At 46.1% G+C, this 63889-nt stretch overlaps 2 protein-coding genes across 2 annotated transcripts; both read left to right on the top strand.

Annotated features, from left to right (window-relative positions):
- Positions 1 to 11644: 11644 nt before the first annotated feature.
- On the top strand, positions 11645 to 17445 carry DUSP2 (dual specificity phosphatase 2). Its single transcript, XM_079987999.1, has 4 exons — positions 11645 to 12042; positions 13242 to 13384; positions 14341 to 14560; positions 15241 to 17445. Exons 1-4 carry the CDS (start codon positions 11655 to 11657, stop codon positions 15453 to 15455), a joined length of 966 nt encoding a protein of 321 aa, XP_079844125.1. The 5' UTR covers positions 11645 to 11654; the 3' UTR covers positions 15456 to 17445.
- A 19363-nt stretch (positions 17446 to 36808) lies between these two features.
- On the top strand, positions 36809 to 47967 carry ASTL (astacin like metalloendopeptidase; the record flags this gene model as incomplete). The annotated part of the gene is made up of 7 exons (XM_079989399.1): positions 36809 to 36959; positions 37379 to 37460; positions 38168 to 38313; positions 39525 to 43169; positions 44268 to 44390; positions 46003 to 46130; positions 47842 to 47967. 7 exons carry the CDS (start codon positions 36809 to 36811, stop codon positions 47965 to 47967), a joined length of 4401 nt encoding a protein of 1466 aa, XP_079845525.1.
- Between the last annotated feature and the right edge of the window lie 15922 nt (positions 47968 to 63889).

A 63889-nucleotide genomic window follows, 5' to 3' on the forward strand; every position in this document is an offset into this window, starting at 1 on the left:
CTATACAGTGGGGAAGGAATATGGCAACCCGTGTAGGAAGCTGCCTTATTCTGACTCAAGACCATTGGTCTAGATAGCTCAGTATTGTCTACACTGACTGGCAGCAGCTATCCAGGGTTTCAGATAGGGGATACTGTCCCAGCTGCAATCTTATGCATGCAAAGCGGGTGCTCTACCATGGAGCTGTGGTCCTTCCATTCACCTGGAAGATGCAATTGGAAATGGGAGTCCCCAAATCTATACACTGAAACCCACATGGTTGCTTGTACCAGCAATATTTATACTATTGAAGCAAGAAGTGCATCCTGGGAGCTCTTGCAATCTTACAGAGAGACGAAGCACCAATAAAGGTTTTACCCCTAAGCACCAGTTGTGGTTATGACCCCTTCAGACTCGTGTTTCTGCAACAAGTTCTAGACACAATAGTAGTGCATTAATGGTGGATATATTCTGCTTTATGGTTCCCCAATGCAACTGCAGTATGGTTGTCTGGAGGGGCTGCAATACAACAAAAGTGGGGCAAAAATAAAGTAGTTGCATTTATTTATTTATTTATTTGATAAAAAAATATGTGAGATTTCAGCAAGAAGTTATAGGGTGTGCACTTACAGGAAATGAAGCAGTGTGACTACACCAAAACCTTTTCAGGCACCAACAGTAATGAGAGTGGGATTGTGTGTAATTGACCCGATAGCATCATGAGCACAAATAATCATTAATGTGCAATAAAAAGGAGAGGCCTTATTATATCTGTCAACCAATTTATCTATCTATCCATGTGGGTTGCACGATTAAGGTGAGCATGTTGCGTGATGTGCACGCATGGCCACTGTGGATTTTTTGGGGGGCCCCAGAAAATTCTTGACAATTTTGGGGGGACAGGGAGGCTAGATGGTGCCTATGAACCAAGGTTAGAGAGGCGGGGGTGGTGCAGGCAGGGCGAGCCAGTCCTAGATAGATAGAGGGGATGCCCACCCTCTGTCTATTGTGTCTGTCTGTCTGTCTATCTGCAGAACAGAGGATCTGTTTCGTCCAAAGTCTTGGTTGACCACAAACTTGACATGAGCCAACAGCGTGACGCGGCAGCTAAAAAAGCCAATGCAATTCTGGGCTGCATCAATAGGAGTATAGCATCTAGATCAAGGGAAGTAATAGTGCCACTGTATTCTGCTCTGGTCAGACCTCACCTGGAGTACTGTGTCCAGTTCTGGGCACCACAGTTCAAGAAGGACACTGACAAACTGGAATGTGTCCAGAGGAGGGCAACCAAAATGGTCAAAGGCCTGGAAACGATGCCTTATGAGGAACGGCTAAGGGAGCTGGGCATGTTTAGCCTGGAGAAGAGGAGGTTAAGGGGTGATATGATAGCCATGTTCAAATATATAAAAGGATGTCACATCGAGGAGGGAGAAAGGTTGTTTTCTGCTGCTCCAGAGAAGCGGACACGGAGCAATGGATCCAAACTACAAGAAAGAAGATTCCACCTAAACATTAGGAAGAACTTCCTGACAGTAAGAGCTGTTTGACAGTGGAATTTGCTGCCAAGGAGTGTGGTGGAGTCTCCTTCTTTGGAGGTCTTTAAGCAGAGGCTTGACAACCATATGTCAGGAGTGCTCTGATGGTGTTTCCTGCTTGGCAGGGGGCTGGACTCGATGGCCCTTGTGGTCTCTTCCAACTCTATGATTCTATGATTCTAGGAGAAGCACACATACCAAAAGCTAGACTCACTCGCCTGGGGAAGGCATAACTTTACCCCACCCACAGGGCTGGCACAGGGAACTTCTCTCTCACTGGACTCCATGGAAAGAAGGAATATATTTGATTTTTTAAAAACCACAACAGGATATGGTGGAACTCTGCACACAGTCCCAGAACACCAGCATCCATATATAAAACCCATTCTAGGAGGCTAGAACTCAGGTGCCAGGGTGCCTGGAACACAGCTGTGTCTTCCTAACCTCAAGTCATGCACACTTATGCCCTAAACCATGCAGTGGAGGTGCTTCTTCTTTTTTACTTTTATTTACTGGTATCTATTGAATTTATATACTGTCCTATACCCGCAGGTCTCAGGGCAGTTCACAGAATAAAATCAAAATATAAAAACAAAAAATACATAATCAAAATAAAAACAACAAGAACCAAATAAACACCCCCCATACGCACCAACTTTGCACCAACAGGACACATTTAGGAACTTGGCTGAGCGCATCACCACTAAGACATCTCTTCTCAGATCCCCAGCAGGTAACTTGCCGTACTACTCCTGGCACAAACATCCAACACCAAGCTTCTCTTCACCCCCAGGACCAGGGATTCAAGGGGGATGAAACGAAAGGGGGCAAGGTGCGGTTGTCCTCCATCTGCCCCCCCCCTGTCATTTGACATATGTGGTTCTTGCTAAATTATAATTATATGTGGAGTCTTGCTAAATTATATTGCTCCAACAGTGGGGAAGCAGACACATGGCCGCCCCAGTCCATCTAGTTGGGCGGTCTGTTTCCAACAGAGGACAGCCAGCCAGGAAACCCCAGAGCATAAGCACGTCAGAAAAGCCTGTTGGATGAGGCCAAAGGCCCATTAATTCCAGCATCATGTTCCTGCAGGGGCCAACCAGATAGATGCCTGTGGGAAACCAGCAAGCAGCGCCCAAGCACAAGAACCCTCTCTCCCACTTGCCGTTTCTAGTAACTGGCATACCAGCCAGAACTGCTCTTTCATGTATACATGGTTTTATATTATTTCATATGTGATTTTATATTATTTTACTTTGCCTTGAGCTTTTAAATTTTGTAATGGTTTTTTTTTTTTTTTTGATACTGGTTATTGACTGTAATAAAATGACTTGACTTGACAGCAACTGCTATAAGCACGGCATGAGCACAATCGCCCTCTCCTGTTGTTTGTCCCTCCATCAGCCTTCCCCCACCAGGAGTCCTCCAGATGTTGTCTGACTGCAACACCTACCTCCCCAGCCAGCATGGCCAATGGCCAGGGATAACAGGGGCTGTCCACCCCTCTGGTTTTCAGAGGTGCAATGCTTCTACATGCTTTAATTCTCCTGGATAACCACCCCATGATCCATGAACTTATCCAGTCCTTAGACAATAATCTACAGAGGTGTTTTTTCGATGCATGCTCAGGACATAAAAAGGCTCCTTGCGCATTCTTAACCCATTCAGTGCCCTGTGGCTACGCATTCCCCCTTCCCTAGTATTCCCTAACCAGAGTGGCATGCAGTGAAGTAAACACACCTCAAGAGAAGCCAGCACCACCCAGGTCAGGGAGTTGCCCCCGACTTAATTGACTTGGAATGCTTTGCTTTTTGGCTAGGGAACAACATGGCAGCATCCTGGGAAGGCAGATGCAAAAGGGAAACAAAGCCGTCTGCCTGGCACCATTCTTGCCACAAGTGCCTATTAGTTTGTGGGCTTAAGCCAGCCTCCCTGGAGGAAAGCACCTCTCACGTGGAACTCAGCACGAGTCAGCTCTCCGAGTTGGCCCTTCCAGGCTAGTGAGAGGCCCATTAAAGCAACATTTGGCTCCTTTGCTCATCACAGGGTAGGCTGCCTTCTGTTTCTGGGGAAATGATGCACAGTGGAGGAAAGAGACAACAACAACAAGAAGAAGATAAATAGAACACTGCCACCACAATACAGGAAGCCATGGCAGGCCTCTCTCTGTGCAGATGAGGCCCTGGGGCCCAGAGGAGGCAGGGAAAGAGGAACAAGATGGAAACCTGTGCAATGCAGAGGTCTCAGGATTTTACAGTGCAGTCGTCCAACCAAAAACTATGTACAAAAATGTGTATATGAAGGGGAAATGTGCATAAAAATAACATACAAATCCGCATTATTCTAGGGAGCATTGCTTGCAAACATATACATAAGGCAAAGGTGCATACCAAAGTGTGTATATTAGGAGGAAAAGCGTGCATTGAAATGCAGACAAATTTTAATGAGGAAAATTTGCAAATGCATGTGGAAACTTAAGGGTGGAAACATGAGAGTGAGAGAAGCTTAATTTGGCAGATTCACCCACCCTTAGCAGAGGCAGAACTAAAATAGCCACTTATTTTCCAAACACGTATCCTCCAACATGGTCCTCCCTCCAAAGATCAACTCAATGGAGCTGAGGACTCTTGGGGCTCATCCACACTTCTCTTTGTACCGTGATTTCTAGTCACTGGTCTGAGAGGTTTTTCTTTTGTGTGCTGCCACTTTCCCCAGGAAAACATGCATTCGGATTTCTGCGGATTGATGTTTGTTCAAATTCCGCAGTGAACATTAGGTTTTCCTGGGGGAAGCGGCCGAACAGCAGGACAGAAAAACCTCTCAGATCCATGACTAGAAACCACAGGACAAACTTAAGTGTGGATGAGCCCTTGGTCCTGGCTGATTAACCAAGTTATTAAAAACGTTGGAAGTTTTTGTCTTTTCTTGATGTCAGGGACCGTGCTGAGGGGGGCTGCACTGAGGAGGAACGGTGGGAGCTTCCCCCTCCCTCTGCTCCGGATCCTGAATCTTCCCAGGAGCAGGAAGACAGTATAGATTTGGAACAGTGGTTTGCAGAGGGACATAGTTCAGAAGGCAGAAGCTGGGAAATACTGGACGGGGAACAACTAAGAGAAGAGACACTGGGAGAGAGAGGGTTAACAGATTCACCGCCTCTGGACAGCATTCAGCCCCCTTCTCCAAAGAAAGGAGAGCTCAGAAAGTGTTAGAACAGAAAGCGCAGTGGGTACAAGCTCAGATTACAAGACCTAGGAGTGACGTAGCTTCATAGGGATGGAAGTGGGTGTGATCCTTAACTGGGAGTACCGCCATTCTTTGTTCTATCACTGTGATTATTAAAGTTTCTAACTGGTAAGAAGACTCCTTTTCCTTTGTCCTGCTTATCTACTGCCATGGGGGGGGGGAGGAAGCCAATTCCCTGAAGCCTGACACTTGCTAAACAACCGTGTTCAATTTATGGTTTTTGGATTTGTTAAGCTATGCAGGAGGTTGTGGATTCTCCTTCATTGGAGGTATTTAAGGAGAGGTTGAATGGCCATCTATCATGGATGCTATAGAAGTTGATATGGCATTGCAGGGGGTTGGACTAAACAACCCTTCGGGTCCCTTCCAACTCCACAACTCTATGATTTTACACTCTCTTTCTCAGCTTGAAGGGATCTAGCTTACATAAGACGATGGAACTTTCATAATGCTCAATCAGGCTGACTGTGCTGGGCATGAGGAAATCCAAATTAATGACAACGATAAATTATTCCAATTCAGCTCAGAGGTAGAGTGGAGTTTGGAATCCCACATTTTGGAACCTTTTGCACTTTAAACAACACTTTGCTTCCAGAAAAAGTTGGTGAGCTTCTCTTGTAACACGGGGACATACACTTTGTGCAAAAGAAAAGAAAGAAAAGAAAAAAGGCCACCAGGTTGGCAAAGGTTGACATGTAGTTAATGGAAACCAAGGGGGGTGGGGAGAACTATAAATGGCAGAAGAATTAAAATTGGCAGTGGAAGTGTTGCTAGCAGGAAGCAGGTGGGTAAGATTAATCTGAAAGCTGCAGAGGCTGGAACTGGGTGGAACTGCAAGAGAGTCACTGCGGCTGTGAAAGAAGGAGGGGACAGGAAGGAAACCCACAAGCACAGGTGGTACCAGAGATGTATTTTAACTTGGCGGTGGGGGCGATGAAACGTCATCACTGGAGTTTTGCATTTGAGCTGCTGCTCTCTGCCCTTTATCTCTTCTCTCTGCTTTTGGGGGCAGTAGGATTGTTTTTCATGGTTGAAGTGTTAAAAAAAGGTGGAGCACAAATGTTTTAAACCATAAGTAAACAAGCAAGCAAATAGGAACAGAGACAGCCCCTGATATTTTCCAATCCTATCCAAGAACAACACCCCCCCCCCCCCGCAACCCCACCTCATTCCTGCTCCTCTTATGAATGTCATGGAGCTGGCTTTAGAGGGAACATAACTTTAAAAGAAGGGACGGGTGGTGCTGTGGTCTAAACCACAGAGCCTAGGACTTGCCAATCAGAAGGTCGGCGGTTCGAATCTCCGCAATGACGGGGTGAGCTCCCGTTGCTCGGTCCCTGCTCCTGCCAACCTAGCAGTTCAAAAGCATGTCAAACTGCAAGTAGATAAATAGGCATCACTCCAGCGGGAAGGTAAACGGTGTTTCCGTGCGCTGCTCTGGTTCGCCAGAAGCGGTTTAGTCATGCTGGCCACATGACCCAGAAGCTGTACACCCCTCGGCCAATAAAGCGAGATGAGCGCCGCAACCCGAGTCGGCCACGACTGGACCTAATGGTCAGGGGTCCCTTTACCTTTACTAACTCTAAAAGACTATTGGACAAATTCATGGGAGAGGACTATTGACAGCTACTAGCCATGAAGGCTCTGCTCTGCCTCCACTGTCCAAAGCAGAAATTTTTCTGGATGCCATTTGTCCAGAAAACACAGGAGGGCAGAGAATTCTTATGCTCATGTTCTGCTTGCTGGTTTTCCACAGGCATCTGGTTGGCCACTGTGAGAACAGGGTGCTGGACTAGAGGAGCCAGTGGCCTGATCCAGGAGGCGCTTCTTAGACTCTTAACATAACTAAGCAGGTCTGGGCCTGGGAGCCACATGTACACTTTTGTGATGGAAGAAAGGCAGGATATAAATGTAAATTAATAATGAATAAATGAATCTAGTTGGCCATTGTTAAGAGAGTGGCGGCTGGACTGGATGGAATTTGCTTGGTCAGCTCCGGGGGGGGGGGATTATTAGTCCTTCCAAAGTTTCTGAGAGCATTGGATTGTGCCATGTGGATCACATGCTTTCTCATTGGCACCCAGAAAAATATTGATGCTCCAAGCAATGTCTTCAGTTGTCTTGTGCAACTGGAAAAGGCCCAGGTAGCTGGAATATAATAATAATAATAATAATAATAATAATAATAATAATAATAATAATAATAATTTATACCCCGCCCATCTGGCTGGGCTTCCCCAGCCACTCTGGGCAGCTTCCAACAAAATATTAAAATACCGTAATGCATCAAACATTAAAAGCTTCCCTAAAGAGGGCTGCCTTCAGATGTCTTCTAAAAGTCTGGCAGTTGTTCTCTTTGACATCTGGTAGGAGAGCATTCCACAGGGCAGGTGCCACTATTGAGAAGGTCCTCTGCCTGGTTCCCTGTAACTTCGCTTCTCGCAGTGAGGGAACCGCCAGAAGGCCCTCAGAGCTGGACCTCAGTGTCCGGGCAGAACGATGGGGGTGGAGACGTTCCTTCAGGTATACTGGAACAACTGGAGAAGGCCTGGTGCAGGGGGCCAGGAAAGAACAAAATTCCATTCATGTTTCATTTAAGCCAAATTGATCCGATGTGCAGTTTCTGAAAGAATATGGGAACCAAAATACAGCTATTGCCCAAAATTTGCACTTACCTAAATTTTGCAATGCAGTTTGCCAACCAAACAATGAGCTTGGCAACACTTCCGCTTGTCCCATGCCTAGAACCATAGAATTATAGAGTTGGAAGGGTCCCTGAGAATCATCTAGTCCAACCCTCTGCAGTGCAGGAAGCACAGGTCTGAGCAATTTTTCACTTGTTCCATGCTTTCTAGGCATGGGTCTGAGCCATTTTGTATTTGCTCTGCAGCTTTCCCCTAGAAAACACACTCTTTACAGCTGAATTGGAACAAACAGCAATCCTCGGAAAACCCAAATGACCTTTGCTCCAATTCAGTGTAAAGATGGGGAAAGTGCGCATAAAAATGAATGTATTGGTGAAAATAGCACACAAAAATGCATTACGTTAGGGGAAGTTGCTTGCAAAAAAATGTGTACATAAGTTAAAACTGTACATAAAACATGTTTATTAGAAGAATTTGGTATTAGAAGAATGCTCATGAGTTTTCATGATTCTTTTTTTTAATTACAAAATGTGAAGAACTGAATTTAGGACTGGAGCAATTAAAAACTGAGAGGACCAAAATTGAGAGATTCTTCCATCCCTTGCCCGGACTGAAATGACTCAGGGTCAGATTAGAAGTGGCATTTTGACACACCATTTCCCCTTGTATGGTAGGTTTTGTTTTCTGTTTTTTAAGAAATAGGCATCAAGAGACCTTTTCTTCACATAGTGAATAGCTGGTCCTGAGCAGAGGGACTGTGATAGAGACAAACGTTTAAGCTTGCCCTCCCCAGGCCATGGTCCTTATCCTGCTCGATTTCCTAACTCCAACATGTGACAGCTTTTGTTTTTTTCAAGGGCAAACTATAAGACATTTCACCCCTTGAAGCAAAGGACAAGATGACAACTTCCCATGTACAAAAGTCAACTGAACTGGTAACTGCATCTTCCTTCCATCTCTGATGGAATAGCACCTCCCACCCCATCTATAGCAGCCACTGACAGCTGGTTTAGGGTGGCCAGGACAGGGGACAGCAGAGGGGGCCAACCAGGGAAGAAAAGCCATGGGGCTCTTGCCTTGGATAACGGTCGGGACAGTCCTAACTATATATTTTTTTAAATAATATTTATTAAAATTTTAAAGGTTACAAAAAGAAAAAGTAAAAGTAAAAATACCACATTACATATTGTTTGACTCTGAATGGCCACTGGGAAACAGATAGTCATAACTCAGGTTAAAGACGCTTCGGGTTAAATCTTTTCAGGTTGTGTCCCGCGGTGACCCAGAAGTAACGGAACGGGTTACTTCCAGGTTTTGCCGCTTGCGCATGCGCAGATGCTCAAAATAATGTCACACGCATGTGCAGAAGCGGTGTATTGTGACCCGCAGACGCAGGTTGCGTTCTGCTCAGGTTGCGAACTGGGCTCCGGAACGGATCCTGTTCACAACCAAAGGTACCACTGTATGGCTTTATATTTGGCTCTAGGGTGGTCAGTTGAAATGTGATTTGAATTTAGCCTCACAGCTTGTTTTGAGTTGTGCGCATTTGCCCTTCCCTAGGCTCATGCTCTTCCTCAAAGGCCACTGTGTAGGCCTGCCTGAGTGTTCATTCAGTGCATCACCAGCTTCTCATGGAAATCAGCTGAGCATACATTCACATGACCTTGTGTGATTCCTCGAAATGCATTTTATTGTCCTTGCTTAGTCCCTATTGCGCAGACCAGGCAGACATTTAAGAAGCAATATAAAAAGCAGCATCAGCACCTGATCTAAAAACACGGATCTCAAAATATTCCAGTTCAGGATCCAATTTTGCTCTATATCCTAATTGATTAAGAAATATGAACAAGGAGTCTCCATTCTGCAGTTCCAAGGTGTGTTTCCAATATCCTAAATGTTACTGTGGAATTCCCTATAAAAGTCAGAGGCTGCTTATTAAATGGTACTCAATACGTACGATATTTATAACCCTCATCAAAACCAATAAAGCATGTTGTTTATTGCCTTCAGTTTCCGGTATACAGGAGTTAAGAACTCCACACTGTAGCTACCAGTTTCACCTCCTTCTCTTCTCCGGGATGATGGAATTCACATTTGTTCATTTAGTCTTTAGCTTAAGCTTTTAGTTCTTATTCTCAGCTGAAACTCACCCTCAGGACCTGAGTCTGCTCATATTCCTCCCTTCTATTCTGTCCCTTGTTGACTGAGCCCCACCTCCCAGCAGATTCGGAATAGGCTTCAATACAGCAATTTACAGTGGAATCTTGCACTTGTCTACTCAGGGCACCATTGAGTTAACTGGGACTTACACCCAAGTTAATTGTGCCCAGAGCTGCAGTCCTAGGCTGTATACACATTACTGTTTACTCTGGCTCCAGTGTGCTCCCCCACTGGTGTTTGAAGCGGAGTACACATAACATTTGCCACAATCCGTGTCTGTCCTGTAGTTTCTTATGGAATACTGCTGTTGGATGCATTTCACCTCAGACCAGCTTTTATCTGAAATAACAAAACATAAGAAGACACATTCACTTTGCAGTTAAGCTGAGGTGTGTACATTTGGGACACAGCTGTTGTGTATGTTCAGGTGGCACAGCTTCATTGAACAGGAGTTCAGGAGGGCTGCAAGTTGGGGAACACAAATCAGGTAATGCATATCAGGAGAGAACATCCTAGATTATTTTGCAACACTGCTGTGTCTTAATCTCTTGAGAAGCATATCCTTGGATGACTGAATCGCTTAATGACTGCAGCACTACCTGCTGGCAGGAGGTGAGGATGATCCTTTTTGCAGAATTCTTGCTTCCCATGGAGCCTGTACAGTGGTACCTCGGGTTAAGAACTTAATTCGTTCCGGAGGTCCGTTCTTAACCTGAAACCGTTCTTAACCTGAGGTACCACTTTAGCTAATGGGGCCTCCCGCTGCTGCCGCGCCGCCACCGCGCGATTTCTGTTCTCATCCTGAAGCAAAGTTCTTAACCCGAGGTACTATTTCTGGGTTAGCGGAGTCTGTAACCTGAAGCGCCTGTAACCCGAGGTACCACTGTATGTGCTAATTTGTTATGACAAAGCAGACAACTGGCGTAGGTGAGGAAGGGGAAATAATTCCCAAACATAATGTTTAGATGATTGTGATATGGTGGGGGCACAGGATGGAAATACAATTGATGGACATCTCCCTCCCTCTCTCTCTCTCTCTCTCTCTCACACACACACACACACACACACACTCCTTTTGTGTAATCAACTAGGCCCAACACACCAAAAGAAAAAAAGAGACAAGAATTTATCAGGTTTCTTGACAACAGTTGAGAATCAAGTAAATAAATAAAAACACTTAACTATCCAAATATCTGAAGGGTTGTCCCATTGAAGACGGAGCAAATTTGCTTTCTGCTGCTCTGAAGGGGAGGGCCCAAACCAATTGATTCAAATTGCAAAAAAAGGAAATTCCAACTAAATACTGTATGAAGAATGTTTGACAGTGGAAGGAACTGCCTTAGGAACTGCCCTTCCACTGGAACTGTGGACTGCCCTTCATTGGAGGTTTTTAACAGCGGTGGGGGTGGTCATCTGTCAGGGGTTTCTTAGCTGTGATTGCTGCGTTGCAAGGGCTTGGAACAGAGGACGCTCGGGTCTCTTCCAAGTCCATAGTTAATTGATTCCATGATTATTGGCTGCTAAATGCAGTTCACCGAAAAGAACCCTTTGAGCTGAAGGAAGGAAATATGCAAAATGTTTCTGTAGTGTATGATGCCTACAGTGGCCCATTCACACATACATGTAGTCCTTTAGAGTTTTAAGGGAAATATTAGGCGCATATTCCCGTTCTCAGGGGCCAGGCTGATCCTCTTAGCAGGCGAGTCTCTAACTTCCATCTGCGGCTGCTTTGAGGTTTGGTGACGGAAGAGATTGGCACGAAAAGGAAAGAGTTCCTCCCCAATATGGGCCAAGGCGGATAATCTCATTCCGTCTGGCTGCCTCCGGATCCAGCGCCGCGGCTCCTCTCCCTCCACGTGAGGGGGAAGGGCCCGGCCTGGGAGTTCCTCGGTGACGCACACTTCCATATATGGCAGCCCGGGGAGGAGCGCCGCCCGCGAGCGGCGCGGTACTTAAGCTCCGGCGCGGAACTGGGCTGCAGACTGGGACCAAAGGAGGAGAGGCATCGCCGGGACTGGTGCGCAAAAGCTGGCCTCCGTCTTCCACCTTTCTGACTTGTTTGCCCTCTCTCTGGATCTCGGCCGGTGCGAGGATGGTGATCGAGGAGGTGCTGCCCCTGGCGAGCTCCGGGCTGGCGGCGCTGCTGCGGGACCCCCGGGAGGGCGCGCGCACGCTGGCGCTGGACTGCCGGCCCTTCCTGGCCTTCTGCCAGGCGCACCTGCTGGACTCGCGGCCCGTGCACTGGAACGGGCTGCTGCGGCGCCGCTCCCGCGGCCGGAGCGCCGTCAGCCTGGACTGGCTGCTCCCCGACCGGGCGCTGCTGGGCCGGCTGCGCAAGGGCGAGCTCAGCCACCTGGTGGTGCTGGACGAGGCCAGCCGCTCGCCGGCCGCGCTGCGCCCCGACAGCCTGGCCCGCCTCCTGCTCAACGCGCTGCTGCGGGAGGAGCGGGCCGGCACCTCGCACATCTACCTGCTGCAAGGTGAGCGCCGCCGCCAGGGGGGCCAGGAAAGGGAGGGGAGGCCTGTAGATAGATGGGGGCCCCGGAAGGGTTCAGATCCCCAGTCACAGCCTCTCCATTTGCCCACTCTACATGGACATACATGATAGGTTACATCAAATGCTAGGCCTACTCGGAGTAGACCCATTGGAATTAATGGACATTACTACTATCTTAAGCCTATTAATTTAAGGAGGCCTGCTCTAAGTAGATCTTAGTCAAGAGGCAATCTATTTACATTTATTAAACTTTTATCCTGTGCTATTTTGGGATGGTGGGTGGCATAACATTAATAATTATAATTATTTTGGGGTGGAAAGGAGTTGCTTCAAGTTGAAACAATCCGCTTTGACTTGATAGGAAAAAATAAAAAGCCTTGATGTATTACAGCAATCTTTTCAGAGGTTTTAACTTGCCAAGGCAAGTCTACACTTAGTTGAGTTCCTCACCTTTTCCCCAAAACCTTTGAGTCCAACTGCATCTTTAATTGGGAGAACTGAAGAAAATTCAGTTTTAGGGGGGATTTTATTTTTTTAGTTTAATTAGGAGGCATTAACATAAAGCCAGGATAGCCCTGGAATAGAATTGCTGTATCCCAAGCAGACTCACCCCAGCTGTTCCCAAGGTTACTTGCAGCTAAGTCTGACTGCTATAGTGGTAACTAAATTGGAATTAAAGCAGTGGATATACAAATCCCTTCCGCAATGGCTGCCCTGGCGCTAAAGTGAACAGGTCATTCGCTAATCTGATTAGCACCTTCAGTATTGTAACCATGTCTGCTTTTGATATTGCATGCAGAGCCATATCACTCTTGCACTGTCACATAATGTAGCAGCTTCATTAGGCTGCATGAACACCAAAAAACAACAACACCAGATACCAAATAAATACATTTGTTACTGACAGCATGGCCACACTAAAATCAGGGCCCATCCATGCATAAAATAATCAATCATACAAGATATCACAAACACAGGTTAAAGTTTGTGGCCACAATAGTGGTGTAACTGCAGGTACTTTTTAATGAAAGTGTATTTTAAAGGCACTATGAATAGATCTGAATGAAATGTGTGGTCACTATGAACTATTCTAATTCAATATGTCCTTAGCGGTTGCATCTGTATAACATTCATCCTCAATTGAGATACACACTAAAAACTCTTCATTCGTCTGATGTTTAGGTGGCTTTGAGAATTTCCAAGCCAGTTTTCCAGAACTGTGCTTCACATCGCCAACACCTTCTACATCGCCTCCATCTCCATCTCCTGCTCTCCAAAGCCCTGAAGACAACAGCACAGAAGCAATTACTCCATTGTATGACCAGGTAAGTTCATGTGAATCTGGAGACCAAAGCAGCTAAGAAGCCGAAATACCAATTCCCCCCTCCCCCACATATTACGCTAAGCAGATATTTTTTAAAATTAATATTCTGGGCCATTTAATTGCACTGTCTAGACTTTGCTATGTGAGTAATCTTAGTAAAATTACTGCTCACATGACAAAATACAATTGAGACTGCATAAAGGTATATTTATTCAGGTGTTCTTGTCCACCCTCTCCCTGAGGCTTGGAGCTGGTAACCACCAAGGCTATCACCTACTTTAAGGATTTCACCTGATGCATTGTCTGTCTCAAGCGCGCTGCCTTGCCCCCGCAATTGAGGGGGCCAGTACCATGTGACGTACGCAAGTAACACCAGCATGTTGTGTGATGTGCTAATGTCAGTCGTGCCCCCCGGCCCCCCTAGTTGGTGCCTATGGTCTGCCTAGTACCAGATAAATCAGTTATTCTTTTTTACGACTGCATATTACCAAAACCTCAATATAGATGGTTGTGAAGATATCCAAGGAAGTCCAAGAGTTTATAGTTTAATCAGCAAAAGTTTTGTTAGAAGGAAGAGTTATCTCTAATGTTTTTTTCTTTCCTCCCCTTTGCAGTAACATACAAGTCTCAAATAACCTTTTTTTAAAAAGCAGAAGTCTCTTCAGCTCAAAGCTCTTGCCCATTAACCAACTAAATGATAGAATCATAGAAATGTGGGGTTGGAAGGGACCCTGAGGGTCATCTAGTCCAACCCCCTGCAGTGCATGAATATGCAGCTATGCCATACAGGGATTGAACCTGCAACCTTGGCATTATCAGCTTAGTTTATTAATCTACTAATAAACCTTGATAGCATAGTAGTAACACTACTTGGTTCATCCCTACAATATTCAGCATCAATCCTATTTTGGCACAAAGGCTGATGGGTGCACTCTCCTTGTTCTTTCTCTTCCTCAGGGGGGCCCAGTGGAGATTCTGCCATTCCTCTACCTGGGCAGCTGCTACCACTCCTCCAACCGGGAGGTTCTGGAGTCCCTTGGAATCACTGCTGTGCTCAACGTCTCCTCCAGCTGCCCCAACTACTTTGAAGGCCAGTTCCTGTACAAGAGCATCCCAGTGGAAGACAACCACATGGCTGAGATCAGTGTGTGGTTCCAGGAAGCCATTGACTTCATTGGTAAGTGCAGGTGGCCAGTCAGGCAAACCTTTTCTGCACAAAGAACTCTCGTTCCCTAATCGTGGGCTTGGTTGTCTGCACCATCTTGCCACTTTGTGGGGAGGATTTTGCCACAAATGGGGGCAGATGTGTGGTAGAGAAACTGTTATCCATACCTGCCTCATATTCCAGTGGATTAAGTTATCCCTTGTGATAGTGGAAGAGATTTTGAGAGATTTGCTATTCCCATGGCACACTGATATGCTTTGAACCTCTATTTTGCTTAATGTTGTGAGTGACAAGACGGTTTTGTAGACGGTTGGGGGTTGACCTCCAAAGCTGTACCACGCAGAATGCCAAGCAAACACACAGATGCACCCCCCCACCCTTCTTTTGAGAAGTTACTTGGTAGAAGATTCCCCGTCTTATGGATTAGGAAAACAGCAAGCTGCCTCATATTGGTCCATCTAGATCTATATTGTTTACACTGGCTGGCAGTGGCTGCAGGCCTCCCTGGAGATGCCAGGGATTGAACGTGGGACCTTCTGCATGCAGAGCAGATTCTCTACCATCCTGCCTCCTACCATGCAGGCAACAAAAATGGCCCCCTTGCCCCATAAATGCACTTGCTCCTTGGATATGTCTGCTTCTGGCTCTAGGGCTGTCTCTTATGTGGCTGTTCTTGCTTGCTCCTCCTGCAGATTCGGTGAAGAACAGCAGTGGGCGTGTGCTGGTGCACTGCCAAGCTGGCATCTCCCGTTCGGCCACCATTTGCCTTGCCTACTTGATCCAGAGCCGCCGGGTGCGGCTGGAAGAGGCCTTCGACTTTGTCAAGCAGCGCCGTGGGGTGATCTCTCCCAACTTTGGCTTCATGGGGCAGCTCTTGCAGTTCGAGACGGAGGTGCTGTGTCATTAGCCCAGCCGCCCCACAGACCCAGCTGGGAGGGCGGGGCAACCTTCCTCTCTGCGGACAAAAAGACTGATAATGTGTGTTTCTGTTTACATCTCCAAGCGGGTGCTGCAGCAAAGGACAATGTTGTGGTTTTTGTTCATTTGTTTTCTATTGCACTAAATCCTGACTTCAATCTCATGACTACAAAAGCAAAACAAGAGTGCATCAGGAGTGAAGAAAAGATGGTGGCTCCAACTGTGTGTTGGGAAGCTGTCCTGTCCCTTTGTTGGGGAAGAGCTTTAAGGCCAGATCTCTTCAGGTGATGCATTCTCACCTTCTCTGCTACAGTCCAAAGCCAGTGCTTATTGATCATTGCTGTCTGCAGCGTAACGCTGTGGCATCATAGCCTAGCACTGGTAATGCAGCTGCGCTGCAGACCCCTGACAGGATTATCAGAAGGTTTTCTTTTTGTGAGGTTGAAGCTACTTGGGGAAGTGGGAACTGATTATCATAATGCAATGATATTGTGCTAATCCAGCCTTCAGCAGCCTGGTGTTCGCTAGATGTTTCGGACACTGTGGGAGTTGTAGATCTGGAGGACACCAAGTTAGCAAAGGCTGGGTTAAGCCATTGTACCCTATTTGGTATGCTGATGTCAAAGTGAAGTATAAAATGTGAACAAGCCAGCGAGAGGCTTATAGTTGGATAGCTGTTGCCGGTGTGTATCTCACCCTTCCTTCGTGGAGCTTAAGGTGGCATGAAAAAGGCTCTTCTCATTTGATCCTCGCAACAGCTTTTGAGAGAAAGGTTAACCAGAGAGGGTGACTGGCATCTAGACACCCTCTAAGTTCCATAGGCTGAGTTGGCCTTTCGGAACCTGAGTCTGCCTTGCTTGTGTCCCAACAGTCTGTTCACCATTGTGCCATCCCTTCAGCTGGTGCACTGGGAATCACTGCTGGGTTGTGGCTTGGCCAAAAGGACAAAACAAGTATGTCCCTCAATGCTTGTTTGGACTTGAGGTGAGTCCCAGGTTTGAAAAAGCTGAAGAAGACTTAACTGCAACTGGCCTAATTCTCCCTTCAGCCTGAGAATTCAGGTTGAATGGAGGTGACTTTATAGTCCTATGGCTAAGGCACTCCAGAATCCCTCCTTTTCTACATCTTGATCAGCTGGCCCTATGCAGGAATTGATTGAACACTTCCCCATTTAAAGACTTCTCTCTGCCTTCTGTCAGAAAAAGTGAAGCTGTTTCACTGAAGCTTTGAAGACTGAGTAATATGTAAGTGAGAGGTCCTTTTAAAAAGAAGCTTGGTTGGCTATCTTCACCTGACTATCCTCAAGTCAACTGTAGATCAGATTTTATTTTAAGCATAGGAAGTAAGATTATACACTTGAACTACTGTATCTCCATTGTCCAAGTGGTATGAGCTGCTTGCCTCTGGTCTCCAGCCTTATGCAGGTCAGCCATAGATCACCAAGCTCCATCCGTAACGGGTTGCTCGTTATTCATATATGCTGTGAAACTGGGAGTCGATAAGCTTTATTAGGGTGAGAGTTGGGTTCCGCATCCCCAGATCAAGAGGGGAGAATTCACTGCCAATTGTACAGCTGTCCCCCCAACCAGCCCTGGAGAAGAACGGGCAAATATCCTGCCTTCTGGTATGGAGCGGGGGGGGGGGGTGTAGGGGAAGGGGCTCTCTTCTTCTGAATGCACTGAGAATGGACAACACCCACTGCAGCCAAATAAACCCCTCCTTCCCTTCCCCAGGGTGTTGTCGTAAACTCACTGGGCTGTCCTGTGTACCTCCCACTCATTTCAATGAGGCTTGCACAGGCAAACTTTCTGGGGGGTTGTGCCCAGTGACCTCTTTCTGCCCCCTCCCCCGCAATATACAGTTTGTACATTTGTGGAAGAAAGAGAAGCACCTCTTTCTTGACTGACATTGATCGTAAATGTCTTTTGCACTTTATATTTATTATTACCTGTTGCAATAAACAACCAGTTTTTATATTGCTTCTTGAGTCTCTTTGAGACTGGCTCAGTCTTTTCCTTATTTATCATGGTATTGGTTTAATAGCACCTTGCATCCCAAGGATTGTTGATGTTGCTGTTGTAGTTTAGTCGTGTCCGACTCTTCGTGACCCCACGGACCAGAGCACGCCAGGCACTCCTGTCTTCCACTGCCTCCTGCAGCCTCCCACAGTTTGGTCAAAGGGACAGGAGTCCTGGGTATCAGGAGATCATTTCAGCCCTCTGAGCCACAGCCAGGATGGAGAAGCTCATGCCTTTGGGACGTGGCTCGTTCCCAGCTTAGGTTCCTGGCTGCCTGCTCCTCCCCATCACCCTTCCCAGTCTGCTTCCAAGTATACAGAGAGGTCACTCCCAGAGCAGACCAGCACTTGCTCTGTCCCCTCTGTATATTCCCTTGCTGCCAAGGATGACTGGCTTTAACAATTTCGATGTCTGCGCTGGAAAGTCAGTGAGCCAAGGCCAAGACATCTGTATAGGTGTAGCCCACTTTTATCTTCTGGAACACAAGTAAAACCAACAGAGGAAGAAGGTAAAACAAATACAACAAGTTTTTAGACAAGTTGAACAAATATATAGCTTGATGTTGTACACACACACACATTTTGCCCAGCTGACACAACTTCTTGAACCCTGGAAGGCAAGGCCAACCTAACAGTCTGAAAGCACGTCAAAGTGCAAGTAGATAAATAGGTACCGCTCCAGCGGGAAGGTAAACAGCATTTCCATGTGCTGCTCTGGTTCACCAGAAGCAGCTTAGTCATGCTGGCCACATGACCCGGAAACTATCTGTGGACAAACGCCGGCTCCCTCGGCCAATAAAGCGAGATGAGTGCCACAACCCCAGAGTCGGTCACGACTGGACCTAATGGTCAGGGCTCCCTTTACCTTTAAAGTAGGATGCATCCACACTACAAGTGGTCTCTTTTTTAAAAATAGGTAAAGGTAAAGGTACCCCTGCCCATATGGGCCAGTTGTGACCGACTCTAGGGTTGTGCGCTCATCTCACTTAAGAGGCCGGGAGCCAGCGCTGTCCGAAGACACTTCTGGGTCACGTGGCCAGCGTGACGAAGCTGCACTGGTGAGCCAGTACCAGTGCCACACACGGAAACGCCGTTTACCTTCCCGCTATAAAGCGGTCCCTATTTATCTACTTGCACTTAAGGGTGCTTTTGAACTGCTAGGTGGGCAGGAGCTGGGACCAAATGACGGGAGCTCACCCCGCCGCGGGGATTTGAACCGCCGACCATGCGATCAGCAAGTCCTAGGCACTGAGGTTTAACCCACAGCGCCACCCGCGTCCCTTTTTAAAAATAAAACCCTTCAATTTGTCAAAAGTTCTCATCAGTCATGTCACCAGTCCTAAAGAGTTTATGGCTGCAGTGATGTAAGCTCTGAACCCCGGAGTCTAGCTCAGATGCTTCATTGCTGTTCAGCGCTAGCTGCTTAAAATAATACTGGTGTTCCTTTGGTACAGAACTTTGATTTGATTACAGAATAAGCTCGTGGAAGCTTAGCTGTGGCCATGTGGCTTGACCTTACCTCTGATGTTTTTGTCAAGGCAGCTGGCGGAGAAAGATTGATGCCCCCTTCCTCGCAGAGGCCAAGAGCTTTAGTTGACCTCTGCTTGCCCTCAATCAGTCCATCTCTGGATCATGGCAAGTTGCCCTGTCTAGACCAGAGCCATCCCTCTGCGGGGGGATCCAGGCTGTGTGCCAGCAGGAGGAATTAGCTGTGAGTGGCAGGTGGGATATTGAGATGGAGGAGAGGGGGAAAGAGTACATTTTCTAATCCTTCCCTCTTCCAGGTGGAAAAAAAACTGATACAGGACCATGGGCCTATCACAGACACCTGCCGCTAGCTGATCAGCTGAGTCCAGCAGCTAAGGTCTGGTGCTTTGAGAACCCACTGAAATCCTACCTTGTGTAGAGGCAAAGCTACACCTGCAACCTCCATTAGTCTCTCAGACATGGTTTAAGATCTCCTTCCCAAATCTGGGAAAGCACTAACTAGGCTTTGGGAAGGAGGCAGTGTTATAGATAAAACAGGGGGATTGGCTTTTGCTGCCCAAGGGACTGAGTCCCCTAAGTCCATAATCAATTAGAGACGAATGGATGGAGGCAAGTTCCATAGAAAGCAAGGCAGAGCTTTATTTTTCTGTCACAACAGAGTTCCCTCCCCTCCTTACAAGGAGGTAGGAGAGACCCAGAACAATGGTGCACAAGCCCCTATAAAGACTTTTGAAATTGCCCACACCTCTAACCCAAGGCCACCCCCAAAAACATCATACATACATCACTGAAGGAGGCAGTCTCCAGCAGAAATTTGAGAGTGTTGCTTCTCTCAAGTTTGCCAGGATACCTGATAATACCTTGTTGTTGTTGTTGTTTAGTCGTTTAGTCGTGTCCGACTCTTCGTGACCCCATGGACCAGAGAACGCCAGGCACTCCTGTCCTCCACTGCCCCCCGCAGCTTGGTCAGACTCATGCTGGTAACCTCGAAAACACTATCCAACCATCTCGTCCTCTGTCGCCCCCTTCTCCTTGTGCCCTCCATCTTTCCCAACATCAGGGTCTTCTCCAGGGAGTCTTCTCTTCTCATGAGGTGGCCAAAGTACTGGAGCCTCAGCTTCACAATCTGTCCTTCCAGTGAGCACTCAGGGCTGATTTCCTTCAGAATGGAGAGGTTTGATCTTCTTGCAGTCCATGGGACTCTCAAGAGTCTCCTCCAGCACCATAATTCAAAAGCATCAATTCTTCGGCGATCAGCCTTCTTTATGGTCCAGCTCTCACTTCCATACATCACTACTGGGAAAACCATAGCTTTAACTATACGGACCTTTGTTGGCAAGGTGATGTCTCTACTTCTCAAGATGCTGTCTAGGCCTGTCATTGCCCTTCTCCCAAGAAGCAGGCGTCTTTTAATTTCGTGGCTGCTGTCACCATCTGCAGTGATCATGGAGCCCAAGAAAGTACAATCTCTCACTGCCTCCATTTCTTCCCCTTCTATTTGCCAGGAGGTGATGGGACCAGTAGCCATGATCTTCGTTTTTTTGATGTTGAGCTTCAGACCATATTTTGCACTCTCCTCTTTCACCCTCAATAAAAGGTTCTTTAATTCCTCCTCACTTTCTGCCATCAAGGTTGTGTCATCTGCATATCTGAGGTTGTTGATATTTCTTCCGGCAATCTTAATTCCGGCTAGGGATTCATCCAGCCCAGCCTTTCGCATGATGAATTCTGCATATAAGTTAAATAAGCAGGGAGACAAAATGCAGCCTTGTCGTACTCCTTTCCCAATTTTGAACCAGTCAGTTGTTCCATATCCAGTTCTAACTGTAGCTTCTTGTCCCACATAGAGATTTCTCAGGAGACAGATGAGGTGATCAGGCACTCCCATTTCTTTAAGAACTTGCCATAGTTTGCCATGGTCGACACAGTCAAAGGCTTTTGCATAGTCAATGAAGCAGAAGTAAATGTCTTTCTGGAACTCTCTAGCTTTCTCCATAATCCAGCGCATGTTTGCAATTTGGTCTCTGGTTCCTCTGCCTCTTCTAAATCCAGCTTGCACTTCTGGGAGTTCTCGGTCCACATACTGCTTGAGCCTTCCTTGTAGAATTTTAAGCATAACCTTGCTAGCGTGAGAAATTAGTGCAATTGTGCGATAGTTGGAGCATTCTTTGGCACTGCCCTTCTTTGGGATTGGGATGTAGACTGATCTTCTCCAATCTTCTGGCCACTGCTGAGTTTTCCAAACTTGCTGGCATATTGAGTGTAGCACCTTAACAGCATCATCTTTTAAAATTTTAAATAGTTCAGCTGGAATACCATCACTTCCACTGGCCTTGTTATTTGCAGTGCTTTCTAAGGCCCATTTGACTTCACTCTCCAGGATGTCTGGCTCAAGGTCAGCAACCACACTACCTGGGGTATATGAGACATCCGTTTCTTTCTGGTATAATTCCTCTGTGTATTCTTGCCACCTCTTCTTGATGTCTTCTGCTTCTGTTAGGTCCTTTCCACTTTTGTCCTTTATTATGGAAATCTTTGTACGAAATGTTCCTTTCATATCTCCAATTTTCTTGAACAGATCTCTGGTTCTTCCCATTCTATTGCTTTCCTCTATTTCTTTGCATTGCTTGTTTAAGAAGGTCTTCTTGTCTCTCCTTGCTATTCTTTGGAAATCTGCATTCAATTTCCTGTATGTTTCACGATCTCCCTTGCATTTTGCTTGCCTTCTCTCCCCCGCTATTTGTAAGGCCTCATTGGACAGCCACTTTGCTTTCTTGCATTTCCTTTTCATTGGGATGGTTTTCGTTGCTGCCTCCTGTATAATGTTACGAGCCTCCATCCATAGTTCTTCAGGCACTCTGTCCACCAAATCTAAATCCTTAAACCTGTTCCTCACTTCCACTGTGTATTCATAAGGGATTTGACTTAGATTGTATCTTACCGGCCCAGTGGTTTTTCCTACTTTCTTCAGTTTAAGCTTGAATTTTGCTATAAGAAGCTGATGATCTGAGCCACAGTCAGCTCCAGGTCTTGTTTTTGCTGACTGTATAGAGCTTCTCCATCTTTGGCTGCAGAGAATATAATCAATCTGATTTCGATGCTGCCCATCTGGTGATGTCCATGTGTAGAGTCGTCTCTTGTGTTGTTGGAAAAGCGTGTTTGTGATGACCAGCTTGTTCTCTTGACAGAACTCTATTAGCCTTTGCCCTGCTTCATTTTGATCTCCAAGGCCAAACTTGCCAGTTGTTCCTTTTATCTCTTGACTCCCTACTTTAGCATTCCAATCCCCTATAATGAGAAGAACATCCTTCTTTGGTGTCACTTCTATAAGGTGTTGTAAGTCTTCATAGAATTGGTCAATTTCAGTTTCTTCAGCACCAGTAGTTGGTGCATAAACTTGGATTACTGTGATGTTAAAAGGTCTGCCTTGGATTCGTATCGAGATCATTCTATCATTTTTGAGATTGCATCCCAGTACAGCTTTTGCCACTCTTTTGTTGACTATGAGGGCCACTCCATTTCTTTTACGGGTTTCTTGCCCACAGTAGTAGATATGATGGTCATCCGAACTGAATTCACCCATTCCCGTCCATTTTAGTTCACTGATACCCAGGATGTCAATATTTATTCTTGCCATCTCATTTTTGACAACCTCCAACTTACCCATGTTCATGGTTCTTACATTCCAGGTTCCTATGCAATATTTTTCTTTACAGCATTGGACTTTCCTTTCACTTCCAGGCATATCCGCAACTGAGCGTCCTTTCGGCTTTGGCCCAGCCGCTTCATCAGCTCTGGATCTACTTGTACTTGCCCTCCGCTCTTCCCCAGTAGCATGTTGGACGCCTTCCGACCTGAGGGGCTCATCTTCCAGCGTCATAACTTTTATATGCCTGTTGTCTTTGTCCATGGAGTTTTCTTGGCAGGGATACTGGAGTGGCTTGCCGGTTCCTCCTCCAGGTGGATCACGTTTGGTCAAAACTCTCCACTATGACCTGTTCATCTTGGGTGCCCTGCTCGGCATAGTTCATAGCTTCTCTGAGTTCTTCAAGCCCCTTCGCCACGGCAAGGCAGTGATCCATGAAGGGGGATAATACCTTACTTGGTTGCATTTTCTGGGTAGCCTGGCCATTCCTTTGAGATGGTAAATACTTTAGTTCCTGAATCTCTTACCCATATTGATAGTTTTCTCATCTTAACAGACACTTGCCAGACTGTATTTGCAGGGAGGTGTAAGCAGCCCATACACTCCAAGGACAACTGGAAAGCTTTTCCCATTTCCTCCCTCCTTGCAGAGAAATATTTGAGGTCAATTTGGGAGAGTCAAAATGGTTTCAGGATTGCTCTCCTGTACTATTTCAGATATGTGATTTATATACTTACATGTCTGTTTGCTTTGTACATTTATGAACATTTATTCTATATTTGAGAACTTAGAATTCTTATATCAGCAGGATAACTCTAGGACCCTGTCAGTGCCTTGCGCCTCCTTCCCCAAGCCCCGTGCCTCACTGACTGGGCTTGGGGGGCATCAAATGTTACCAAAGGCCGTCGAAAAGGCACCAAGGGCCATGCCTTTGTCTATCCTGGGTTAGAGTGTCAAACTATGCCTCAGAGACCTACAGGGCCAGCATGTCCCGTTTCATCATCTGAGGTGAAATGGGAAGTGCCACATCTGCCTCTGGTGGAAAAGCAGCACTACCACTGTCACCAATTTTGGGCAAGATTGTGCCAATTTGGGGTTTCCATTTCCTCCCATGCTTTTTCCTCCCCTGTGCCTTTTTAACAGCAGCACCAGAGAGAGAAAGAGATTAAGATTACGTACCTGTGTGTGGTCTTTCACATATCTTGCCAGGAAGAGATTCACCCATTTAACTTCTGTATGTCAGATTATAAAGGCACAGGGTCAGGGGCAGTAAAAGAAAATAAAGTTAACAGCCCTTCTCAGATTTGGGAGATCAGAAGTTACAGTAAGGGTGAAGAAAAGGAAAAAGCACCCTAGAACCTTCTCAAGAACTTTCATTTCTTGCTGTTTCACCTCCATCAGAAATACCAGTGGACTCGGTCTCTATGTCATAGGAGCCAACTGTAGGGGCCGTAGCCCCTGCAATAAAATATCTGAGGGGGCTGGGCCCCGACAAAGTTGATGGACATTCTCATTCAAATGGTGTGTGTGCACCGTGTAATGTGATTGATTGATTGTGCAGGGCTTACCTGGACCCCCACCATATTTCATTCAAGTTGGCACCCCTGTTCTATGTGTCAGTTCCCCCCCCCCCCCAGCAAGAAACATTCTGTTTGCACTAAATTTACCCAGCAGAATTACTTCATCTCAGCCCACTCACCCGAAACAGCCACGTTCAGCTAGAAAATCCCAGTCACAGATGTTCACTCACTTGTGGGCCCCAGCACAGGCCCTAAAGATAGCCATGGCATATTCAGATATTCTTTCATGCTGGCCTGCTTACGCATGAATGCGTACACACAGTCCATTGCCCTCATGTGTGCACCTGGCCCCTATTTTCCTTGAAGGCAGTAATAATATATTTCAAAGAACATTACACATCACATCATGGTCATTCTCTCAGCCACACAAGGCCAGCATTATAAACCTCCATGAGGGCTTGATACAACAAGGCACTCCCAAAGGCTACTGAGGTAAGTGAATAGCTTAGGCGAACTTTGAACCAGGGACTTGTGGGATATACAGTGGTACCTCGGAAGTCGAACGGAATCCGTTCCAGAAGTCTGTTCAACTTCCAAAATGTTCAGAAACCAAGGCGCAGCTTCCGATTGGCTGCAGAAACTTCTAGCCATGCCAAGTATAGATAATATCAGCTTCTTAAAAAGTCTTACTTTTCTGATTTTGTCTAATCTCGTGTTAAAAACAAATACCGTATTTGTTCTCCATCTTTTTGTAATATTGTTTAGCACATCAGAGAGGGAACAAGGACATTTGGGTTGGTATGGGGCATGTGTGTATGTGTCTGTCCATTTATATTAGCCTTTGCCAACCTGGTAACTTCCAGATGTTTTGTTTCAGACAGCTGTGCTGGCTGACTGGGGCTGATGGGAGTTGGAGCCCCAAACATGATGTATAGAACAGTGTTTCCCAACCTTGGGCCTCCAGCTGTTTTTGAACTACAATTCCCATCATCCCTGACCACTGGTCTTGCTAGCTAGGGATAATGGGAGTTGTAGTCCAAAAACAGCTGGAGGCCCAAGGTTGGGAAACACTGGTATAGAAGCATCTGTTGCACATCCTCTTTGGTTTAGCTGAGTCTGACTGCCCCCTTGTGGCTAGATGCTGCTTATAAGAGCAGGAAAACAGCGACACGGTGCCTCCTTCTTTGGGCTGTTCAAAACCTTTGCACTGAAGCAGATGGACCTATGGCAGTGTTAGCTTGGAAGTGAAGAATGGGGGCTGGGGGCTGGCCTTGGGCAAAATGCCCATAGTGGGCACTGAGTGGGCTCACTTCTTTGCCACTTTCGCCACTGGCCATCTGCTTGCCCTCTCCATCAAGACCTAATCCCCATCACTTCTCAGAAGGAGAGAGCAATGGTGGTGAAAACAGCTTCCTGGCTGTTGATGATGTGCTTGGATGAGGCAGGCAAACAAGCAGCAAGGAGGTGAAATAAAGCAGACACTCCATGTGTCCCTATTTTCCAGGGATATCGCTGATTTAGAGAATCTCGGTTTCTGATTTGATTCTAGATTTGATTCCACTTTTCTTTAGGACGTCCCTACCTTCATTGGAGAAATGTTGGAGGGTATGGAGTTATCAGACCCCGGAGCCATCTGAAGGCAATCCTGTGCATAGGGAAAGTTTTTTATGTTTAATATTTTTTATGTTTTTATATATGTTGGACGCTGCCCAGAGTGGTTGGGGCAACCCAGTAAGATGTGTGGGGTATAAATAATAAAATTATCAATATGGAATGGCACGTCCCTATTTTCTTCGGAGAAATGTTGGAAGGTATGAGAAATGGGGGAGTGAGCACCAGCAGGTCCCTGACAATGCCAGCCGCAGGTCCTGATCCCTGGCCTCAAGTTGCACCTGCTGAAACACTCCCTTTTACGCCCCCTATTATTTATTTCTATAAATAACTATTTGTTTGTTTATTACACTGCTGTGTCAGCAATCCAAGCACATAATCTGGGCCGTTTACATGAACAGTGAAATATAAATGCAATTCACAATAAACACACTAAAACCAGAAGCAAAAAAAAGCTGGGCTAGGGGGCCTGATCATAGCTGTCAACTTTTCCCTTTTCTTGCAAGGAATCCTATTCGGAATAAGGGAATTTCCCTTTAAAAAAGGGAAATGTTGACAGCTATGGGCCTGATCCAGCAAGGCAATTCCTGAATGGGCAAAACTTTCAGTACATCTCTGTAATTTTTCTGGGCACCAGGAATGAGGAGCAGTTTTATAAAAGAGGCTTTATTCAGAGGAGCCTCTAAGACCCTCTGCTAAAACTGAAACGGAAGGCAGGCAGCTCAGTTGGCTAAAGAGTGTTGATAACCAGGTTCGATCCCCATATTGGCCACCTGTATATTCCTGCATTGCAGGGGGATGAATGAGATCATTCATTTAAAGGAGCATCAACAAATCACAAGCTCTGTCATTACAATCCCCATGACAGGAAAAGACTTCACCTGCTAATCTTCAAAGTGCCAGGCTGCTCTTAAAGGCCCAGGAGCAGATCCAGACGGGAAAAGGTTGCAATCTGATCTGTATTGGTTGAGTGAGCTCTTCAAGCTGTAGACTGTAAGAGGAAGCTGCAGAAGGGCTTCATCACACAAGGGGTTAAACTGACCTCCTAATGAAGAGGCTTTTGCCAGGTGTTGCCTTTTCCCTGCTGCTCTATATAAAAGTTCCAGGGGTCCCCTTTGTTTGTGGCCTAAGTATTGTTTGCAGTTTGTTTAGGGGAGATTTATCGTACTTATAAAAATACACACGGTAGCAGTGGGCTTTTTTCTTCTGCTATGGCTGTATTCCTTCATTTTTGGACTGTGGTTATAAGTGTTTTTTGGCTGCTTTCAGGTAAGGGCTAATTCTTTTTAACGAGGCATCAGTGCGTCTGCTTGTAGACCTTGTGGAAGAGGAAGGGCCTTAGCTCAGGGCTAGCTGCATGCAGAAGCTCCCAATTTCAGTCCCTGGTATCACCAGGAGGGGCTGGGAAAGACCCCCCCCCCCTTGCCTGAAACCCAGGAGAGCTGCTGCCAGCCAGACCAATGCTCTGACTCAACAAAACACGGATTCCTTTGTTCCTAACAGTTTGCAACGCCCCCCCCCCCCACTTGGCAATCCTGGGACCCACGCTGCTCCTCCTCGGTTGAACCACTTGTTCACTGGGTGGGTGGGGTCTGCTGCTCTGGAAAATAGCGTGCTTTGGTCTCACTTGGCCAGGGGCTCTCTCTGTGGTATGACTCTTAAACCTTTTGGTGGCCATATGTTTTAGGCAAGCTGCTATTAAGGAGGGGTGCTATCCTGGGGTCAAGAGCAGCTACTGAGCTGAAGGGCATGAATAGCTGTCTTGGTTAGGTAGCATGTTCAGCTAGGCTGTTTTTCACACTCCCTGCCTTCTGTTTGCACAATGCTTTGCTTAAGGATGACTGCTGCAAAAATAGAGTAATGTAGGTACTTGAAGCGGCAAAAAGTATGATATGAAATGCTCAGTAACCTGTGTCTAATTCAGTGTGTTATTTGCAAGTTTGCCATCCTGTGGTGAAGCCTAGTATTTATCTTCTTGACAAATCAAACTGAACAGCAAAGGTTCTTTTTTGGTCACTGGTGGCAGAAGAGTGATTAGTAGGGATGCCGAATTAAATTTACATGATGATTATTGTGCTATTCGGCGCTGGCTGTGGTGCAGATCTAAAATTGGTTTTAAAATGGTCACAGCTGCCCCTTAAGAACTGACTCCCATTAGCCCACCATTCTCAGGACTTGTTAGAAGCCCTGCCTGTCTTCAGAAGCCCTGAGAGTAGCCATAAATCTGTAATGCCTTCGTCACTTTCACACTTAGAGCACATTTATACCACTTCAAACAGTAATGGTTCTCTCTCCCCTCCCCAAATCCTGGGAACTGTAGTTTGCCAAGAGTGCTGAGAGCTATTAGAGCACAGTTCCCAGCACACATAGCAAACTATAGTTCCCAGGATTCTTTGAGGTGGGAATCTCTGTACTTTAAATGTATGGTGGGGATGTGAGTAAAGCATCAACATGACCTAGGCTGTTCTGCATCCTGAAACAGCAGTAGGAGGCATAGCTCAGTGGCAGAGCAGCTGATCTGTATTCGTAGAATCATAGAATCATAGAGTTGGAAGAGACCACAAGGGCCATCGAGTCCAACTCCCTGCCAAGCAGGAAACACCATCAGAGCACTCCTGACATATGGTTGTCAAGCCTCTGCTTAAAGACCTCCAAAGAAGGAGACTCCACCACACTCCTTGGCAGCAAATTCCACTGTCAAACAGCTCTTACTGTCAGGAAGTTCTTCCTAATGTTTAGGTGGAATCTTCTTTCTTGTAGTTTGGAACCATTGCTCCGTGTCCGCTTCTCTGGAGCAGCAGAAAACAACCTTTCTCCCTCCTCTATGTGACATCCTTTTATATATTTGAACATGGCTATCATATCACCCCTTAACCTCCTCTTCTCCAGGCTAAACATGCCCAGCTCCCTTAGCCGTTCCTCATAAGGCATCGTTTCCAGGCCTTTGACCATTTTGGTTGCCCTCCTCTGGACACGTTCCAGTTTGTCAGTGTCCTTCTTGAACTGTGGTGCCCAGAACTGGACGCAGTACTCCAGGTGAGGTCTGACCAGAGCAGATTACAGTGGCACTGTTACTTCCCTTGATCTAGATGCTATACTCCTATTGATGCAGCCCAGAATTGCATTGGCTTTTTTAGCTGCCGCGTCACACTGTTGGCTCATGTCAGAAGGCCCCAGGTTCAATCGAATGGTTCAGGTAACAGGTGATGATGGGTGAGACTCTGGAAAGTCAGTGTGTAGAAGTTGGTAAACTAAATGGATAAGAAGCCTGACCTAGTATAAGGCAATTTCCAATATTTCTTGAATTTATATCCCAGTTTTTACTTCAAAGAGACCATGGTTCTCCCTCTCAGTTAATCCTCACTACAACCCTATGAGGTACGTTGAGCTGAGAGGCTGTGACTGGCCCGCCCAATGAGTTTCATGGCTGAGTGGGGATTTGAAGCCAGGCCTTCCAGGTCCTGGCCTGGGTTCTTTCTGGCTTCCTATGTGGCTAGCTTCCTCTTGGGTCCTTCCAACAAGGTGTGGATGTTGATGCAATGGGTGTGCCTCTCTCTAGCGCTGCCCGTGCATGGCCGGGGAGACACCTTCTACATTGAGCATCCCCAGGGGAGTGACTGGGATGAGGCCAGGGATCCCCCTGATGACATCCTTGACATTAACCAAGGTAAGTACTTCTGCTGACTCTGAAGAGCACATGCCCCCACCCCCACCCGCCTATAAATGATGAAACGCTTTACTTACCATAGTAGCAGGCACTTTAATATGCTGATTTATACATTTTTGCCCCCATTGCCCTGGTTCAGTCTGCTGTTTTTGTAAGTTGCAAGGTTTGGCTCATGAGTAAATTGACCAAAAACTAATAATCACTATCATGTTTCCCACTATTCCGCCTTGTGTTTCTTTATTTTGCCTTGTGTTTCTTTTAATGAACTGCCCCTTAAACAGAGGCTGCCCTGCCTAAAGGGGGGGGGTTCATGACCCTGCTATATGCAGGGGTGCACTGAAACCACTCACTCAACCCTGGTCACTGGGAACCTTATTTGGCCACACTTTGGGCTTGATATTGCCATGCATGCATTCAAAGATAGCTGCCAGTCATAAGGGCTGGCACAGCCAGTGACTGGGTGGAACTGCAGCACTAGGGTGTGCTGGATTTTTCAGCTTTCAAATTCCAAAAATTCTACTCAAGTGCAGATCCCTGCTGCATCCACCACAGATGGGTATTGGGACACTGTGTGCAACTTTTGTTCTCTTGCAGTGGATCCCATTGCATAGCTGTGGTTACATCCAGACTACACATTTGAAGCCCATGCCCCCCCCCCCAAAAGTATGGGAACTGTAGTTTGTTACTTCTGTGAGAAGCAAACTTTAGTTCCTGGGGTGCTTTTTGGGAAAGCCATGCTCTTCAAACATATGGTGTGGGTGTCATCTATCAAATGCAGTGTTCACCATCTAAGACCTCTGATGGTGTCAAAATCAATCCAGAGATGGAAAAATTTGTATGAGAAACCTGAATTTTGTTAGAAAATGTTGCATCCAAAATGTGAGTGACCAGAGTGGCAGGTCTGAAGTTAAAAACTGCAGCAATTTGCTTTCAGCTCTAGTCTGTCGTATTAGGCTATTTGATCGGGTAAAGGCTTCCGCCAGGTACTGACTCCATTTTTCTCTTCCCAGAGCTGATTTTTCCAGGGGCGCCAGAAAGCAGTTTTCTGATCGAGGGGGATATTGTCAAAGCGGTATGTAATGATGGCAGAACTGGTACAAGAGACAGACTCTTTCCTAAGATGACTTAGTGGAAGATCTGATTACAGATAGGTAGCCGTGTTGGTCTGCCATAGTCAAAACAAAATAAAAAAATTCCTTCCAGTAGCACCTTAAAGACCAACTAAGTTAGTTCTTGGTATGAGCTTTCGTGTGCGTGGACACGTGGACTGTCATTCTGCCCTGCCAAATCCCCACACATGATTCAGTTCTGTGGGGACTTGGAAGCATTTTTCCGCCGTTTACGCCTGAAGGAGTATTTTCAACACACACAACAACAAGACAAAGCAGAACAAGCAACAACTTCACAACACAACACCTCTCAACCCACTGGAGAACAACAACCACCCTCCCAACAGAACACTGACCACCAACTACCACCGAAAAAGTGTTACACAAAAAGGGACTCCACATGGACCCCTCCTGATGGACGCAATACCACACTGGACTTGTAAAGGTATCTGAAGAAGTGTGCATGCACACGAAAGCTCATACCAAGAACTTAGTTGGTCTTTAAGGTGCTACTGGAAGGAATTTTTTTATTTTGTTTTGGAAGATCTGAGTGTGGCCAGGCCGGGGCGTAGCCAGGATTTATTTTAGGGGGCAGGCTTTATGTTGGGGGGTTCAGAACCGAGTTATCTGCAACACAGTTGGTCAGTTAAGTATTTTTATATATTTACTTGATTTACCCATGGGCCTCTACATCAGGTTATAATTCACATCAGCGCCAGCCAGCAATTGCAGTGGTCAGGGGATGATATGAACTGCAGTTCATAAACATCTGAAGAACACTGCTCTTGCTATCCTTGCTCTCTACATCCTGTTGAATCTGGGTAACATGAGCAGCTTGTTTGCTTACCAAACTACCCGTATGGTATGATTGCCATATGTCCGGAATTTCCCAGACATAGCTGGGATTCGGTTGTCAGAAAATGTGTCCTGGCGGAAAAGGCTGAAATCTGTATATAAGTGTAGATTTTGGCAAATTTCCTTAAAAATATATTTCTTGTGTTCGGATTTTCACCTATTGAAACATGGCAACCCTACTGTGTGGGAGAGGAGGATGGCTAATAGTTTGCATGAATTCATCTGCTGCAGTCCTGAGAAAAACTCTGAAGCTGCTATGTATTTGCACTGCTGGGAAGCTCATTCTCACCAGCCCAGGGGATTCTGTTAGCTTTGTGCCCCTAGAACACTGGTGCCTAAAGCTACCCTTTTGCATTTCTATCCTGCCTGTTTTCTGTGCAGCTCAGAGATCCACGCGTGAGGCTTCCAGATGCTCTGCCCAGCCTGATTTGCTTCAGCAACTTGGCACTGTGTTGGCAGCCTTTGGTCCACAATTTGGTATTGCCTGCTGGCTTGCTTCTGTAAACTAACAGAGTAAAAGAACAAGCAGAGCATAAAAACTGCTGTCCAGAGACCGATGAGGTCACTGCAATCCTTGGTGTGACCTCGGGAGTGTCCCTAACAGGAGAACTTGGCATTCTGTTGATAGTAAAAGGGTTTGTGGAGGGGCTGCTGCAGCTCAGTGGGCAGACAAGCTGAAGGTCCCAGGTTCAGTCCCTGGAAAAGCTCTTCCTTGGAACCCTGGAGAGCTGCTGCCAGCCAGTGCTGGCAACGGTCTGGCACATTATAACGCAGCTTCTGATGTGAAAGTGGTGCTGATTCTCTCCCATCTAGAGTCCTTTCAGGCTGTTCCCATCTGCCAACCCAAGATGGCCAAAGAAGAGAGGGATTGTCCAAATTCCCTATGTAATCTCCTACAAATATGGTAAGTGGCAAACTTTGGAACCTCTTCCAGTAGGAACAGGGCATAGATGTTATGAATAACTTAGGTTCTTTTATCTGTTTAGGTGTTTAGCATAAATGAGATTCAGTGCACTCCAGGAAGAACACAAGTAAGCAGTCAGACAACCAATATATTGGAATTTCCACATAACATTTCTTTATTGATTAACAAACATAACGCATAACAAGACAAGGGAACATGCACTCCGTCACTCACGCAAACACACATGCAGACATAGTCACCGTCTCTTCCCTGGAAGTGATCAAGTTCCGGTAAGAGTCCTGGGTGATCAGAGAGCGAGGCCCCAGCTGCGTCTGACAGACTCATCTGAACAGTCTCAGGCTTACGTAGGTTTTTTGGTGTTCATCTGAATCTTAGCATTTCTCACTGCCTTTGGCATGTTCTTGGCAGTCCTCTGTCCTTAGCATGTTCTTGGCAGTCCTTTGTCTTTAGCATGTTCTTGGCATATCACAACTCTCATTGTTTGTACCTGGTCTTCTGTAACTTTTGGCACAGTACAATACTCATTGTTTGTAACTAGCATTGCATAGTCTTTACGCTTCCTTGCAGGTACAGTACTTTAGCCAGAACATGAACAGCCCATTAGCTCTTCGATCAACATAATTCATCAATTGTTCATTAACAGCATCCATTTTGTGTGGCGTTCTTCAGCCATCTTGCGGCCCATTCAAACATGGCATTTGTTACATAGAGATAAGGTAGAAACCTGATTCAGGGCTTGCCCATACTTTACCTTTTGCCCTGCTCTTTCCAGGCACAGTTCCACACTTTAAAGGTCTCTGTTTGAGAACCCCCTTTTTTTTGCCCCAGAGCTTTCCCTGTGAAAACCTCTTTAAAGCTGAATTGCAGCAAACAGCAGTTGAGTTTTCTGCAGATTGCCATTTGCTCCGATTGAGTCCTAAAGAGCAGGGGTTTTCATGGGGAAAGCTCCAGAGCAAAAAAAAAAAAGGGGGGGATTTGGACATGGAGCTATAAAGCATGGACCAGGGAAAGGTAAATGTGGACAAAGCCACAGTTTGCATTTATAGGCAAATTTTGCTCATTAGCGCTTTCCAAAATACACAAGTGGATGGCCATCCTTCAAAATTAGCACTTCTCTGACTGTTCAGTGCAGTTTTGTAGGCTGGTAATACCTGCAAAAATGTGTACACAAGGTGGGTGTGCATAAAAACTTATGTGCTTGTGAAACTAACATACAGAAAGACATTAAGTTGGGAAAAGTGCATACAAAGATGTGCCTTTTGGGAGACATTAGCCGTGAAATGCTGATGAATTTTCATGAGCAGTTTTTAAGTCATAAACTGATGTGGAGAATTGAACTTGGGATTGGGACAGTGAGAGAATAAAGATAACATGGATGGATTCGCCCAGCCTTGCTGCTGAGGGAGAGGTGATGGAGACTGGATGGAGTCCAGCTGAGGAGCAAGTGGATCCAACTTCCACCTTTCTGGCAGAACAGCCTTCTCTCCCCAAGCAAGTGCTCTCCAGATGTTTTGTACTACAGTTCTCACCAGCCTCAACCAGACATAGCCCACAACATCTGGAGAGCACTGGGCATGGGCAATTCCAGGGGGACAGAGGGGCAATCACCCCTCCCTAATTGCTGGACTCCTGTCATTAACATTTACTGTTATTTTTCTTTCAGAGCTCTTAACAGCTTGTCCATCTAGAAATATACTTTGCCCCTTCTGTGCCCACCTCCATTTTTTTTTTTCTGGGGCTGCTACTGGTGTTGGGTTGGGAGGGCTGTGGTAGACCAAGTTTTGAATGATCAAGGTGCTGAATAACTTAGCCCCCGCCCCAGTCTGTGCTATGCATCCAAAGCACTAGGAACTGTAGTATTTTAAGGGTGATGAGAGGTGTCAGGAGACCCCTATTTCCTTCACAGAGCTGCAGTTTCCAGAGATCCCTGGGAAAAAAGAGAATGGTTGTTAGAACTATAGTTCTCATAGTAGAACATGATGGGGATTCTGCTTCCAACACAGCCATCGTGGCTACTAGTTATCGTTAGCCTTATACTCCATGAACTTGTCAAATTATCTTCTAATATTATCTAAGGTGGTGGCCATCATGACATCCTGTGGGAACAGATTTCATGACTTAATTCTGTGGCTCTTCGCCGCCAGTACTGGCTCCAGGAAATCCTTGTTGGTTCTCATTGGAATGAGAGCAATCTACCAGGATAGTGTTGACTCCCCTGGATGACTATGATTGGGGGGCAGGGACAAGGGAACGAGCTGAGGGTGTGTTGGTGTGTGCAACAGGAGGGGACAGGCCTACTTAAATGTCTTGCATTTGATTAATGGTGTAGAAAATAAGCTGAACTTGCTAAGTGCTCTTATTCTGAGGAAAAGGGTTCTGCTCTGAGCATTCTGACACTGCTCCTGTCTGTATTCTTATTGTTCCTGCCAGACGAATCCAGCGTGAAGATACTCAAGGGAGCATTTGAAGACTTTTCAAAGTTCACGTGCATCAAGTTTGTCCCTTATTCCAACCAGAGAGATTTCATTGCCATTGCCCCGCTCTCTGGGTTAGTAGTGACTTACAAGATGTATCTTACTGGGGAGTAATGGGGTGATCTCCTAGTGGGTGATACACCCCCTGCAAAAGCTAGATTCTCTTCCTTCCAGTGCCTCTGCTTCCTCCAGTTTTGTTCTGCAGCTCAACTTCCTGGCCTAATATGCAGATAACCATGCTGGCTGTGGACAATGGAAGCTGTAGTCCCAGGTCATTTGGAGAACACCAGACTGGACAAGCCTGTGCTAGAAAGGCAAAATCAAAATTTTGGGATGGGCCATGTGCTGAAAAGAATCTTGGAAATGTTGACTTTTGAATATTTGCAGTTATGCAAATATGCATAACTTTTGAATATTTATGCAAGACAGAGCTGTTCTGCCAAGCCTTTGGCCAGGGCACAACCTGATTCCCTCCTTTGGTAATCTTCACAGAACTCTAGCCCAATGGCTGCCATCAATCTGATTTGAAGTAATTTTTTAATGAAATGATTTTAGAATGTTGTATTATTTTATTGTTGTTAGCCGCCCTGAGCCTTACCTCGGCTGGGGAGGGCGGGATATAAATAAAAAATTATTATTATTATTATTATTATTATTATTATTATTATTATTATTATGCTAGACATGCGATGACATTCTTCAATAGTAGCCAACTCTGGGTGGTATATGGGAGCTGCTTTTAACAACATGTAATACACGTCTGTAGAAAGATAAATGTCTTGATTTTAACCAGTTGGTAGAATTTCCCCTTGAACAGATGAGGAACAATCAAATTTTGAAGTCCCAGTTTCAAATCCAAAACTGCATTTGGGGGTGCATGTCAAAAGTTAGGAAGTTTGAGTGTTGGCTTATAAAGTTTTCTGTACTTCACATGTATGGACCTAATTTGTGGATCAGAAGTTGGTTATTTGCTGGATGTTATATTTATAAAATATTCTGATTCAGTTCATGGTTCAAAACAGTTTGTTTTGAGCTTTCAGGAATGCATATTTAAATACAGAAGTGGGAGAGAATTGATTTGTGGGTGAACACAGACCATTACCCACAAATTCTTATGATAATGATCAGGGGTGAAGGAGCTGATCTGGCATGACTGGTGGACATAGCTGAGTGAATCACACTTGTTTGGACCAGCTGCTACCACCCAGAACCTGCATACAAAAGAGGTGGGATGGCTGTAATACTACAGCCCTAGAATCCTTATTTATTTTATAAAATAGAACCTAATTTAGCAGTTGTAACACTGTTGACATGCATACAATGCTACTGAGTGCAAGACATTGTGTTAAGTTGTGGGTTGACATAGCAGACGACACAGCAATTTCTCCAAGTAGCTCTTTATTTTGTAAGCTGGAATAGAACTGACTGCAAACAGCTCAGCCGGCCTGCTTTTATAGGCAGCCGGCTGTCAACATTGTAGCAACAACAGCCCAGCGTTTCCCGCCTAAAATAACTGACGTGGAGCTGAGTGAAAACTATCTACAGACCTGAGTGAAAACTATATACAGTATCCCCCTGCTGGCCCAGGGTGAAACTTCACTACATAACACATTGTCTACTAGGAATATATTTTTCAGTGGTGGCACCATGGTTGTAGAATTTCCTCTCCAGCGACATCCAAAAGGCCCACTGTACTGATGGGTTTGAAGATTACTTCACATTGTTACTAGAACATTGTGCTTTTTGTGGCTCTTGGAGTTTACTGGAGGGTTGTTACCATTTTAGTATATTGCTTTTGCTTTTTATTGCTAGGCCTTTCTGTAGATTTCCAATGCAGATTTTATGTACTGTTGTGTTCCCTTGCTTTTTCTACCACAAAACGGCTATCTATATAAATAGTCAGGCTAGTACCCTATGAGCATTGACTCCTTAGGCATGAGATAGGTTGTTTGGTTGCAATACAACTTCTTAACGTGTCTCTTTCACTCTCTCTCTTCAGCTGCTTCTCCAGTGTTGGACGTATTGGTGGGATGCAGGTGGTTTCCTTAGCGCCCGCTTGCCTCCACAAGGGGAAGGGGGTGGCACTGCACGAGCTCATGCATGTTGTGGGCTTCTGGCATGAGCACTCCAGAGCAGACCGGGACAAGTACATCAGCATCTCCTGGGATGAAATCTTGACTGGTAATGGTTGCTTCAGCTTTTCTAGCTGGCTCTGTGCAGTGGCACAGTGTGGCCCCAGGTGTATTTTTTTGAGGGGGTATGACCGAGCACCCCCACAACAGGCTGCCCCATTGGACCTTGGCTCCAGCGCACGAGGGAGGGAATACTCCCTGCCTGAAACTTGGAGAGCTGCTGCCAGGCTGTGCCAATTCAGGGTGTGCTCAATGACCAAATGCAGCTCTCTGGCCTCTCTGCTGAGCTGCCAGGACTAGGGGTGGGGTGGAGGGAATTAAACCCAATTCGCTTTTAATGCCAATCTATCAAATTGACTTGGGACTTCCCCCCCCCCCTGTAGTGGGACCAGGGACTCTGAATGTTTGTTATCCACTGCTGCTGAGACCCTCCTGCTTGTAGACCTAATCCCCTTCTTGGATTCACAGGCTTTGAAGTAAACTTCATGAAGTCTTGGAATACCAACATGCTGGTGGATTATGACTACTCCTCTGTAATGCACTATGGCAGGTAAGCAAGCCACAAGAAGGCTCCTAGGTATTTTAAAGAAAATGTTGGGAACATGTGAAGCACCCTGAGCTGCCTCTTGTTGGCAGTGGAGTGGGGCCAGGGCAGGTATGTCCACATTGCCAAAGGGGTGCTGCATGTTCTGGGTGACTGTCTGCAAAAGCAGGGGCATTTCTAGCAAGGGCAGAATTTTCCAACCTGTTTGGAGCCTGCCATTCATACTCCTTGTTCTTACATGCATATTCTTTGGTAAGCCATGGGACATGTCTGAGTCAGTCTGTCTGAAGAACGTGACCCACACTGGCTATCTGACGGGACGGCTGGTGATAGGGACCCTTGTGGCGGGACCATGACTTGGGAGCAAGAGTGCATTGTTTGCATGAAGAATCCTGGCTATGGGCGATTTCCACTTTGGAGGCAGTAATGCTTCTGAATACCACTCACTGGCTGCCACCGACGGGATGTGCTCTTGGACGCCAGCAGGCTCTTCTTAGCTTCTTACATTCCAGTTCAAAGGGTTGAGTAGCAGGTAAGGCCCTTCTGTACCTGAGACTCTGGGCTGCTGCTGCCGGTCAGAGTGGGTGGTACTAAGCTTGATGGAGCTAGATATAAAGCACCTTCTTATGCCAAGCAGAACCAGGATCGTCCACCTGTGTACAAGAGTACAAGAGTGGCTCACACTGCTTTATCTTGTTCTTTGCCTCCACTAGGAATGCCTTCAGCATGTCTGGCTCACCCACCATAACACCACTCTCCAGTTCCCTGACCTTTCTTGGACAAAGGTGGAACCTGAGCAATTCAGATGTTGCCAGAGTCAACAAGCTTTATAAATGTTCTCAGGTTGCAGCACAGCCAGGTAAGAGAATGAAGACTCAACAAAGCTTAGTTTCCTAAAACCTATATTTTGAATGCATATGCGTGCGTGCAATTGAGTTTTCCATGTGTTGGCCATTTGCTTTGATTTAGTAGTAAAATGTAGGTTTTCCCAGGGAAGGCACTGGGACAAAAATAATAAAAAAGCTCAGACACAGAGCTTTAAAAGAAGTCTGGATGAACCCTCAGTTTCTTGGTTTCTCTACCCCACAAAGCTAAGGTTGTTTCTCACCTTAAATATCAAGGGAGTCGTAGGTTGGCTCTTGAGTGTCCCCAGCAGAAGCCAGCTATGATGCTCCAAATGTGTCTGGCATGATAAACATAATTGTGTTCATGTACACATCTCTTTTGATGCATACAACTTAACAATGGGTGAAGCAGTGCTGTGCTAAATTTCTTATGCCTTTTAAAAAGCCATTCTCCCTCAGTTAATGAGAGAAGGAACTGCATTTGCAGGTTATTAAAAGGGAGAATAGTTTGGTGAAATTCTCATGGGTGGGGAGCAGGGGTTGTGTTGCACTTGCCTTACTTCTGAGTTTAGCCAAAGGGTGTTGTGGGCATGTCCTTTCTTTCATTCTACAAATCTGCTCACCAGAGATCTGTACTCTGCAGCCTTCCTGGGTGCCTGTGAGATAATGCCTCCCATGTAGCTTTTCCAGATCAGGAGGTTTGAGCAGCCAGGAAGGCTGCAGACTGCTGAAGAAAGGTTTATGGGAAGAAAAACATTAACCATAACAAAAGTTAAGCTCAAAAACACCATTTCTGCCAAAATTCTATAGTGGCCTGAGAATGAGGGAGAATAATTGAGGGTTGTATCCAACTAAGTTTCACTGAAATTAATGGAGCTGAGTTAGTCATGTCTATGCTGTGTACATGCTATACCTTGAAAGCATTTTCTTTCCCTCAAATTATTCTGGGCACTGTAGTTTAAGGGTTTCTGGGAATTGTAAATACTGTGCCCAGAATTCTTTGAGGGAAAGAATGTGCTTTGAGTATAAGTTGCGTACACAACCAATGACTTCAGTTGGTCTGCTTTGACTAATGTTGGCTACAGCACAGAAGCATCTTTCAAAGGGGAAGAAAACTTTCAAGAAATTGGGAAGATTTTGACACAGGACATGTGACATGACACAGGAACATGTGGCTGGGAACATGTATGATAAATGACAGAAGTTCTAATTGCTTTGTTTTCAGAGGCATCTACCAAAGGAGTCATCAAAGAGAATGTAATGGACTTCATTCCAAGTCATCCAAAGCCCCATACAACGCAAAACAAACCCAAATTATCTACCGCCTGGAATCTCAGTTCTATAGCGTCTTCCAGTGAAATGCCACATCCTGCCAGAGAGCCTCTGGGGACCATCACACCATCAAGCAAGGTTGCTGGTGAAAACATTAGTACCACAGAAGCCCAGACAAGGGAGGTTTGGTCACCTGGGCCAAAGATGCAAATGCAAAGCACAATGTCTCAACATACCCCTGGTAAAGCAGAAGGGAGTAAAAAATCTCTAGTGGTAACAGAAGAGATGCTGCATCAAACCGTATCTGGAGAAATGGCAGTGAGTGCTGATGCCCAGAAGACTTCTGAGCCGCAAACTCTGCAAAATCCCATCAGTAGTACAAGGGAGCTGAGGAGCCAGACTCCAAGCTATGAGGAGGTCTACATACCAAGTGACCAAAGCCCCATAGAAGTAACGACAAGTAGTGCTCCGGAGGTGGAGCTTTCGCTTTCCTTTCTGACCAAAAGCCCAGACGCCTTTCCAATGAAAACGGTCCAGGGATCTGCCACAAGACTTGGTAAGAAAGCTCTGGACTGGACACATTCTAGAACAAGAGCCATGCATATAGAGCATAGAACAAAACTGCCTACTGCTATGGCGAGAGGAGAACTGTCTACTGCTATGGAGATTGGAAGCTCACCATTAATGAGAAGCAGTGAGGCCGAGGATAGACATGGTTCCCCAAGCCCAGCTGAGGACCGCCCTTTCTCTGCAATGGAAAACCAAACTGGGAAACAGCTGGCTGAGCTATTTCTTCAGACCATAAGCATCTTTAGAAATGAAACAGGTAGCACTGCTTCTACAACCCCCGTAGTCCAGGCTGAAGCAGGGTCTTCATACACAACAGCCTCTCCAAGAGCCTCTAGGAACTTGATCACAGCCTCCGGTGTGGTGGGACTGGAAGAAACCAAACACAGTGAAGTGGAAAGCCTGGGAAGCTTTGGCACAATTGAGAGCCAAAGTGAGATTATGAAAAAGGAAATGGAAAGCTTCCACACCAAGGAAGGGAGCAGGCCAACCGACGTGCTATCTTCTAGCGGCAAAGAACAGTATACAACACATAGATTGGAACCTGGCATGTTTGCTACCCAATGGCTTCCCTCTCTTGGAAGTTCAGAGGCTCAGGAAAGCCACCTTAGTCAGGCAACTGCTGGAGCCCCATCCCCTTGGGCTTCTGTCATAGGCTCTCTTGCCGTTTCCAAGCTAAATGTAGCAACTTACTCAAAGAGCAACCAAACCCAATTGGAACAGTTTGATCGGTCAGCTGCTCAGCTGGCCAGGAAGGGCTACAGAAAAGAGACACTTACAACACACATACCACCAGGGCCTCTCTTAGTGCAAGTTACTGAATCTGAGCTGGAGGCTGAGGAGCAGACCCTTGTCCATGCAGAACTGCCAAGCCAAACTCCCACTTTACAGGATTGGGCTTCACTGGCAATGGAAACCAACCAGGCTATACATCCTACAGAGGGAACATTTCCTCTTCCTCTGTCCCACACCCCTAGACCCGCTGAAACAAGACACAAAACTTCATGGTTGCAACAACCAAGCAGCACCAAAGTCTATGGCCCTAGTGCCCACGTTCCAGGATGGGGCCCCTTTGCAGATCTACACGGGGAAGAATTTGAACACACTTTAGAAACAGCGTCCATTACAACAATGTGGCCATCTACAGCACAAGAATTGAGGGTGAGCCATGAAAAAGAAGTTAGAACTGGACACTCCGAAGAAGGCAAGACTCATTGGAAAGCATCTTTGCTTTCCCCTGAGCCGTTTGAGGACCAGATGCCCACCCAACCTAAATACCGGGTGGCAGGTACTCCATGGCAGCGTTCTTCTACCCCCTCAGTAACAACTGGCCTCCCTGGTGTGGTGCAGATCAGGAATCCTAATGGGCCAGGAGCAGCAGCACCCCAAAGACCATGCAATGGGGAATTGGCAGGCTCTTCACCTGGAACAGAATATGGACTAACATCCACACGCGTGTTGCCCAAATTGGAAACTACAAGCCAAGAGCATTCAGGATCAGAAAAGAGAGATCATAGCCCTACCTCCAAAGGGGACTCTCTGCCAGTGAGAAGAACAAGTCCTCCTCCTAAAGACCACACTTCATCAGCAATGGTGAGTCAACTGATTCAGACAAGGACCCCAAGGAGGACTGTGGCAAGTGATGAAGGATCTGTTACTGCTGGCTCTTTCAATTTATCCACCATTTTGCTTTCTAGCAAACCAGCTTTAAAGGGACTCCAAAGCTCTTCTCCTTTGAGGAGAACAGAACCTGTGATGAAGACTGAGATCCCACCTACACAATTCTTGGAAACAGCCATGGAAACAAAACCTTCCTCTAAGCTTAAAGAAACCCTTGCAGAAGGGGAAATGACTGAACCAGCAAATGCCACAGAAGACATGTCCCTCCATGTGATGAACTTGGCAACAACTCCTACTTGGAAAGCCACAGCTGGCAGAAATGGGGCACAATCTTCCTCATTAGATATGGAACCAACAGGATTGCCCCAAGTTGCTGCTGAAGGGACGGCTCTGCTCCTGACTACTGGCTCGCTAAAGTCTCCCAAACACATAAACTTAAGAGGACAGCCTACCAGTAGCCAGCCCAGGAAAGAAACCATGACATCTATGGCAAAGATTCTTGCAGTGGACATGGTGTCAGCATCATCAGCATCCAGTACCAGTCCTCTAGACACATGGGGAAACCAGGTGACCTTATTGACAGGTGCAAAAGAGGCTACAAGGAGATCTTCCAAGAAAAGTGGAGAAACTGCTCTAGAGATCTATGCCAGCACACTAGCTCCTGAATCACACAAGACAGCTACAATTGGAGTTTCCACCCTGAGATCCCGCGAGGAGCATACTGTAGCCACTAAAATCACACAATTCCAGCCCGAACATGGAACCCGAAGAGCAGAGGTGGTGTATGAACACAGTAGGTTTCCTTTAAGCAAGGGGACTCTTGTAGGAATGGGAAATGGAGAGTTACAGGCTCCCTCTACAAAATTTCCCAGACACTCCTCCAAGACCCAAACTGTAGTGAATCTGGAGGAAATGTCTGGAAACCATACAGAGAAAATGAAGTCCAAGGAAAATGGGGTGCCCCCTATAGACAACCCTAACTTCTCCCACCGTGTTGGCAAGAGGTCTTTAGCAGAGATAATGGCAACTCCAGCATCTTTGAGTGTTGCTCTGCCAGAGGAAATTGATCATGAATTTAGAGGCCACATGGATGAGGCTTCCCCAGTTGAAAATGTGGCAGACATAACGGAGGCAGAAGAACCATTGCCATTTGGAATGTCCAGGTTGTCCACTCTTCTCCAAGGGCTGCCTTCTGCTCTGAAAAAGGCAGGAAAGAACCAAGTGGGGCCCCCAGGAACTGTGAAAGCTCCACAGCCTCTGACCACTTTTTGTCCCTTTGAGAAAAACTTGTGTGGCTGGGAGCAAAGCAAGGAGGATGACCTGGACTGGGTGCTTGAAGAGGGGCAGGAGCAGCTCATTAGGACTGTGGGAGCTGGAAGCCCCCCTGGAATGCCTTGCACAACCTCAGGTGGTAAGTGACTCCTGCGCTCTCATGCAGCCCCTGCTCCACTTTGGGGTCTGCTGCAGGGTCTTCAGAGTGGTGGGAGTTCAGGACAGACAAAAAGAAATGCTTAAGGCTGTAGCAAGATCGTGGTAGTGACCACCAGTTTGGGCAGCTTTAAAAAGGGATTGGACAAATCCATGGAGGTTAAGACCGTTACTGACTACCAGCCATAGAAGGGCTATACATTACCTGCGCTCTCAGTAAGTCTCTGGGTCCCAATTGCTAGGAGAACTCAAGTGGGAGAGTGCTTTTCACACAAGTGGGACTGAGTGCTGGACTATATGCACCTTTTGGTCAGATCCAGCAGGACTCTTGCATCAGGAGAACTGGCTGGTGGAGTTTCCATATCTTTTTCACTTGAGCTCTCTTGGTGATGGCCAAACTCTGGCCCTCTACAAGGACTATGACAAACACAAGGGGGGTTCCCCCCTGCACCTGCCTCTGCTATCATCTCTGGAGGGTCAGGAGAGCCCCAGAACAGCATGTGGAGGGAGGATAGGAGAGGTTAATAACAACAACAACAACAACAACAACAACAACAACAATAATAGCTGTTGTTGTTGTTTATACCCCGCCCTTCCCTGCCCAAACCGGGCTCAGAGCGGCTAACATCATACGTATAACACATTAACATAAAACCAGGCAATCAGTTAAAATACAGTACATCCTAAAATCAGATCAGGATCAGAATAAAATCCAGTCAGATGGCAACCCCCAGATTAGGGTTGAGGACCTTTAATGCTCACCAGGCCCAACTGTTTGTGCTGAACTTAAATGGGCCTGTGAGAAAAATTCTATATGGCAAGTAGAAATCTGCTGATGAAGCAACTGGAAGTGTGTGGTGTTGAGTTCCTCCTTCTGCTGTGAGAAGCAGTTACTTCATTTTGCTTCGTGCCAGTGACCTCTGCTTTTGGGAACATTTTAATGATTGATGTCTCATTCTTCCTCCCATCCCATTTACAGGTTGTCTTGGGTGGGGGGGCTTCCCAACATCAGCTCCAGATTGTTAGTCTTATGTGAAGGGCCATGATGGTCCAAATTATACCTGTGTCATCTCTTCACCAGGTGGCTACCTTTCCCTGATGCCTTTGGCCCACAATTCCAGTCAAAAGGCTGTTCTGGTCAGCCCAGTTGTGCAGGGCATCAGGTGCCTCAAATTCTGGTACAGCCCAGGGGACCTTCTCATGAGTAAGTGGCTTCTGTATAAAAGGGAGTGTGTGTGGATGAGACTGCCAGTAGGTGGCTGGCTTGTCTGTGTGCAACAGTTCTGGACTGCCAGCTGAGACCCTAATTCCCAATTTCTCAAAACTGGGTGACCCAAAGTTCTCTAAGGCCCTAGTGCTGATGAGGGATTTTATGTTTGGAATAAATGAAACACAAGCATCTTAGTCTGTAGGTAACCTGTTGTTGGCATCTAAACAACAGAGTGTGCCTCAGGGATAAAGTAAAACTGCTGTGTTATCAGCACCAAAGTGACCTCACTGGGGCACAATCCTAGGCGGTGTGTATGGAGGTCCTGGGTGGGCTACCCAGACAACAGGCCCTCACTGATGTGGTCCAAAGGAAAGCAGAGAAGTACATTTGGCACCAGCTTTGCTGCAGGAGGTGCTGGAAGGAAGCATACAGCCATTCAACCATCTTAGGGACTCCACTCCAGATTTGTGTAGGGTTTACTCCTGAGCCTTTTCTTCTTCCAAAGATGTCCCACAAGGCAGCAGAAGTTTAGTATCAGAGTTGTGATTCTCTTAGACGGGCTGTAGGTAGGCCACCTACAGCAAAAGAAAAAGGTATATTTTGCGTATTTGCCTTCAACCTCACCTTAGTTCCTGTGGTTGAGGGGATCCTGTCTGGAAGCCTGAGTTAGAGCCATAAAACAATGGGTTGTTTCCTTCATAACAACTATCTTTTTAGAAAACAACATTGCTCCCTGTATCTTTAAGTGAGGTGCCTACATAGGAAGCTGCCTTACGGGGAGTGAGATCATTGGTTGTTCTTTCTTAAAACTGTATACAGTGGTACCTTCGTTCCCAAATGGCTTGGCTCCCAAACAAATCAGCTCCCGAACGCTGCAAACCTGGAAGTGGACGTTTTTCAGACACCAAACACATGATTCCCCTTTCGCAGCTTCCGACTGGGTGCAGGAAGCTACTGCAGCCAGCCAGAATCTGCACCTTGTTTTTCAAATGGTTTCAGGAGTTGAACGGACTCCCAGAACAGATTAAGTTTGAGAACTAAGGTACCACTGTATAAAGACTGGCAGTGACTCTCCAGGGTTTCTGAAGGGGAACATTCCCAGACCTACCTGGAGGTGCCATTGGGGGCAAACCTGGGGTCTTTTGCATAATTATCCACTTACAGTGGTACCTCGGGTTACAGATGTTTCAGGTTAGACTCCGCTAACCCAGAAATAGTACCTCAGGTTAAGAACTTTGCTTCAGGATGAGAACAGAAACCGTGCGGCGGCAGCGGCAGGCCCCATTAGCTAAAGTGGTACCTCAGGTTATGAACAGTTTCAGTTTAAGAACAGACCTCCAGAACGAATTAAGTTCTTAACCTGAGGTACCAGTGTACTCTCCTACCTTCCCTGCCCCCCGTGAGTGAGTGCAGTTTCCCATTTGACAATCCTGTTAGATTCCCCACTCCTAGCGTGCATTTTATCCAAAACTGGGAAAGACATTTATAGCTTAGTGTTGAACATTTTGTGCCAAATCTGTGTGTGTGTGGAACTTTTAAAAATACTATTTGGTAGCAGTTTATCATTCAGCGTGACGCCTGTTTCTGAGTGGCCTTTTCTTTGCAGGTGAAATCAACGTCTACATAAAGCTCCGGAATTCCTCTGAATGGCACAAAATGTGGTCTGTGAGGGGGAATCAAGGCACTGGCTGGCATCTGGTGGCTGTAGCCATTTCCAAGACTTGTGAGCTACAGGTAAGTATTTATGATCTGCCTTGAAGACACAACTGGTTGGAATAGCTTAAGAAGACCCATTATGGAAAGTGCATCTCTGGTAATGGCAGAGTCGATGTGAGCCGACAGGATGGTGGTCGCTAAGAAGACAAAAAGGTGCCAGAGTCCATAAACTCTAGACTTCAGCTGGTTAAGAAAAGTGGTAAATATGTACTGGGATACAAACTAACTCTGAAAATGATCTGGCAGGACAGCCAGCTCTGTCCAGCTGTCCAGCTCTAAGGAAACCAGAGACTGAGTACTATGCTAAGTTGGTGAAAACTGGTGTGCCCCACTGTAGAAATAACGATTTGGGTACAACTTGTGGAAAGTTAAAGGTAAAAGTAAATAATGCTTTAGCTGAGATTCTTGCTTTGCAGGGGGTTGGGCTAGATGACACTTGGGTCCCTTCCAACACGAAGATTCTATCATTCTGTGACCCCTGGACAGTTAAGTCCAGTCAAACTTGACCATGGAGTGTAGTGCTCAACTCTACTTTCAGGCCGGTGTTTGTCTGCAGACAGCTTTCTGGGTCATGTGGCCAGCATGACTAAACCGCTTCTGGTGCAACAGAACACCGTGACGAGTGCCAGAGCACATGGAAACACTGTTTACCTTCCTGCATCAGCAGTACCTATTTACTTGCTCTGGAATGCTTTTGAACTACTAGGTTGGCAGGAGTTGGGACAGAGCAATGGGAGCTCACTCCATCGCGTGGACTCAAACTGCCAACCTTCTGATCGGCAAGCCCAAGAGGCTTTGTGGTTTAGACCACAGCGCCCTTGTGGAAAGTACTACAGAGTGTATACACTCACCATCATTGACCCAGGTGATTCTGACATCATTAGAAGCACACCAGAGCAAACCAGCGAGAAGCAGACATTGCTGAACTTTAAATTTTGTGTAATAATACTGGCTACAAATAAAAATAAATAAAACAAAAAACCTGCCAACCTAGCAGTTTGAAAGCACGTCAAAGTGCAAGTAGATACATAGGTACCGCTCCGGCAGGAAGGTAAACGGCGTTTCCGTGCGCTGCTCTGGTTCGCCAGAAGTGGCTTAGTCATGCTGGCCACATGACCTGGAAGCTGTACGCTGGCTCCCTCAGCCAATAAAGCGAGGTGAGCGCCGCAACCCCAGAGTCGGCCACGACTGGACCTAATGGTCAGGGGTCCCTTTACCTTTACCGTTACAAATAAAAATAAGGCCCTTTACCAAATCCTCAAAGCTCTTCTACGTATGCCCAGCAGGTAAAACAGTTGGGGAAATTAGTAGATTTGAAAGGCAATCCCACTGGGAACATCTCCTGCTGAAGCTGCCTTGTGTTGCATGGGAACTGTACAAGACCTTCTGCAACAGAGCACTTTCTGGTGGCATCACACTCCTGGAGTGCTGTTAGCCCTGAATGAGATGAGAGGCTGCTACTGATAGCGATGGCAACTTTCCTCCAAAGACAAAAAGCAGGGGGGGGGGGTTTTGGGGGGGCGGTATTTTCTGCTGTTGTGTCAGTACTATAGTCAGGGCAAGGGTCTCAAACCCTGGGGAGTGAGAGATGCTGCTGCAGAACTTTACGCTTAAGACACACACGTAGCTGCATTCTGTTTGGCTCTTAATTCTAGGACTTTGAAAAGGTGCAGGCAGTTGAGCTGCTTCAGGTGGCTGAATGAAACTACTGACTCTGCTCTCTCCGCAGATGGTGCTGGAAGGTGTCACCGGCCCCAGAGGAAGGCATAGTGCTGGGATTGATGATCTGCTTCTCTGCAGGAAGCCGTGTGGCCAATGTTACAGCAATATGACACGTTCCTTGTGCAACAAGTGAACAAAATAAACCTAAGTATTCTCCAATGTTGTGTTGAACACCGTTTATTAAAATCAATTCAAGATCTGGATACAGTGGAAAAAATACAGAGCACATAATAAAAATAAGTAAAATCTGACATTCATGCTATATTGCATGGTGCTATATTACAGCACCATGGGAGTGACAAAGCATTTACAGGCAACTTAATCAAATCTCCAAGTAAATAAATATGTCTGTACCAGAGGCCTAAAACCCATAAGGGTTGGCATCAATCAAATCTGTGTATTCCACAGTCAGAGTGCCACTGTAGAGAGTGCCTCTTGCTGCATATCGCACCATCGGCCACTGCGGGCCTCTCCACTTGGTTGCAAATATGGGGAGAGGAGCCAATCTAGAAAATACCTAAGTGCTACATATAGGACATCTCCACACTGGCAGAAGACTGATACAAAGTGAATATGGGGTGGAGGAAAGAAATTTGATTCAGTTGGCCTTTAAAGGCAACTCTATTGAATGAATATTTTTGAAGCAATATGCAAACCAAAACAGCTGTCCTTCAAAATTCACACTTTGGGAGTCTGCTGCGGAGAATGCTCTGTTACCACCTGTAGCAGCTCTTTACAGAGGTCCTCCAGGTAGTGCCTGGGTGGAGGTGTTGAGAGTCTGGCTCTTAGCCTGTGACGTGAAGCCTGTGCCATCAATCCATGATCTGCAGAGAAGGGAGCAAGTTACATGCTGGCGATTATTTGCTGCTGCCACTACATCCCTTTCCCACTTTCCCAGAAACATTAGACTTGCTGTGTGTGCAGTTTGGGGCTCTCAGAGGAGTGCACTGGAGCTGTGTCAGAAGTGATGCTTTTTATTGGGAGCTGGATGGACTTACTGGTCGGTTTGTTTGCCCTGGTTTTGCTGCCTTGCCCCTTCTTGGCAACCATTCTCCTCAGCGTAGCAATGCCTGGAGGAGCATGGAGGTTGGAACAGCACAGGGTGAGGTCCATGTGTCACAGAGGCCGTTATCTTGAGATCAATATTTCTGTGTAGCCTCAGCAAATGTGTGTGCAGCACCTTCCAAGCAGAGTTAGAGGGAGCTCTGTAGGCAATAGAAGCTGGTCTATGTGGGTAGATAGCCCCCCTGTCTGCCCTCAGCCAGACCTGACCTGCTTGCCTTTTCACCTACAACTAGGCCAGGGGGCAGCACTGGTTGTGAGCTTCCCCTTCTTCCTCTGTCTCAGTGTAGCACCTTGTGGAACTCGGCAGGAAGGAAAGGGGTGGGTGACAAAAGCAGGAGGAGTTGGCTCTGGCGCCACCTGCTGCTGGGCTCCCTGCCGTCTGCCCTAACAGTCCCAATAGGCACCAGCCACTACTGCTTGCTGGCCATGTAGTATTAGTAAATTTATCACTTGCCCTATGCCAGCAGGTCCCAGGATGGGTTACAATAATTTAAAATTAAAAACCGCCCCAGTCCCTGAACAGTGCAAGAGATCCAGAGCAGCTCCAGCAGATGGCTGGCTGTCCAGTGTGAGTCTAGCTGAAGCCTGGGACTGTTCCTGCAGTTTACTGAGGAGCCGTTCATGAACAGTGTTCTTTGAGTACAGTTTTGCAACCAACTGTGAGTCTGCTGAGCAGTATTGCTCCCCTGCCAAAGTGTGTGGGCCCACCCACACATCCATTTGTCCTGTGGTTTCTAGTCAGGGGTCCAAGAGACTGGGTTTTTTGTCCCACCGCTTTCCCCAGGAAAACCAGCAGAAATGTCAAATGGTAGTGTGGCTGGGGTGGGGGTGGGGTGAGGGTGTCTGTGCTGTTTGAAGGATGGTAAAGAGCCATGAGCCTGGAGAGAGAGCCTTGGAGGAGGGGCCCAACGATAGTTAGCATGTAACAGCAGATAAGTTCACTGAGTCACTGTTCCCCACTGATGAGATTTAAATTATAGTAATTATTTCTAAATTTGCATCTAAGCATAGCAAATGCAACTTCTATGCAAATATGTCCTCGTTCATCCTCTCTTTAGGTGATGTGTAAGTGGACACTCCAATGATGGTGGTGTTATGTAGTGAAGTTTCACCCTGGGCCAGCAGGGGGATACTGTAGATAGTTTTCCTTTTTTTTTATGATATTTATTGGGGTTTCAAATAATACAAAGAAAAAGAAAAAAAAGAGAAAAAGAGAAAAAACAGAGTTAAAAAAACAAAACAACATTCAACATTTACAATCCTTATTTTCGATAACTTTTTTCTACGACTTCCCCTCACCTCCCCGTCTTGTATTCCGTGTCCAAATATTTGTTCAACAAGTTATTATCCTTACTTTTTAACCCTAGTTTGTTATTATATTTAATTCAATTTATGTATCAAATTTTAACTTATATGCATTGATCATTGTACTTAAAGACTTTTTCTAAGGTCGACCCAGTTTCCCTTACACGAATTCCCCATTTTTGTGCTAATAACGAAACAAAGAAAGAAACAATAGAAAGGATCAGAATATATTTGTACACCCTTCGGATTCCCAAACCCCACCCTCCCTTTCCCGGTTTCAATCCCCAAACCATTGACCATTAATCCATCTACTATCAGCCTGGATTCTTCACATCAGAGGCTCTTAATTCTCTCTCAGTTCCTTTCTGCCGGTTTTTTTGATAGTCCACCAAATCTTGGAAGGGCTCTGTCCCAAAAATGTCCATGTTCCTTCCGGCCGGAACTCAAAACTTGTTTCTTAATCCTTTTAGGTCCAAATGTCTTTCCATTCCTCCTTCTTCAATTCAAACCAAATTTTCATCATCCAGTCCTTTTATATCCATCTTTTATATCCTTTGCCTTCTGCAGCATTTCAGCCCCTCCTTCCTGGTGCTCCTGTTCAGCAAATATCTCTTTCTCCACTTCCTCAAATTTCTCAAGTCTCTTTTCTTGTTCAGCTGCCTGGACTGTAGACAAAACATAACTCTGCTCTACCAATTTTCTCACGAGAAAAGCAACCTCGTCCAGGTCAGCCAGTATTTTTCGACCTATTTCCATTCTTGTAGTGTCCCTGAACCCCCTCTAGAGGGATTCTGGTTATTAAGTATTCCTTACGCTTCCAGCCCAAAAGTCCAGTTAACTTGTTTCAATTCTTCTTTATTTTCAACAATTTATCACTATATTGTAGCTAATGTAACCAGCAAAAACATCAGAAACAAAGTTCTCTATTTTCCCCCCACTTTGACAGCTAATTTGACAGCTGTCAAAGTCTTCTATGTCTCCTCGGCAGGCCCCTCTCGCGGATCACTCCCGGGTCTCGGGGGGGGCACTTTAGCTCTCAAAGTTAGCTCTTATCCTCCAGCACAATTACTTATACTGTCAATCCGTGTAATTAATAGTTTAATCCAATAAAAAGGAGATATTCTCTCGACCTTAATTATTTAGTCCTTGCTTCAGGTTGTTTACAAGGCAGGGGAGACGGACTTCCTCTTTGCGTCTTCCCCGATCGTGCCAAATTTCAGAAAAATTCTTTCTTTTATAAATCCAATTTCCGTATTACTCACGGGTTGTTGCTTTTAATCCGAATGTTCACAGGAAAAAGTCAGCGCTCTCCGTCCATGGCATGCGGCTTCACTCAGCAGGGGAAGCAGAGGACTCTCAGCACCACGCCGCTCCCCGTCTCCCGTTCCGCAGCCTTTAAAAAGGCTCCTTCGCAGGTCAGGGGGTGCAAATGGTGCCCGCCGAGTCACCAGGTCCACAGGCTTCCACGCCTGTGGTTTTTTAGGGTCCCCGCGTCGCCGCCGCGGCAGGACCCGACCCCTGCTGAGCCGATTCCCTCCGGAGCTCGGAGGGAATCCGCCATTCGGCGATGGCGGTAACCCGGAAGTCACTGTAGATAGTTTTCACTCAGGTCTGTAGATAGTTTTCACTCAGGTCCATGTCAGTTATTTTAGGTGGGAAACTCTGGGTTGTTGTTGCTACAATGTTGACAGCCGGCTGCCTATAAAAGCAGGCCGGCTGAGCTATTTGCTAGTCAGTTCTATTCCAGCTTACAAAATAAAGAGCTGCTTTGGAGAAATCGCTGTGTCGTCTGCTATGTCAACCCACAACTTAACTCTGGCGACGAGGATGGGATGGATGGACATCAGAGCACAGCCAGATGCAGCCAGCCTCTGAACTGAGCTGAATCACTGAGCTGAATCACAGAGCGAAATCACTGAGCGAAATCACTGGACAGAACCAATTCAGAGCTGACTGTTCTGGCTAGAGCACTGTGTTCCATCCATCGCCCTTCACGCCGGCATCGGAATTATGGCTTCACTTGTGCCTCTACCACCAATTGCGCCAGCCTCTGAATCATGGGACTCCTACCTCGCTCGGTTCAACTGCTATCTCCAAGCCAACGAGCTGACAGCAGTATCAAAGGAGCGGAAGCGGGGCCTATTCCTCAGCCTCTGTGGGCCTGAGGTGTTTGAGACGGCCCGAGCATTGGTTGCGCCTGAAGCAGTCCAGGCAACACCATGGGACACAATCCAAGAGAAGCTCCGCAACCACTACGCACCAAAGCCGTCCAAGATTGCTGCCCGCCATGCGTTCTACCACCGGAACCAGGCAGAGGGGGAGTCAATCAACAACTACACCACCGCCCTGCAACAGGCTGCAATTCACTGCGAGTTCCGAGACTTAGACGATGCCCTGATGGATCGAATCGTCTGCGGGGTCCGGGACATCCATCTGCAACGGCGTCTCCTCGCCAAGCCAGACCTCATGCTACAGAAAGCCATTGAGGAGCCTGTGGCCTCAGAAGCTGCTGAACGCTCCGCCCAGGAGATCCGCAAGTCCAGCAGCCCGCGTCTTGCTAGGGAGCCAGTTCCGGTGCATCATGAAGAGGCCAGCAGTGATGAGGCATCCTCCAGTGAAAACTATCTACAGACCTGAGTGGAAACTATCTACAGTATCCCCCTGCTGGCCCAGGGTGAAACTTCACTACATAACACCCCTCCCCACCAAGATAAGGCGTTAGTTACAATTGTAATGGTTTCCTTATATACAGCACTACGCGTAATGGTTCAATTAGGCACAAAAGCATATCGGTTACATATCCCATCCTCGTCGCCAGAGTTAAATTGTGGGTTGACATAGCAGACGACACAGCGATTTCTCCAAAGCAGCTCTTTATTTTGTAAGCTGGAATAGAACTGACTAGCAAACAGCTCAGCCGGCCTGCTTTTATAGGCAGCCGGCTGTCAACATTGTAGCAACAACAACCCAGAGTTTCCCGCCTAAAATAACTGACGTGGACCTGAGTGAAAACTATCTACAAACCTGAGTGAAAACTATCTACAGTATCCCCCTGCTGGCCCAGGGTGAAACTTCATTACATAACAGTGGGCATATATGGATATTATTTTAATGTTTGCCACATTTAGCTGCCTGAGGCAAAGGACAAGGACAAGGTGGTGCCAACCCCCCAATTCTATGTAAAGGATCCAATTGGACCAGCAGCTGAATTCCACTACCAACATTGGTATTGGGATAACATCTTCCATCATACCTGAGAGCAAACAGGTTTGGGGGCCCTGGGGAAATGACTGGGAGGCTTCTAGTGCTGCTCTTGCAGTTGCTGCCCGAGGCAGCTGACTCCCTCTGCCTAATGGCAGGACCACATCTGGGTGTTAGGATGTGAGAGAGCGATTGGCTCCAAAAGTTGTTCATTGATCATCATAGCGGAATGGAGATTTGAACACCTGGGTCTTCTCCATTCAAGTCAAACGCTATTTTTTAACTGGTTCACAGAGCAAGGACAGAAGAGGGTGGATTTAGTGGACAGAGTAACTGAATCTCTTTTCAATGAGGCTCACACAGGACAATCCATCTCCCTGGGGAGTCAGGGCCATTGTCAGCATCCTTGGGCGGTGGGCAGGGTGCTAGTGCTTGGGATCTGGGAGGCGTCCGCCATTTTAATTGCCCACAATGCCCTGGACATCAGGGACATTTAGGGTAATTAAAATGGCTGGCAGCTGTCACCAACCTCCAACGCGGCTGCTGCCAGTACTTAAGTCCCTTAAGGGGATTGCCAATGTAGAAGGGGACACCCCAGAGGATACTTGCTGAGGGTTCCCTCAAACCTAGAGCCAGCTCTGTGTGGCATGAATTCAAGGTGGGGTCCATAATTAGGCAGAGTGGAGCACACACTTCACGCAGCAGATGGGGGAGGGAAAAGAGACATGGAGGACAACAGCTGTGTGCGCCATGAAGCCTGTCTGGCACATCTGAGAGTCTCCTGCCCAGAGTTTCAGTGGAAGACATTCAGTTGCCAACTTATGTGGAGCAGGAGGGAGATGCCATCTTGTCATACACCTCAGGCATGAAAACAGTCGTTGGGAAGGGAGCCATTTTGAGTTTCCCCCCTCATGCTCAAACCACACGTGACATGTTGGAATTTCTTCTTATTTTCAATTAATATCTCCCCCCTCCCCCAAAGTTGGAATCTAGAGTGGAGGGAGGGGCAGGGGAACAGGAAGGGTTGCATATCCACCCCCCTTTCACTGCTACTGATATATCTGCCCCTGGGTAGGGTGGAAAAGAGGGGAATAGGTAAGTCCCATATTCCTCCCTATCAAAGACAGCAAAAGAGCCAAGAGGGGTGATTTGAAGCATTAAAAGCACCTGGTGGGGAAACCAGCCCTCCTGCAAACTGAGTGGTGGTAGTGATGAAAGGGAACATATAGAGAGGTACCGGTACATGCATGACGTACTTTGGCACTCATTCTGGCTAGTGAACTCCTCAGCCAGCAGAGGGCGCTCCTGGGCCATTCTTCCCAGCCCATCTCCACATAAACTTTTCTTTTAAAAACAAGTTATATCTGATATTTTACCACAGTCATAGGCCACATATATTTGTGATGAGGAATTCCTGGGTTGCCTTTTTCCTTTTTAAATATGTTGGGATCCAGAAGGGAGGGGTGGAGGCATTGTCAGGGTTGGCTCACTGTCTTCTCCATCATTTCTTTTGAAGCTGTTCTTTGCTCCTTGAGGATGAAATATAAACCTGAAAAGCGCACACCAAAGAACAAGGGATTCCTATTACGCTACAGGGCAGGGCCCAATACAGTTCTAGTTTTTAACTTGACCTGAGAGTAAGTCCCATTGAACTCAGGGGGGGGGCTGGGGGCTGGCTTACCTCTGAGTAGACCTGCGTAGGATTGCAGTGTTATCTCCATGGGGCAAAGCAGAAGCTTACCTCTCCCAGTTCCATGAATAGAAACCAACAGGCCTGGCAGTGGCAGTGCCCCCACTAACCCGCCCCCTGCCCTGCTGTAGATTGCCCACAAGAGAGCTCTCTGCAGGGGCTGGACTCCTGCCTAGTAGAGTATGGCATTGCCATTTTGCATACTGGGAGAGTAAACACTGGGAGAGTAAACACATCTCTCACTGACTAGATTGGGTAGGCCAGCCTTCCTCAACCTGATGCTCTGGACTACAGTTCCCATCATCTGCAGTTAGCATGGCCAATAGCCGAAGGTATTGGCAGCCGTAGGCCAAAGCACCTGGACAAATTAGGAATTGCTCTTCTTGTCTGCTTCTCTCCATGTTATTTCCTCAGGATTGTGGGAGGTAGCAGTCAAACACAGAGGTGTCTTACCCATAGAGACTAGTGGCGCAGGGCGCCAGGGTGCCAAGTTCTGGAGGGCGCCAGGGAAGAGGCGGAGGCTGGACACAGCGCCTCCTGGCATCAGCTCTCCTCCCTAGCTCGCCTCCACCATGCCGCACTGAAGCATTGCCACGCCCAGAGCCTCCGTCTGCCATGGCACGAAGCGGCCAGCTGAGACGGGAGGTAGAAACCTCTTCCCCGCCGGAGGAGCCGCCCTCCAGTCACTGTTTGCCTCCTCCAGCCCCACTGGCAGTGCCGTCCTCCCTAAAAAATCTCTGGGAAGCGGGGTGGAGGGAGCTTTGCACCACGGCGCCAGGTATGCTTAAGACAGCCCTGGTCTGTAGGAGTGCAAATATCCAGAGTGTGGGGTCAGGTGGGATTACTATGAGGAATTATAAAATATGCATCAAGCCGTTGTGTCCACGATGAATGTATTGTGTTGACTGGGTTTGAAACACTGACAATAATTTCTGATCAAATCCCACAACCCTCTGCACCTCTGGCCATTTCCTCTCCTGCCCATTTCTCTTGCTTGACAAGGCACGTACACAGCCCAGTTGCTTTGCCAGGCATGCATCCTGAGCCATAAAGATAGTGGGCAATCTTCTCTGATGTAGCTTTTCTGATATGTTCATCTTAGGATGTTAATCTTAGGGCCAGGAAACAGGTTTCACATAAAGGTGATAATGATCGCTGGTCTCCTGGCCATCCTTCTTATCATGTGCATTGATTGTTTATGACCTCCGGGGTTGCTGAATGCACTCCTTTGTAGTTTTCATTCATTTACCCAAAAGTATGCATGCCTAACTAGTGTTTGTAGTTTAACTTTGTCCCCATGTGGGGTTTGTTGAAATGCTCAGAAGAAATCTGATTGGTTCTTACAAACACTCTGTAAAAGTTCTTTTGTGAATAAAAACGACCTGGGCCGGAGGGTGGAGACAGAGATTATTATATGCACCCTTCCCAGAGTCTTGCTGGTTCAAGCATCTGTGTGTATTCTTATTAATCAGAGTTCAGTCCTTCCTTTGCTTTGAGAACGCCTCACTGGTCAAACATAACTATGCTTGAGTGCTTGTTAGTGCATGAAGGGGGACTCAACTAGGTCACACCTTGTCTTCTCTGTGAGGGAGGAAGTGAAGCTGCCACATAACTGACCAAGGAAGACGTGTCTAAGCAAGCAGCAAGCTTAGAACAAGTGCTTGAAGCTATCTTTCTACCAAATAGTATTCTGCCTGTGTTCTCCTTGCTGCTGCTTGGATAAATGCATGAATCTGCCCTTTGGAATGTTTTGTAATTAATTCATTCTAAACTTACATAACTGCGGGTGGTCTGTTCATTATTAAGGGGTAGATGAAGGGAGGCATAGAACTTTAATAAATACCGTAATCTGGAGCACTTTAGAGCTTGAAATTAATAGCTGCAAATTTCTTCATGTGAATTTGTACCTTGGTGCTTTTAAATTGTGCTTCAATCCCTTTTTGGGCATTTGGGATTAGTCAGTAATATTAAGCACCTGAAAAGGACCATAGACTTGTTTGGCATCTTTTGCTTATTTTCTGATGCATCAAATCTGAAGCAGCATAACCTGTCAAATACTGAATGTCGTCGTATGTTATCTGTCAAGTGGAATCAATTCTTTTTTTGAATAAATTTTATTAGAGTTTATAAAGAGAACTACAAAACAATACCAAATATCTTTTTTATCCAAGATTAATCTGAATAAAATAAAAACATAGAGGAAAAGGAGAGAAAAGAAAAGAGAGAAAATGAGGAGATAGAAAAGAACTTTAAAGAAGTTCCAATTCTTCACTACATATAAACAAAAGTCCATTCATCACAAGGTAATACCCAACAAAACTACTTTCTATGAACCAACATCAATCCCAAATCCATATGTCATTGTTTCATTTTCTTTTTCACACAAACAGTCTATGAGAGGTTTCCAGTCTTTAGTAAATGTTTAATCAGAGAAAGGTCATTGTTAGCATGTCAATTTTGTCATCTCAGCTAAGCCCGTTAATTTTAACAACCATTCTTCCATTGCTGGTAATAATGAGTCTTTCCATCTTTGTGTATACAATAGTCTCGCCACCGTAATCATATATAGTGGTACCTCAGGTTAAGTACTTAATTCGTTCTGGAGGTCTGTTCTTAACCTGAAACTATTCTTAACCTAAAGCGCCACTTTTGCTAATGGGGCCTCCTGCTGCCACTGTGCCACCGCCGCATGATTTCTGTTCTCATCCTGAAGCAAAGTTCTTAACCCGAGGTACTATTTCTGGGTTAGTGGAGTCTGTAACCTAAAGCGTATGTAACCTGAAGTGTATGTAACCCGAGGTACCACTGCATTGAAACAAAGTTCCATAGTCTTTTTCTAATTGTATATCCATAAGTCCAAGCAGGAAGAATTCTGGTTGCAGTTGAAAGTTAATCTTCACTTCCGGGTTAGCGCCTCTGTCAATGGCGGAATTCCTCTGATCAGGAGGAATTTACTCCATGGGAACAGGGTCTGGCCGCCACGGCGAACGCGGAGACCCACTAAAAATCACAGGCGGGAGAAGCCTGTGAACCTGGGATTCGGCTGGCACCTTTTGCGCCTCCCCTACTCGCGGGGAGACCCGGTTTCGGGGATCCGGAGCGACGTGGAGTGAGCGGCGCGGTGCTTCGAATTGATTGCTTCTTTCACGGAGTGAAGCCACATTGCTGTTGCCGGAGAGCGCTGACTTTTTCCTGTGGAAAATTCGATTTTAAACAACTACCCGTGAGTAGAACGGAAAATTGGATCTATAAATGTCTTAATTTGGCACCGAAACGGGAAGGTTTTAAACAGGAAGTCCGCCTTCCCCTTTTGTAAATAGATTGAAGCAAAGACGCTGCAAGCTAAGGTCTTGGAAAGTCTTCCGCAAAGGATTAAACTTCCATCAATTTAAAACTATTAAACCCCCCTTGGAAGCAGGAGAAGAGGGGGGAAATTTTGGATCGCGCAAGCCTGCAGGAGAGAGTGTTGAAAATTAAATCACCACTGCTCTGAACCTGGAAAGGGGCTGCCAGTAAGATTGACGTTTTGAAGTTCATTGGCTGTGAATAGAACGTATCTTGACAGTTAGCTAAATAAGAGAAATATATTGTTTCCATTGTCCTCGTCTGTGTTTAAAAAGGAGGAAAAGTAACTGAAAATTGAAACTATATTTACTGTTTGAACTGTGCTTAAAAGGATTGACACAAATAGAAACTGTTTCCCTCTAGAGGGAACCTTTGAAACTGTTATAAGAGTTGAGCTGGGGGAACCGGCTGCAAGATAAGAGACTGTGAGAATCAGGGATTCACCTTGGACTATTTGAGAATGTTGACAGAAGAAGCTTTAGTGATTGCATTATGCAAGATAAGTCACTCGTTGGAACAACTCCACAAGAAGACAGATGTCATGACTACTAAAATTGATAACTTGGGACAAAAAGTGACTAATTTGGGACAAAAAGTGAACATCAATACAGAAATTATTCAGGATCTGATACAGGAATCTACTTTGACAGGGCAAATTGTCAAGAAGGCGAAGGAGAAAGTTGCTATTATTGAACCTAAAGGAATACAAGTGGGAGCCTCAGCCTTACAGAGGCAAATTGAGGACTATAAGTTGAGGCCTTTTATGACTGAATTTAGAAAAAGTCAGATTTTGAGGATCCGAGCCCTGCCTGGACTGGAGAAGGAAAGTTGGATAGATCCCTTCATGCAGGGATTTACTGACTTTTGGGATTTGGACTTGGGTCGTGAGGAGATTGGAGCTCTGGGGGCCTTTGGATTTGGAGGAATTTTGAAACATGTCCTGAAATACCTTATGGATTTTAGATTTAACCATGGAGATTTGGTTGACCTGTCGAGAAGGAATAAAAGCATTGCTAGGTTGGAGCTTCCCCGAGATCTGCTCTTCAGCATCAAAGGAAGGAAAATAAGAACAAGATCAGTAGAAGACAAAGTAAAGTGCATGTATAAATATGAAGAAGACCTGCAGAAGGGACTTGGAAAAGAGTTAAGAGCTTCGGACAGAAGATCACCAGGTTGATGGACTATTTGGAATTGATGAATGACTGGCAGTATCCGAGACCAGGGAGAAGAGATGGTGGAAGAAGATTGGAAAAAGTTTTAAAGTTTATTTTCAGAAATAGAAATATTGTAAAATTACTGAGTGTTAGAAAAATGTTGGAATGAAATCTTATGGCTTTAGTTGAAATGTTATAAGGAGTTAAGCATAAATAAGCATTATAGTATTAATGGAAAATAAGGGTAAAAATAAGTTAAGATATTTATATGACAGAAAATAGAGAAAGATGGAAAGGAATTGCTGAAACAATTAATAGAAGTGGAATACAAAAAGGGAGGTGAGAGGAGGTCGATGAAACAAGGGTATGAAAGATAAGGCATTGAAATGGTATGATGTATGTTTTTAAATTGTTTTTGTTTTGTTTTGTTTAGGTTAATGTTGTGTTTTGTATTGTTTAAATATTGTATTGTATTGTTTTTTCCCTTTCTTGTTGTTTTTTCTTTTTGTCTCTTTTCTTCTCTTTCCTTTTTGTAAGTTTTAAAAGTAATAAATATTTTTTTTTAAAAAAAAGAAAGTTAGTCTTCATAATTTTCTGCATCAATCTACTACACTTGATAGTAGCCAAAAGGCTGAGAAGCCATAATTCTCTGCATCAATCTATGTATTTGTAGCCAATATTTTTTTGCTTTTTTACATGTCCACCAACCATGAGAAAATGTCCCTTCTTGTTCTTTACATTTCCAACATGTATTTGGAATATTTTTATACATTCTGAATAATTTATCAGGAGTTAAATACCAACGGTATATCATTTTATTTAAAAAACATTTTAAGTCATAACAATGTATATTTTAACTCCTTTGTCCACATATGTTCCCATTGTTCCATTTGTATGTTAAATCCAACATTTCTTGCCCACTTTAAAATTATTAAATGTCACTACATGTTGGTAGTGCCCTTGCTGGGGTTAATCCATGACAGGGCCTTTTGGGTGGTGGTTCCCCATCTGTGGAGTTCTCTCCCTGGCAAGGCGTGCCGGTCTCCCTCACTATTAAAGTTCAGGAAGAATTTTAAAACATGCCTGTTCACCTAGGCATTGGGTGGGTGAAAGATGATGTTCCCTGCCACCTTGGTGAGGCTATGTGATGGTTTAAAAATGCTTTTAGATGTTCCTAATGCTTTAAATGTCTTTACTTGTTTTATTTTTAATTGTGTTGTAATCAAATATCCAGAGAATAATGGGAATAATATTTCACATTTTACATTTGTGGAAGAGAATTATGAGGAGAATTTTGGGGAGCAAACTTCCTTTAACTCTAAGCGAGCCCTTTTGGCTGTGAGGCAAACAGTGTGTTCCTGACGAGGAAGGCGGAGGCATAAGAGTTGGCAGACTAGCATCCTAACAGCTTCTTAATGGAAGTATTTAAACCTTGTTGTTTCTGCAAAAGACAGGCACTGCGCTCCAATCTGTTTGAAAGCCAATAATGGATGGGAATTTACCTCTTCGAATTCTCTGTCTCCAAAATATGAGGCAATGTGGTGAGATGAAGAGGATTTGGGTCTGGGAGACGAGTGGTTACTTTATCAATTTTGCGACCGCCAGCCTCCCAGCCCCTCCTTTCCCTTTCTTCGGCCTTCCCTGTCCTCTTGGCTCCATTTATAATTGTAAGCTGTCTGGGGCAGAGACTGTCTGCCTTTCAGCGTCTGCACTTTACAGCACTTAGCTTCAGTATCCCTGGGGACCTTTAATGATTATTATTACCATATTTCTGCTGTTCCCCAAACACTTCCTTTCTGCTTGATGGAGGAGAAAGTGGCTCTGACGAAAAGGTTGAGCCTGGCAGAATAATGCTGAGCTGTATCTAGAGGTTGTGGGCTCAGGTAATTTCCAGTTCTCTTTATAATTCACTGTGAGGTAGGAAGAGGAATCACTTGCTTCTTCCCTCACTGCTGAAAAATTGTGATATCTGCTATGTAAATAAACATCCCCTTCTATTGTGTGTTTGATATCCACCAACTCAGAGAGAGTGCACAGGAATCTATTTGCCTTGTATATTTTCAACAGTTTAATTGCTCTTATCAGTCCAGCCTCCTCCTCACATGTACAAATGTTGTGCAGTGGAGAAGCAAACATGGAAAATTCAACCCCCCCCCAACCCCCATGGTTACATTTCACAGGATTTGTATGCTTCTAGGGGCACATTTGTAACTAGAGTAAGCAATTAAAGCGAACACGAAAACAAAATGTGAGGCCTCCTGCAGTGTCCATCAAGTTAGTTTGTGGATTTCAGACTTCCTTGTTCCACAGGTTCTGGAGATCTACTCTCACTCTTTGCCTCAGTCCCTTCTAGGCTGGCCAGGTGTCCTACATCACAGAGGACAGCCCTCTGTTTGAAGGAGTAGGTAGATTGGCATCTAGAGGCAGTGTGGGGTAGTGATTAGAGAGTTTGACAAGGACCTGGGAGAGCAGGGTTCAAATCGCCACTCAGCCGTGAAGCTCGCTAGACAACCTTGGGACAGTCACTGCCTCTCAGCCTAACCTAATTCACAGGGACTGAGGGCTCATCCATACTTCTGCTTGTCCTGTGCCTACAAAGAGCAAGTCTGAGAGGTTTCCCCTTTCTCCACTCATTTCCCAGGGAAACTTTAGCTCCAAAGTGGAGCAAACATCAATCCATGGAAAACCTGAACTGCTGTTTGCTCCAATTGAGCGCTAAAGAGCTGTTTTCCTCAGAGGAAAGTAGCAAGACAAGAGGAAGTGTGGATAGGCCCTAAATGACGATGGGGAGAGCCATGTATGTTTCCTTGGAGGATATAAATGCCATAAAATAAATAAATTATTATTAGTTCTCTAGCTGATTTCCGGTATTTCGGCAAAGCTTTATGTCTGCCAACAGTTTAACAATGGCAAGGGAAATTGCAAAGAAAGCCAACATCATGTGCCTTGAACCCACTAGGTCTCTATCATCCTTGGTGTTCCCTCACCTGTAAAATACGAGTATTATTGGCTGCCTGTGACCAGGCATTGACCAGTATTCCTGCAGCTTTGCTTAGAGAAGTGAGTTACTGGTTTGCGCTTCTATATTCAGGTTTATATTCACTTTGCATTTGGCTCTAGCTGATCCTATGCGTTCTAGCAAAAAGGCAAAATCAGGGTTCAAAAAGCAAAAAAATCGGACACATTTGTAGGTGGGAGGAAGAAAAATAGTAGTAATAGTAGGCACTGCCATTTTTGGTCTCCACTGCACTCTGCCGCCAGCCTGCCGCCAGTGTCACCACCAGGCCCACACGCCTCTTTCCTGGCCCGGGCTGGCAGCGGCCGTGGCGTGCAAAGTGGCGGGAAACATGGACTGCTCGACCCCCCCCCCCCCCCCGATCGTGGGTAAGACGCTGGATGACCGCCCATGCCTTGTCTGGCCACCGTCCCCCTGCGGGCCTCCAGAGTTTCCCTCTGTTTAGCCGGTGCGCCCAAGAGAGCTTGGGTGGTGGACGGGGCCGTGCCCAGCACCGAGGGACCCGGCATGCCTTGCCCAGCAGAGAGAGAGGCCCCACATGTTGACCGCAGCTTGCACCCACCCAGGAACAGGACGCAAGAGACCCGGCAACAGTGTGGCACTCCCACCTGCTGAGTCGATACTGGGTGGCATTCGGCACCCATGCAAGCCTGGGAGCTTCCTGCTCGTCAATGGGCGGATGCCGACGGAGGAGCCACTGGCACCCCAGGAGATGTGAGGCAGGCACCAGTGACAGGTCGCACAGCTCGGGGGCAGTGGAGGGCAGCACTCGCCCACCCTCTGCCTGCCCTGCCATTCTGGGCTCTGGCGCTTGCCTGCCCGACATCCTGCGTTGGCGGCATCTGATCTTCCAATGGCTCTCCCCCTTCCGATGGATGCTCTGCATGCCATGGCCTCCGCATGCTCTCCTGTGGCCAAAGTAACTTCTCTTTTTTATATAAGATATTTATTGAAATTTTCCAGAATAATACATTGTAAAACAACAAAAAAGAAACAACAAAAATACAAAAATACAAAGAAAATATAAAAACAAGTAAAAACACATAAAATTTCCCTTTACCTATTTTCTTTTAACTTAGTTTCCAGACCTCCTCATACTTCCCTTTCTTATATTCCAATTCAAATTATAAATTCAGCAAATCCTCACCATTAGTTTTTGCTTATTTCAGAACCCTATTTTCCATATCTCTTAAGGCATTACAGCTGGAAACCACTTAATTTCTATCCAATCCGTTTCCAGGGCACAGGAAATGCCACTCCCCCCCCCAAGAAACCCGAC

The sequence above is a fragment of the Podarcis cretensis genome, assembly GCF_951804945.1.
Source record: "Podarcis cretensis genome assembly, chromosome: 8".
NCBI classification, from domain to species: Eukaryota; Metazoa; Chordata; class Lepidosauria; order Squamata; family Lacertidae; genus Podarcis; species Podarcis cretensis.

What these genes read in the sequence shown, in the direction of transcription:
- DUSP2 (XM_079987999.1), top strand. Translation starts at nt 11,655, where the DNA reads ATGGTGATCGAGGAGGTGCTGCCCCTGGCGAGCTCCGGGCTGGCGGCG. An exon ending in GCACATCTACCTGCTGCAAG is followed by an intron (nt 12,043 to 13,241) that starts GTGAGCGCCGCC and finishes TCTGATGTTTAG; the next exon opens with GTGGCTTTGAGAATTTCCAA. An exon ending in TTACTCCATTGTATGACCAG is followed by an intron (nt 13,385 to 14,340) that starts GTAAGTTCATGT and finishes TCTCTTCCTCAG; the next exon opens with GGGGGCCCAGTGGAGATTCT.